Below are 52,705 nucleotides of genomic sequence, written 5' to 3'. Positions count from 1 at the left end.
GCCGCATCGCGGGAGGTTGCCGCGGCTGCGGCTGCAGATCCATCTGTCGCCACACCTGCGGGGTGGCCCGCAGGGGCCACCGCGGGACCGTCTTGTACCGCCGCGTCTCCGGCGTGGCCTATGGGGGCCGCAACGCTGCCGCACCACACCGTGGTTGCAGGGTGGCCCGCGGGGGTCGGGGGGCTTCCATACCTCGCTGCACCGCGCGGCCAAGGACTGCGCCGGTTACCCCACATCGCGCCGTTTGTCACGAAAGTGGGCGACTGGTTGGCCTTCCAGGACCGGTTCGACGCGGCGTATATGTTGGTCGGCTGGTCCATGGAGGAGGCGTTGGGGGCCCTTCTGACCTACCTGGACGAGAAGGCGATGCAGGTCTTCAAGTCCATTCCCCCGGCCGATAAGGCTACGCTTCCGACGGTGTACCTCCGGATGGCCGATGTACTCGAGCCACCGTCCAGGGCACGCCAGAATTTTCCCTACGGCGGCGGGAGGAGGGAGAATCGCCATTGGTCTTCTGCTGCTCGCTCCTGGCCTTGGCACAGGCCGCATACGCTGATATACAGGGCAGGGCGCTGGACTCGATGGCCCTGGAACGGCTACTCGACCTGGCACGTGAGCTGGGGATCGCGTTGTCCATAAATAGCAATTGCCAGATCACGTCATTGGCGGTGGCCGAGAACATCGAGGCGCACCTCTCCCTCCGCCAACAGCCCTGGATGGCGGCGTGCGCGGGGATACCGGCGCCAGAAGAGGAGGCCGCCTCTCAGGGTGTGGACACCCTCGCGGCCCTGGCAATGCCCGGTCGTCGCGGGAGTGGGGCAGGTGGTCGCCGTCCGGAGCAGCGGGGGCGGCCGGGACCTTCGCGCCCGCAGGACACTGCCATGGTGACCTGCTTCCGCTGTGGTCAGCAGGGTCACATTGTAGGAATGCCCCCGGGACCTTCAGCAAGGGGGCTCCAACTCCTCCCGGAACCTCATCGGCATCGAGCCCAGGGCCCCAGGTGAGTCGCGACGCATCACCCACGCGGCCGCCCCCCTCACCTCATGCATCTAGCGGGGCTAGGACCCATCGTCAGGGGGTTGTCTTCGAGGGGTCGGGTGCACCACCATTGTCACCCACTGGATGGCCCAGGCTGACCCGCCACTGGAACGCGTTGGCGCATCGGATGGTGGCGGCAGCTGCTAGCTCCTCAGCGTTGGCGGGTTGCGTGCAGGGTGTGCAAGTTCTCCTCTTGGTGGATACGGGGGCGTCTGCCACCATTATTTCAGAGGCTATTTTCAAGCTCCTACCCTGCAGCGTCGGTCCATTAGGGCCGGTTCGTGGGGCTTGTGTCGCCGCGAACAGAAGCAGTTTGGGCATATTGGGCCAAGTTATAGCGTCGGTTTGGGTTGAGTTGGCCGGGCCTATTTTGCTCTCCAAGACCTTGGCAGTTCCATGCCTCTTGGGGACCGACTTTTTGTCTAGAATGCCCATTCGAATTCTCGTTGACCAGGGCTGTGTGGAATTGCCGTCAGGGAGGCGGCTGCAATTCCTACAATCGCCTACCGTCCTGTCTCCCTTGGTTGCCAGTGTGCGGGCCTTGAATAGGGCGGTGGTGACCGTGCCGCTGGCGTCACAAATCTTGCTACCCCATAGGTTGCGCAGACCGCTCGAAGGGGGCTCCACGGAGACAGGTATCCTCCTGTCCCCGTCGAGTTACTTTTCAAGGACGATGGAATTGGTAGGCGCCTTGACGGCAGTGTCGGGGGTCCAGGACCTTTTTCTACAGGTCCTCAATTCGGGGCCCACGCCGATCGTAATCCCGGCCAGTGCCATCCTGGCGCACATGAGCCCGGCTCCCCCACCCGAGAGCACTGCCCCGGATGGAGGAGTTGTGGCGGGCGTGATGCGCGCGGGGGACTCCGACGCATCGTGGATCGCCACGTTGTGCGACGAGAATGCCTCGTTGTCCACCGGGGAGCGTCAGCAACTTCGCGAACTCATCGAGAGGTTCACCGATGTGTTTAGCCAAAGTAAGTTTGATCTGGGTCGCAGTACTCTTTTGGAACACCACATAGATACGGGCGACTCAGCCCCTATTCGGCTTAATTCCCACCGCTTTAGCCCTGCGGAAAAGGAGCATGTCCGCTCGGCTGTCGACGAAATGTTGGCGGCGGACATCGTCTCCCCTTCCACTAGCCCTTGAGGTGCCCCCATTGTGCTAGTCAAGAAACGGGACGGGAGTCACCGGTTCTGCGTCGATTTCCGTAAATTGAACAAGATCTCGGTGGGTGACTCATATCCATTGCCTCGCATGGATGATTCCCTAGACGCCCTCTCGGGCGCGCGGTTCTTTTTGACTCTAGATTTGCTCTCCGGCTTCTGGCAATTGCCGCTGGACGAAGCCTCTAGACCCAAGACAGCGTTCCGCACGCCCCAGGGGTTGTTCGAGTTCAATCGGCTTCCTATGAGTCTTCATTCGGCCCCAGCCACCTTCCAGCGTCTCATGGAGATGGTTTTGGTGGGGCTGCAGTGGGAGTCTTGTTTAATCTACTTGGACGACGTTATTGTTTTTGGGCGTACGTTTGACGAGCACTTGCAACGCCTCGAGGCTGTGTTCGTCAAAGTGCGCGCTGCGGGCTTGAAATTTAAACCACAGAAATGCCATTTGCTACAACCATCGGTGAAGTATTTGGGACACATCGTTAGTGCGTCAGGTGTCGCCACGGACCCAGAGAAAACGGCTTGTGTCCGGACGTGGCCGACTCCCACATCTGTCCGGAGGTGCGTAGCTTCGTTGGCTTCGCATCGTACTATCGCCGGTTTGTCCGCAATTTTGCGACGATTGCAAAGCCGCTGCACGCCCTCTCCGCCAAAGACCAAAGTTTTTACTGGGGCGCGGAGGAGGAGGCTGCTTTTGCAATGCTTCACACGGCCTTGGCGGATGCGCCGCCCTTGGGGTACCCCGATTTCTCGAAACCCTTTCTGCTTGACACCGATGCCAGCAACACGGGAATTGGGGCAGTCCTGGCCCAGGTGGTCGACGGGGTGGAGAGGGTGGTAGCCTATGGCAGTCGTGTTCTGTCCCCGACGGAACAGCGATACTGCGTGACTCGGAGGGAGCTTTTGGCCATAGTTTTTTTTGTTCAATTGTATAGGCCCTACTTGTACGGTAGGCGGTTTACAGTCCGAACCGACCACGGGTCCCTGCAATATTCGCTGAGGATTGGTCAGCCCTCGGGTCAGCTGTCCCGCTGGCTCGAGGTGCTCCAGGATTACCCCTTTGACGTAATCCAGAAAAAGGGGGCACTGCATGGAAATGCGGATGGCTTGTCCAGATTGCCGGCAGGCGGCGGGTGTGCTTGCGCCCTGGGCTCTAGCCGTTGCAAGGCCCCAGGAGACGTCGCAGTCCAGTTGGTCGCGTCGGCCGCGACGGCCACCCCCCGGGTGCGGCGACGCCCGCGGATTTCGGCCTGGGACTCCCCCGGGAGGTATGGTCCAGCTTGCAGATGGAGGATTCCTCTCTGCTGAAGCTACGGCGACGCGTCGGACGTAAGGCCCGGGGCTCAGCTTCGTCGGCGGCCCCAGCGATCGCCGTGCATGACGGACTCCTCATGCGTTGGGATGCCCAATTAGAACGCTATTGCGTGGTTGTGCCCACTAGCCTGCATGGTAAATTAACCCGAGCCATTCACGAGAAGCTTATGCACCTTGGCTACCACAAGACCCTATTGACCTTTAAGCGGGACTATTACTGGCCAGGTGTGGAGGGTGACGTGGCACTGATTTTGAAGGGTTGCCACGACTGCGCGCGGAGGAAGGCCCCAGTTGTCCAGGACCGGGCCCCGCTACAGTCCATTCGGGTTTCTCGCGTTAATGAACTTGTGGCGCTCGACATCTTGGGCCCATTCCCTGCATCCCAACGGGACCATAAATACCTCTTGGTGGACATTGAGTACCTCACGTTGGCCTGTGGCGTGGCCTTTGGTCGATCAGTCGGCCTCTTCTATCACCGAGGCATTCGTCCAGGGGTACGTGTTGGACAAGGGCGCGCCGGAACAATTATTGACGGATCAGGGACGGAATTTCTCGTCTAAGCTGCTCAAGGAGGTGTGTGACCGCCTTGGCACCAAGAAAATCCGCACCTCGCCCTACCACCCCCAATCGGACGGGATGGGAGAGCGCTTGAACCGCACCCTCACTTCCATGCTGTGCCACCATGTGAACACGTCTCAATCGGACAGGGACCTGTTTGTCCCGGGGGTCTTGGCAGCGTATCGGTTGGCTCTTCAGGGCTCAACGGGATTTTCACCTTTTTATTTAATGTACGGGAGGGAGCCGGAGCCCCCGATGCACGTCCAACTGGACGTGGGGTCCTCCAGGAAGGGGTCGGCTGTGCCGGTCCCTTTGAAAATCGCGCTTGACCGGCTGCGCGAGGCACGGCAGGCCGCTGCCGAGAACTCCGCCGGCCGGCAGGCGGCTAATGAGCGGCTGCCCAAACACCAGGCAGCAGGCCTCCCGTGGGTAGCGGGCCAGAAAGCGTGGCTGCATTGTCCCCAGGTCCCGGTTGGCACATCTGCCAAATTGCACCGCCCTTGGCAGGGTCCCATTGAGGTCGTGGAAGTCCCCCGGCCGCAGTGCATCCGGATTCGGTTCGGACGCCGGCGGTGGATAATGCACCCCTCCTGGCTCAAACGCTATGTTCCATCTACCCTGGGGGATCCACCCCCAACTCCGGGGCGGCCGGCGGGTGATGCGTCCGTCGTGCCTGTCCGGCCGGGTCCTGTTGACAGGGGCGGCGTTCGCCCTGTTTGTGTGCCCCCAGGGCCCTTCCAAGTATCGCCGGCGAGGACCCCCCGGCCACCGGAGGCTACGGCGGTGGGCCTGTTGCCTGCTGACAGCCCACCTGCACCGGCGGCGGACGCCACACGGGGAAGCGGGCCGGCAGCGCATACCCGTTCAAGGGGGATGCGGCTTCGGTAATGGCCTGGGCGGCCGTTCATAGGGCCCAGCCCCCGGCGCCCGCTCGGCACTGCCGGCTGGAAGAAGCCGTCTTTTTCCCGTTAGTTTGTTTGTTGTTATTGTGATGCCTGGGATGCCGTGCTGCCCTAAGGTTAGGGTTTTCTAGCAGCCGGTTTTACCTTCGGGCACGTGCATGGTTGTTCGGCCTTCAATGGGGGGGTTGGGCCCCGCTGGCGTGGTGGTTGCAGCCGGGTCGGCTGTTTTTTTTCACGGGGGGGGGGGGTAATGTAGAGGAGTAGAATGGGGAAGTGGCGTCACTTGTGCTGTCCAGGGCGATGACGTGACGCCATGCGCTCGGGGCAGCAGAGTGACGTCACGGCTCCTCAAGGATAAAAGGGGGACCCCATGACGTAAGCGGGGTCGTAGCTGGAGATAGGGTCGAAGAGGTGTGGAACGGGGAGCGAGGGGCAAGAGGGTAGGGATAGGGGAGAGCACAGTGCCAGGCGAGACGTGGCTGTGCTCCTCGGTCGGCCGTGTTGGCTGATCCCAAGGCCGGCGCAGAGGAGACAGCACAGGGCAGCCGTCTGTGTCGGGACCTAGGCCAGGACCCCTAACCCCTGGGAAGTTGTTCACCCCTGTGTATTGTTAAAGATTTGTAATAAACCCTTGGCGGAAGCCCTTACCTTACCTTAGCCTCCGAGTGAGTCGTCGGGAACTCCTTTAAACTTTTTAAAAATAGCTTGTTAAATTAGTGGATTCCTGCAGTCGTGAAAGCGTCAAATCAATATTGAACTGCCTCTACGGGGAGGGTTTCCCCACATCTGTTAGAGCTTTTAACAGATTGTGAAACAAGAAGGCTCACATGATCGAGTCTCTGACCTTTCTGAAGAGATGCCAAGACAACAAGGTAATACCGATCGCTTTTACTCACACTTGACATTAACAGATGAAATGTCCACATCTGATTGGAACCTTGTAGACAACATGATTGCCTGATGACAGACGCTTGTGTTGTGTTCGAAACGTCGTGATACATTTTATTTCTACCTACGTGACTTTACCGAAAGAACCAAAGAGTATAGCTTCTTGTTAATATGATGTAACCTGATGCAGTATATTTCAGTGCAGTAATTAAATTTTGTTAATATGCCTGTCAATAATTTAGAATTAATACTTGTCTGATTGTGTGCGTACATGTAACATTTTGTCTAGAAGGGTCAAACATTAAATAAGTGATGTTCGGACAAAGTGTGTGTTTTGGAAGTCATCTGTACACATAACTCAGGTGAGACCTGTTGTATTTTTTGTGTTTTCAGCAAGCGTCTGCCTCTGGAGCAACTCATTGTCTTTGAAATAGGGAGCACACTCGGATAATTAATTCAGTTACAAGGCATACCGCTTAAAAGTTACGTATTGGAAATACATTCTCTACAACACGAATTATAAGCCCAACTGCTGTTGAGACGCTATCCACTAATAAGGGTCCACAGGTGGCTTGCACTGAATCGGTGATGCACTCCCAGAAGGCTGTGCTAGTTATAGTTTGTGTAAAACATTCCTTTGTTTCGTGGAGAGATCGATAAAGGAAATATGTCATGTCTGCTGATCTGCTTCATAGCAGGGAGGTAATTTTAAGAGTGCATTTGAAATGCATTTTTATTACAGATATGTATTCAGTGACAAGGCAGAGCACATCTAGTAGATACATTCTCCACAACAACACCAATTATAATTTTACATGACGTCTTATATGTTGGCGAACTAGGACAGGAAATGGTCCTTGCTGATTAACTTCTGGATGTTCACAACCATGGGTTGAAGCAAGCTGGACCCCCTGCGGCGCCTCCGAATAACCATTTACGGCCTTGGGCCAGGAAAGTCATGAAAAAAATTGCACACGAACAAGGCATTCACGCAAGCACCCGATGCTCCGTTTTGAAGTTTTAAAATGAAACAACTTTGAATTGTATTGTGTTTCGAATTAGATAATTGTACTTCTTCATTAAAAGCTTATCATTTTACATCTGAAAGACTACATTCAAAATACATTTCGTGTGCATTTTCTCTCGTCATTAAGTATATGGCCTTGCTGGGGTTTTGGTTCGATGCGGACTTTCACCTGTTAGGGATTGTGGGATCGAGATAAGGCGACACAGAGCTGGCCGTGCCAGAAGACCGCCGTCTGCGATCGATTCCAACGTAATCGAACGTCTGTCCCTGCGCCTCCGTCGTTTGTGCAGCGCCCCCTGCATGAAAATGATCGAAAGCGCAGTAGATAGATGAAGTTGTGCGCTTGTAACACATTCCTGCGGAGGAAGCTGGTAGGAACGTTGGGTTGCTCGGTCAATGGTCAGGGTCAACGGCGGCGTGGTGTATTCCACAAATGTGCCCGACTGAGGTTGGGCACAAGCCGGCGTGAATAGGTTAAACGTTGAGTTTTATAAGGGCACCACGGGGTGACCAGCCTCTCCCCACCCAGCCAGCCCCACCCCTCCAACCCAGCCCCTCCCCACCCAGCCCCACCCTCCCCACCCAGCCCCTCCCCACCCAGCCCCACCCTCCCCACCCAGCCCCTCCCCGCCTAGCCAGCCCCACCCCTCCCCACCCAGCTCCTCCCCACCCAGTCCCTCCCTCCCCACCCAGCCCCTCCCCACCCAGCCCCTCCCCACTCCTCGCCACCCAGCCCCACCCCTCCCATTTTTGGATGCACGAACGGACGGACGGACAATCCCCTATGGGCTGGTGTAGCCAGGAGGTTCCTAGCAGTATAAGAGTATAGCCAGTGGGTTTTCAAAGTACCTTCGTCTTACAGAAATCAATTTCGCGTGAGCCCACATTAAAACTGCTCGGCTGAGCGGGGCGAGCCACGGGGGGGGGGGGGGGGGGGAGGGGGGGCGGAGAGAGTGGCACCTCCGTGGAGAGCACGGAACCAGGGCGATGATGGCACTTGCGGCGCGGGCTGGCACGGGCACGTCCAGCCCCCTTGCCTTAATTTACAATGCGGATGCCACGGCGCCACCCCCTGGCAAACGGCGGGGGGGGGGGGGCAGCTTATCTATGTCACGTGTCATAGCTCACGTGACTGTTTCTGCCGCGACAATGTCTGGATGTTTTTGCCTGAGGACGACCGCTTGTGTTGCGATCGAAACGTCGTGATTTATTTATTTTATTTTTTCTACCTACGTGACTTTACCGAAAGAACCAAAGAGTATGAAAGACGTATTGGCTGCTGATCTGTTTCATAACTGTGTAAATCAATATCCCACTGCTTACACGTACACACCACAGTGACATTAATAGAAATGTAGTGGAGTAGAAAATACACATGGGTAATTTGGCCATATACAGTACATACAAACAGTGTGGGTCATGTAAGCTCGGGGAGGTGATGAAGTCGCGGGTGGCGTAAACAAGCCAAAGTAATTAAGGGAGTCAAGGGACGAGGGCTGTGATTGGTCGAGAGGCTGTTAGCGTTAAGTGGCGGCGTCACGGAGTCTGGGCCGTTGGACAGGTGCGGAGCTGGCGGGAAAATGCCAGCGAGGCACGTGGCAATTAATTAAGGCTGATTGGAAAGGGGATAAAAACGCTAGGTGATTTGGACGGCGGGAGAGTTGGCGAGAAGTGGAGACAGCAGCGGGTAGAGAGAGATGCGAAGAGTGGAAGCCCGGAAAGTGTTTGTGGGAAATAGATTGAGAGCCGAACCCAGAGGACAATAAATAGCGATAGCGAGAGTTAGCGTGAGCAGAATGGAGATTACGGTATAGGTAGGTACAGGGAGAGTTAGCGATAGACAAGTCACTGTGTGTGAAGAGTTAGACAAGTCACTGTGTGTGAAGAGATAGACAAGTCACTGTGTGTGAAGAGATAGACAAGTCACTGTGTGTGAAGAGATAGACAAGTCACTGCGTGTGAAGAGATAGACAGGTCACTGTGTGTGAAGAAAGAGACAGAGCCACTGTGTGTGAAGAGATAGACGAGTCACTCTGTGTGAGGAGATGGAGATAGGAACACTCTGTGTGCGGTGAGAGAAGAAGAGACTGTGTGTGGAGACAAGGAGTATGAGCGGACGGTGCTGAGGGGAATTCGAGTGTTCGAGTTGGCGGAGCGCGGAGAGGAGAAATTATAGTGTGCGGAACGATGGAAATAAAAGTGACGGTGAAAGAAAGGCAATTGTCGTCCGAGTGAAATCCAAGGCACTACAGAAATAAGAACGACTTCCGGGGATGGGCAAAGAGCGAGGAATCTCTTTCAATGGAGCAAGTTAAGTTTAGATTTGAAGCTTTCGTGACTGCAAGGATTCATACTCTGGGTTTTTTCTATAAAATCACGTAGGTAAAAAAATCACCAGGTAAAAAATCACTAAAATAAATGTAAATCAATACCATAAATTAAAATTGTTTTCATTTATTTTTTACCTAAAAAACCAAAGAGTACGAGTTACGTTTGTTCGATTCAACATCTCTCTCTCTCTCTTCCTGTGTCTCTGTTCGCCTCTGTGTGTCTCTCTGCCTGTGTCTCTGTCTATGTCGTCTCTCTCTCTGTCTCTGTGTTCCTCTTGTCTGTCTGTCCGCCTGTCTTGTCTGTCTGTGTGTGTCTATCAGCGTCTGTCCAACCGTAGTCAACGACTGTCAGTAGCAGCAGGCGCCCGTTTAGCTCCCACGGCAACACGCCACTCAAACTTGCTCCCAACACAAAGACAAAGATCCCCCGTATAGCCTTAACAGACTAGGGGCAAGTGATGTTGGCGAGCACCTATTATGGGTGGGACGGCACCACGCCCGGCCGCCTTTGTCTCCCTAGTGGCGATGTTTACACACCGCACCGGGTACTCGTTTGAGGCTGAGTCGACGTAGGGGAGGCTCAGGACCGGTTCAGAAAATCGTCACTGGTTAAGGCCACGAGCGGGAATTGAACTCGGCTGGTCGGGTGCGGAGCGCAGCGCTCACCACGACACTGCCGCTCTCTGACGTCACCGCTCAGCATGACCTCATTGGCGTCAAACGCCAGGGGGAGGTGTGCCTCGCTAGTGACATCATGTCACCAAGCTATTCGCCCTCCCCCGACCACTGAGCTCTTGAGCGTGACGTCACCTCCGCTAGGCCGCTGCCGATATCTGTTCCAGTGCCATCCTTATTTGGGCAAAGCCACGCCCAGTGACTGGCGGCTCATAGTTTCATTTATAGTTTCATTTATTTGGTATAGCCCTGTGAGCCATTCGGCTCTTGAATCGGGTGCAACCGCAACAAACAAAAAACATGAACAAGAAAACATCTTAAAGTGACTTTGTGTGACTGTGCAAACAGAAAATCCAGGAAAAAAACAGCAAAATATTCCTGAAATAGCACCGTACACCAACGCTGTGTGCCAAAATCCCAGTGGGATGCAAGTCAAAATAACAACAACCACAAGACAACTAAGATTAAGGCCATCAGTCTAACTCCGTACTACAACAAACAAAAACATGGCCAAAAAAAAAACTTTTCGAAATCACCAAAATAAAAGCCATGAATCCAATGTAACAGTGATCATAGGGACTGTGACCGAATTTTTTACAATAAACTACATAAATAAATTATAACATCAAAATCTAGAGCCATATTTTAGGCCACTGATAGCAGTGGCAGCTAGGGTTGTACAACTCCTCTAGAGCAGTTTTGAGTGAAGATCTCATAGGTAGCGATTCAAGCTGCAGTTTATTGGCAATAGCATTCCAGACCCTGGGGGCATCAATAGCAAAGGCCCTTCCTCCAGTTTTTGTACAGCAATAGGGAATGTGAAGCTGCTAAATGAGCGAAGACCTGAGGTCAAATTTGTTCTTTGAAACAGAGAGGAGATGCAGTAGGTAGTCTGCGGAATTTTTGTAAGTACTTCATAGTTCATCATAGTTCATAGTTCATTTATTTGGTATAGCCCTATCAGCCATTCGGCTCTTGAATCGGGTGCAACCGCAACAACAAAAAAAAACATGAACAAGAAAACGTCTTAAAGTGATTATGTGACTGCAAACAGAAAATACAGGAAAAAAATATCAAAATATTCCTGAAATAGCACCGTACACTAACGCTGTGCGCAAAAATCCCAGTGGGATGCAAGTCAAATTAACAACAACAACCACAAAACAACTAAGATTAAATAATAAATTGATAAAATAACACAATAATATTCTCACGACGTTTCGGCCACAACACAAGCGGCCTTCATCAGGTGAAGGGACGAGACTGTCTGGTAGGACAGCACTGGTGCACAAGCCGTCGAACATTAAGAGATGTTAAGTTTGACCCAATGTAGAGATCACAGTGGTGAGTCCTATATGGGCAGTTCAATGCAAATCTTAAGGCTGAGTGATAGATGGAATCAAGCTTCTTCAGTACAGTACTTGGGGCTGATTTATACACGATGTCACAGTAGTCAAGTAGAGGCAGTATGGTAGCTTTTATCAATTCCAAACGGAACATTGGGGGGAAGCAGTGCTTGTGTCGATACAGAAAACGAATTTTTATTTTTGTCTTTTTACCAATACAATCAATGTGATCTTCAAAACTAAGGCTCATTAACAATGTCTTTTTGAAAGCCGTCGCGACGGGTTCAGCACCCACGCACCATCCCTCGACATATGGGCCGGGTTCATTAACATAATATATTCATACCCTGGTTCTTTAGGTAAAGTCACGTAGGTAAACAAAATAATAAATAAAAGAGTATGGATCATTGCAGTCACGAAAACTTCAAATCTAGAATAATATATTCACGTACGGAGCTGCTCATTGTGGGAGGGGAGTGGTATCGTACCTCACAAGTGACGTCATGTCACCTGCTGCCGCGTGACGTTGCGAGGTAACAGGAAGCTGCCACTCCGCCCGTGCACTGAAATTCGAGGTGAGAAATTCTCATCGCGGTGGTGGTTGTGGTGATTGTGGTTGTTGTGGTGGTTGTTGTTTACCGAGGTAGAGCCTCGCTCTTTCTCTCTCTCGTAGGGATGTCAATTGCGTAGCAGCGAGCATGAAAGCGATGTCCTGGTTGGAAATTTGCAACGCGGGGCCTTGCCTCCTGCCCTCGCCTGATCGCGTTTGCTTCAATTATCTCGCTTAATTTTAATTTGTCTTCACCTGGCTCGCCACTTTGTAACTTTGTTTTATTTTAAATATTCACACAATTTTTTTTTTACCAGGCCAAGCCCGCTTGAGCTGCTATACCGCTCTTGTTTTCAGAAGCGACCTGCCCACAACGACAACAACACCAGGTGAGGCTTGTCAACAGCGTGGCGGTGTTCACTCTAGACGCGTGGCGGTGTTCACTCTAGACGCGTGGTGGTGTTCACTCTAGACGCGTGGTGGTGTTCACTCTAGACGCGTGGCGGTGTTCACTCTATACAGGTGGAGGGGAAGCCGGTGGATCCGGAGAGACATCCACGCGACCACGGGGAGAGAGAGAGACGCAGCCTCGGCTGCGTTTATTGATCCTCAATTACTTGGTGGAGAGAGGAAGCCTTAATACTGAGCAGGTAAAGGTGGCCAGGCGTGTGTCTGGACACACCACCACCTGTGAACCATGCCAGTGTGTGACAGTGGCGGAGCCAGTGGGGGTGGGGTGGCACGTGCCCCCCCCCCCAATGATCCGATCGAAATCCTTAATTTCCATCGGATCATTGGGGTTTATTAGTAACTAGCTTCACTACCCGGCTTCGCACGGGACTTGGATTGTTGTCTTGGATTAATTTCATATTCCCTTATTTCACTGAAAAACCCTGGAAAAAATGTATGCTTTCAAGAATGAAAAAGCCGAAACAAATCAATTTAACTAAATCGGATGTTTTCACTCAAGGAAATTCAACCTTGACCCACTTCTACGTGAGGTCGATTTTGGCCACTCGGGAAGGGAATGACGTGGCAAGTTCAAAATAGTCGCGTTCACTTAGAAATTCCAGACAACATAAGCTGTAAAAATGTAATGACGCCAGAGTTCATACTTGGAGAGTTTTTGCTGCTTCACGCAAACAAATAGATGTAATTTCTGCTTCATATTTAAGATAGCAGTTGTACCCGTTCTTCGCACGGATATGTATTGACACTCCGAGAAGCCAATTGCTTCATCGACCAGGAGCGAAGCGCCACTTAAAATCTCCTGGCACGCCGTTAACAGCTCTAGAAGTACGGCGCGCGAAGAGCCATACGGTAGGGGTAAGCATTGCAGAGCGCTTAACTCAGGTGTGTTGTCGGTTGACGCCACTCACTTCATGGTCATTCCCCCCCTCCCCCCAAATACAAAAGTCTATTTTATACTTTTTGCATTGTGTACAGTATGGAACCTACCCACATGCCAAATTTCAAGTGTGTAGCATGTTGGGAAGTATGCTAAATATTTCGAACAGACACTATATGCAATAATGCATGTAGTTTTTTGCACGGAAAGTGAGCTGTGACGTCAAATCTGTGACGTGATCCTCGCATGTGGAAGCGTAACGCATTGTAGTGTAGTGGTTAGCGCGCCGCGCTGCAAACCCGGCGACCCGAGTTAGATTCCCGCTCATGGCCACCACCGGTGAAGATTATTTGAACCAATTCTGGGCCTCCCCTAGGTCGACTCAGCCTCAAACGAGTAACTGTTGTGATGTGAACATCGCCACTGGGGAGACATAGGTGGCCGGGTGTAGTGAATCTAAGTCCCGGGCGAAGCCGGTTAGTACAGCTAGTATAAAGATAAATCGGAATTTTGCAACCCCCCCCCCACTGCCACCGTGTGGCATATTATTACGTGCCAGGGACTCTTATGAGATGATAGGACAACAGTCCGAGTCCATAATTGGCAATAAGTAACGGCAAACCAATTACAAGCGACTCACAGAATTGTGCGCAGTTGCGTATACAGTACACGACTTCCCTGAAGGCAAACACCTTCAGCGAGCGCGATGCCGATCACACGCGTCGAATACAAAGCAAGGGACAAGCCCTTACTTACATCTCCTTACTAACAACTCCTCTATCATTTTTCATTGCTGGAGGGGTTGCCCCCCCCTACCTGAAAATCTTGGCTCCGCCTCTGAGTGTGTGACAGTGTCAAGTTTGTATTTGTAGTAAAGTCTATCAACTCTATCTTGATTTGAAGCTTTCGTGACTGCAGGAATCCATACTCTTTGGTTATTTCGGTAGTCACGTAGGTAGAAAATAAAATAAAAAACGTTTCGGGTGCAATGCAAGCGCATCCCACCTGATGATGGGCGCTTGTGTTGCGCCTGAACCGTTGTGAGTTATTTTATTTTATACCTTCGTGACTTTACCGAAAGAACCAAAGATTATCTGTTATCTCTATTTACCACGGAGGTGAAATCTAAAGAGTAGTTCATTTTTGTTTTTCTCTGGAACTCTTTGTAAACTGAAGTCAGATCTGTTCATCCCAGCATTCAAGGAAATCTGAGCCTGGCTTCACACCTCTAAGTTGCGATTGAACATTAATTTATGCATTTATGCATAACACAAAGAGTATTATTTTCAACGCCCTTTGCTATGTCAGCTGAATTTAGCTTTTATAAATATTCCTTTTTTAGCCAGACAGCCGAAATTGTGTGCTCAGAGTTTTGGGTTTACATTCATTTTGAAGATACTAGCGCTTCCAGGCATATTTGTGACAATTTGCCCTCTCATTGTGTGCAATCACAGCCCGTGTGATGAATTTGGGAAACTTTTCAGTACATCATGAATATATTAATAAGTATAGAAGTGTAAGTCACGTGTGACTGTGTATCTATGTATTCCTCTGTGCCTCGATACTGACGTGCAGATGGTGTGGATATAATTTTTTTTCTGTCTGCAGCTGTCACTTCCTCTGCAGAATTGGTCTGATGGAGCAAAGGCACTCGGCGCAGCTCGGTGCAAAAAGGCAACATTGGGACCAGCGTGCAAACAGCATGGATCATACTGGAAATTTGACACAGCACCAGAGAACTCACACAGGGGAGAAACTTTTTAAGTGCATTGTGTGTGACAAGGCATTTTCATGGCCATCAGCTCTTCAGGCCCACCAGAGAACACACACAGGAGAGAAACCTTTCAAGTGCACTGTGTGTGACAAGGCATTTTCATGGCCATCAGCTCTTCAGGCCCACCAGAGAACACACACAGGAGAGAAACCTTTCAAGTGCACTGTGTGTGACAAGGCATTTGCATTGCCATCAGCTCTTCAAGCCCACCAGAGAACACATACAGGAGAGAAACCTTTCAAGTGCACTGTGTGTGACAAGGCATTTTCTTGGCCATCAGCTCTTCAGGCCCACCAGAGAACACACACAGGAGAAAAACCTTTCAAGTGCACTGTGTGTGACAAGGCATTTGCATTGCCATCAGCTCTTCAAGCACACCAGAGAACACATACAGGAGAGAAACCTTTCAAGTGCACTGTGTGTAACAAGGCATTTGCACGGCCATCAGTTCTTCAGGCCCACCAAGGAACACACATGGGAGAGAAACCCTTCAAGTGCAGTGTGTGTGGGAAGGCATTTTCAAAGTCAACTGTTCTTAAAAAACACCAGAGAACACACACAGGAGAGAAACCCTTCAAGTGCACTCTGTGCGGTATGGCGTTTTCAGATTCATACAATCTTGTAATACACCAGAGAACTCACACAGGAGAGAAACCCTTCAAGTGCAGTGTGTGTGGGAAGCCATTTGCACATTCATCTGCTCTTGTAATACACCAGCGAACACACACGGGCGAGAAACCCTTCAAGTGCAGTGTGTGTGGAAAGGCATTTGCACATTCATCTCATCTTGTAGCACACCAGAGAACACACACGGGAGAGAAACCCTTCATGTGCACTGTGTGTGGGAAGGCAGTTGCACATTCATCTTCTCTTATAGCACACCAAAGAACACACACGGGAGAGAAACCGTTCATGTGCAGTGTGTGTGGGAAGGCATTTGCACATGCATCTCCTTTTGCAGCACACCAGAGAACACACACGGGAGAGAAACCCTTCAAGTGCAGTGTGTGTGGGAAGGCGTTTGCACATTCATCTCCTCTTGTAGCACACCAGAGAACACACACGGGAGAGAAACCCTTCAGGTGCATTCCGTGCGGGAAGACTTTTACACTTTCATCAAATCTTCATGCCCACCATAGAACACAGAAGCATCAGAAGATCCACAAGGAGTGGAATCTGAAATCAGCTTGTGAAAGTCAAACTGCCGCAATGAGCCCATCCCTCATTAAACAAGAACCGGAAGAAAATTCCAGCTTGGACACTTTTAAAGGTATCGAGGTGAAATATGAAGAAGTGAAGGTGAAATGTGAAGAAGTGATGGTGAAGAGCGAGGAAGTGAAGGTAAAATGTGAAGATGAAGATTCGACTCCAAATTCGGACCTTAACATCGATGGAGGCAACGTGAAGCAGGAGGTGAATTCTGACTGCGAGGCAGAGCGAGGCAACTCCCAGCAGTTTGTGGAAGTGGAGGTGTGGGTGGACTTCCTCCGAGACAATACAAAGTCAAATGGAGACCCGGTAGATGTGTAAGCTTGAGACGATGTCGCTCCAATAGATGCACCTTTGTCACAGGTCTTGAATGACAAGAATGTGAAGTTGAACACTCAATTCCTAGGTTCAACCTGCAGGGTAAGAGCGGCCAGTCTTTGTGGACCTGTGGGTTGGGTAGATCTCTAACCAGGAGCGAGAGCCAATTCGCTCCCAAGAATTCACTATGTTATCATAATTGCACGTGGACAAGAGCCTGTCAGCAGGGGGCGATGATTGATTGTTGTCAGCTCAGTTATGTCATTTGTAGGTAATGTTTAGAACTTGCTAAATTTTGACCGAGACGCCAGCATGCAATGGCCTCGTTTTGGATGACGCAATAATACATTGTACGTACACTGTTAAGCAGACAGTGCATACTTTTTTTAAATAGCTTGTTAAGTTAGTGAATTCCTGCAGTCACGAAAGCTGCAAAGCAAGATTGAACTGCCTCTACGGGGAGGGTTTCCACACATCTGTTAGAGCTTTTAACAGACTGTGAAACAAGAAGGCTCACATGATCGAGTCTGACCTTTCTGAAGAGATGCCACGACAACAAGGTAATACCGATCGCTTTTACTCACACTTGACATTAATAGATGAAATGTCCACATCTGATTGGAACCTTGTAGACAACATGATTGCCTGATGACGGACGCTTGTGTTGTATTCGAAACGTCGTGATATATTTTATTTCTACCTACGTGACTTTACCGAAAGAACCAAAGAGTATAGCTTCTTGTTAATACGATGTAACCTGATGCAGTATATTTCAATGCAGTAATTTTTTTTCATATGCCTGTCAATAATTTATAATTAATACGTGTCTGATTGTGTGTGTACATGTAACATTTTGTCTATAAAGGTCAAACATTGAATAAGTGATGTTCGGACAAAGTGTGTGTTTTGGAAGTCATCTGTACAGATAACTCAGATGAGACCTGTTGTATTTTTTTGTGTTTTCAGCAAGCGTCTGCCTCTGGAGCAACTCATTGTCTTTGAAATGGGGAGCACACTCGGATAATTAATTCAGTTACAAGGCATACCACTTAAAAGTTACACGTATAGGAGATATATTCTCTACAACACGAATTATAATTCTGTATTATGTGTTGACGTAGATTTTGTCGAACGAGGACTAGAAATGCTCCTTGCTGATTAACGTCTGGATGTCCGTAACCATGGGTTGAAGCAAGCTCGACTGCTGTTGAGACGCTGTCCACCAATAAGGGTCCACAGGTGGCTTGCACTGAATCAATGATGCACTCCCAAAAGGCTGTGCTAGTTATAGTTTGTGTAAAACATTCCTTTGTTTCGTGGAGAGATCGATAAATGAAAGATGTCATGTCTGCTGATCTGCTTCATTGCAGGGAGGTAATTTTAAGAGTGCATTTGAAATGGATTTTTACTACAGATTTGTATTCAGTGACAAGGCAGAACACATTTAGTAGATACATTCTCCACAACAACACTCATTATAATTTTGCATGACTTCTTTTATGTTGGCGAACTAGGACAGGAAATGGTCCTTGCTGATTAACTTCTGGATGTTCACATCCATGGGTTGAAGTAAGCCGGATCCCCTGCGGCCCCTCCGAATAACCATTTACAGCCTTGGGCCAGGAAAGTTATGAAAAAAATTGCACACAAACGACGCATTCACGCAAGCACCCGATGCTCCGTTTTGAAGTTTTAAAATGAAACAACTTTGAATAGTATTGTTTCGAATTAGATAATTGTATTTCTTCATTAAAAGCTTATAATTTTACATCTGAAAGACTACATTCATAATACATTTCGCGTGAATTTTCTCTCGTCATTAAGTAGATGGCCTTGCTGGGGTTTCGGTTCGATGCGGACTTTCACCTGTTTGGGATTGCGGGATCGAGATAAGGCGACACTGAGCTGGCCGTGCCAGAAGACCGCCGTCTGCGATTGATTCCAACGTAATCGAACGTCTGTCCCTGCGCCTCCATCGTTTGTGCAGCGCCCCCTGCATGAAAACAACGGAAAGTGCAGTAGATAGATGAAGTTGTGCGCTTGTAACACATTCCTGCGGAGGGAGCTGGTAGGAACGTTGGATTCCTCAGTCAATGGCCAGGGTCAACGGCGGCGTGGTGTATTCCACAAATGTGCCCGACTGAGGGTGGGCACAAGCTGGCGTGAGTAGGTTAAACGTTGAGTTTTATAAGGGCACCACGGGGTGACCAGCCCCTCCCCACCCAGCCAGCCCCACCCCTCCACCACCCAGCCCCTTCCTCCCCACCCAGCCCCTCCCCACTCCTCGCCACCCAGCCCCACCCCTCCCATTTTTGGATGCACGAACGGACGGACGGACAATCCCCTATGGGCTGGTGTAACCAGGAGGTTCCTACCAGTATAAGAGTATAGCCAGTGGGTTTTCAAAGTACCTTCTTCTTACAGAAATCAATTTCGAGTGAGCCCACCGCATTAAAACTGCTCGGCTGAGCGGGGCGAGCCACGGGGGGGGGGGGGGGGGGGGGGCGGAGAGAGTGGCACCTCCGTGGAGAGCACGGAACCAGGGCGATGGTGGCACTGGCGGCGCGGGCTGGCACGGGCACGTCCAGCACCCTTGCCTTCATTTACAATGCGGATGTCACGGCGCCCACCCCCTGGCAAACGGCGCGGGGGGGGGGGGCAGCTTATCTATGTCACGTGTCATAGCTCACGTGACTGTTTCTGCCGCGACAATGTCTGGATGTTTTTGCCTGAGGACGACCGCTTGTGTTGCGATTGAAACGTAATTTATTTATTTTATTTTTTCTATTTACATGACTTTACCGAGAAAAACAAAGAGTATGAAAGACGTCTTGGCTGCTGATCTGTTTCATATGTGTGTAAATCGATATCCCACTGCTTACACGTACACACCACAGTGACATTAATAGAAATAAGAACGTCTTCCGGGGATGGGCAAAGAGCGAGGAAGCTCTTTCACACGGTAGGACCAACACCTCGGCCGTGGCAGATCATTGTTATAATTCAGTAGGCTCACATGACATTGACTTTTCCAAGATAGGTTCTTTGTAAGCCATCTGGCTACCATGAGAGATTCGTTATTGAGGCTATCCACATATACAAGCACAGAGACAATTTCAACCGAGAAGATGGATTCTGGCTTAGCAATCATTGGAAAGATTTGATAAACCATTTCAGGTCTTAATTGATTGTTCACGCTTACAGTGGCTTTCAGACAGCATCATTAATTTTTCGTTTCCCCCTTCAGAACATAGATGGACTAGTCCTTCTAAATAAACTGCCAAATCGCTGCGCATGGCGCTGACGTTTTTTATAAATAAATACACCGTTTAAAAATAAATAAATTGATGCAAACCGACACACCTGATGGCGACCGTTTGTGTTATGGTCGAAACGTGAGAATTTTTCTTGTTTTATATATTTTATTATTTTATTGTTTCCCTTCAACGTGACTTTACGGAAAGAGCTAAGAATAAGGATTCATACTGTTTTTTTAAAATAAAATCACGTAGGTAAAAAAATCACCAGGTAAAAAATCAGTAAAATAAATGAAATTCAATAAAATATATGAAAACTAGATTTAGTTGTTTCCATTAATTTTTTTATCGAAAAAACCAAACAGTACGAGTTACGTTTGTTCGATTCAACATCTCTCTCTCTCTGCCTGTCTCTCTTCGCCTTTGTGTGTCTCTCTGCCTGTGTCTCTGTCTATGTCGTCTCTCTCTGCCTGTGTCTGTGTTCCTCTTGTCTGTGTCTGTCCGCCTGTCTTGTCTGTCTGTGTGTGTATCAGCGTCTGTCCAACCGTGGTCAACGACTGTCAGTAGCAGCAGGCGCCCGTTCAACTCCTACGGCTACACGCCACTCAAACTTGCTCCCAACACAAAGACAAAGATCTCCTGTATAGCCTGGGACAGAATGTTGTGGCAAGTGCTGTTAGTGAGCACCTAACACAAGATTTTTTGTATAGCCTTAACAGACTAGGGGCAAGTGCTGTTAGCGAGCACCTATTAAGGGTGGAACGGCACACGACGGGGTGGGTGCCCAGCACCACGCCCGGCCGCCTTTGTCTCCCTAGTGGCGATGTTTACACACCGCACCGGGTACTCTTTTGAGGCTGAGTCGACGTAGGGGAGGCTCAGGACCGGTTCAGAAAATCGTCACTGGTTAAGGCCACGAGCGGGAATTGAACTCGGCTGGTCGGGTGCGGAGCGCAGCGCTCACCACAACACTGCCGCTCTCTGACGTCACCGCTCAGCATGACCTCATTGGCGTCAAACGCCAGGGGGAGGTGTGCCTCTCTAGTGACATCATGTCACCAAGCTATTCGCCCTACCCCAACCACAGAGCTCTTGAGCGTGACGTCACCTCCGCTTGGCCGCTGCCGATATCTGTTCCAGTGCAATCCTTATTTGGACCAAGCCACGCCCCGTGACTGGCGGCTCATTAACATAATGTCTTAGTGAAAGCCGTCGCGACGGGTTCAGCACCCACGCACCATCCCTCGACATGTGGGCCGGGTTCATTAACATAATATATTCATACTCTGGTTCTTTAGGTAAAGTCACGTAGGTTAAAAAAATAATAAGTTAAAATATTTTTTTGCCTACGTGACTTTACCTAAAGAACCAAAGAGTATGGATCATTGCAGTCACGAAAACTTCAAATCTAGAATAATTTATTCACGTACGGAGCCGCTCATTGTGGGAGGGGAGTGGTATAGTACCTTACAAGTGATGTCATGTCACCTGCTACCGCGTGACGTTGCGAGGTAACAGGAAGCTGCCACTCCGCCCGTGCACTGAAATCCGAGGTGAGAAATTCTCATCGCGGTGGTGGTTATGGTCATTGTGGTTGTTGTGGTGGTGGTTGTTGTTTACCGAGGTAGAGCCTCGCTCTTTCTCTCTCTCGTAGGGATGTCAATTGAGTAGCAGCAAGCATGGAAGCGATGTCCCGGTTGGAAATTTACAACGCGGGGCCTTGCCTCCTGCCCTCGCCTGATCGCCTTTGCTTCAATTATCTCGCCTAATTTAAATTTGTATTCACCTGGCTCGCCACTTTGTAACTTTTTTTACTTTAAATATTCACACAATTTTTATTTCATTTTTTTACCAGGCCAAGCCCGCTTGAGCTGCGATACCGCTCTTGTTTTCAGAAGCGACCTGCCCACAACACCAGGTGAGGCTTATTCTTGGTTCTTTCGGTAAAGTCACTAGGTGAGGCTTATTCTTGGTTCTTTCGGTAAAGTCACGTAGAAGGTAAACAATAAAATAATAATATAAAACAATACAATTCTCACGACGTTTCGACTGCAACACAAGCAATCATCAGGTGTGAAAACCACAACAAGAAAATTTGAAAAAAGTGGCGGTTATTTTTTAACGTTAGCACCACGGAGAGCGATTTGACAGTTTGTGCAGATGGACGAGTCCATCTATGTTCGGAAAAGAGGAGGGGGGATACGAACAATAATGGATGCGGTCTGAAAGGATTTTCATAGTTTTCATAATTTCATTTATTTGGTATATCCCTGTGAGCCATTCGGCTCTTGAATCGGGTGCAACCGCAACAAACAAAAACATGAACAAGAAAACATCTTAAAGTGACTTTGTGCATGTGCAAACAGAAAATCCAGGAAAAAACATCAAAATATTCCTGAAATAACACCGTACACCAACGCTGTGTGCAAAAATCCCAGTGGGATGCAAGTTAAACAACAAGAAAACTTAGATTAAGGCCATCAGTCTAACTCCGTACTACAATAAACAAAAACATGGCCAAACCAAAAAACTTTTAGAAATCACCAAAATAAAGCCATAAATGCAATGTAACAGTGATCATAGGAACTGTGACCGATTTTTTTACAATAAACTACAAAATAACATGTAACACCAAACCCTAGAGCCACAGCTGGCTGCATGAGTCACTCCACAAACAACAGGAGCATCAGTCGGAGTATCACATTTTTCAATGCACCTTTAAGATCAGCACACTAAATCAAAATACAGATAATACTTTGCAGCGGTCATCCGGAGCGAAACATTTTATTTTATTTTAGGCCACTGAATAGCAGTGGCAGCTAGGGGTGTACAACTCTGCTAGAGCAGTTTTGAGTGAAGATCTCATAGGTAGTGATTCAAGTTGCAGTTTATTGGCAATAGCATTCCAGACCCTGGGGGCATCAATAGCAAAGGCCCTTCCTCCGGTTTTTGTACGGCAATAGGGAATGTGAAGCTGGTAGATGAGCGAAGACCTGAGGTCAAATTTGTTCTTTGAAACAGAGAGGAGATCCAGCAGGTAGTCTGCGGATTTTTTGTAAGTACATCATGAATAAATAAGATCTGGTGTACAAGCCGTCGAACATTAAGTGATGTTAAGTTTGACCCAATGTAGAGATCACAGTGGGGAGTCCTATATGGGCAGTTCAATGCAAATGTTAAGGCCGGGTGATAGATGGAATCAAGCTTCTTCAGTACAGTACTTGGGGCTGATTTATACACGATATCACAGTATTTCGATTTAAAGCTTTCGTGACTGCAAGGATTCATCTTCTTTGGTTCTTTCGGTAAAGTCACGTAGAAGGTAAACAATAAAATAATAATATAAAACAATACAATTCTCACGACGTTTCGACTGCAACACAAGCAATCATCAGGTGTGAAAACCACAACAAGAAAATTTGAAAAAAGTGGCGGTTATTTTTTAACGTTAGCACCACGGAGAGCGATTTGACAGTTTGTTCAGATGGACGAGTCCATATATGTTCGGAAAAGAGGAGGGGAGAGACGAACAATAATGGATGCGGTCTGAAAGCATTTTCATAGTTTTCATAATTTCATTTATTTGGTATATCCTTGTGAGCCATTCGGCTCTTGAATCGGGTGCAACCGCAACAAACAAAAAACAAAAACATGAACAAGAAAACATCTTAAAGTGACTTTGTGCATGTGCAAACAGAAAATCCAGGAAAAAAACATCAAAATATTCCTGAAATAACACCGTACACCACCGATGTGTGCAAAAATCCCAGTGGGATGCAAGTCAAACAACAACAAGAAAACTTAGATTAAGGCCATCAGTCTAACTCCGTACTACAATAAACAAAAACATGGCCAAACAAAAAACTTTTAGAAATCACCAAAATAAAGCCATAAATGCAATGTAACAGTGATCATAGGAACTGTGACCAAATTTTTTACAATAAACCAACCGGCTACCATGAGAGATTCGTTCATGAGGCCATTCACATATACAAGCACAGAGACAATTTCAACCGAGAAGATGGATTCTGGCTTAGTAACCATTGGAAAGATGTTTTAAACCATTTCCATTCTTAATTAATTGTATTTTACGATGACCTTCAGACCGCAGCTCTTTCGCTGGCATTGACTCTTAATACCTCTCACACCACGGTTAATGGTATGGTTTACAACATGGAGTATAACAGCGCCTCGCAGCTGTCTCTCTCCCCCTCCTCTGTTCCGACCATGAATGAACTCGTCCGTCTGAATGGGGCCCGTAGCTATCCGTGTTGCTAAAGTTGAGGGTAAGAATCCACCAATTTTTTCGCCATATAGCATTGTGATATATAACGACTTATTGTTGGTAGCTTAGCTGATTGGAGAATATATAGAGTTGATAACATTGAGGTAATTTACATTTTAGTTTTGTATTGGTTCACTATATAGTATTCATTATATATTGTAGTGTATACCCAGTTACTGTGAATAGCTCAGATGTGTAGGCCTTGACTTCAACATAGCCATTTCTGTGACCAGTCACAAGCTAATCACTCAGTTATTTCAATGCTAAATTCGCCTAGTTATTTCAATGCTAAATTCTCCTGTTTGATTTGTACTAGGTGCCTCTGTAATGTGTATGCTCTGACTTTAACATAGCTATTTCTGTGACCAGTTACAAGCTAATCACTCAGCTATTTCAATGCTAAATTCTATGCTAATTCCTTTGCCAAGGGGTGCCTCTGCGGATGTGTATGCTTTAACTTAGCTATTTCAATGCTAAATTCTATGCTAATTCCTTTGTCAAGGGGGCCTCTGCGGATGTGTATGGTTTAAATTTCGATTTAAAGCTTTCGTGACTGCAATGATTCATCTTCTTTGGTTCTTTCGGTAAAGTCACGTAGAATGATCACGGCCGTGATCTGAACGTGGCTCTTTCACTCCAGCGCTGTCCTACCAGACAGTCTCGTCCCTTCACCTGATGAAGGCTGCTTGTGTTGTGGCCGAAACGTCGTGAGAATATTATTGTGTTATTTTATTTTATCAATTTATTATCTTATTCTCATTCTACGTGACTTTACCGAAAGAACCAAAGAAAATGTATGGTTTAACTTTAACATAGCCATTTTCTGTGACCAGTCACAAGCTAATCACTCAGCCGTTGCAAGGCTAAATTCTATGCTAATTCCTTTGTCAAGGCGCTTTGTTTCTTCTCACACAGCTTAAAGGTCGCGATCTGAGCGTGGCTTTTTTCACTCCAGCGCTGTCCTCCAGACAGTCTCGTCCCTTCACCTGATGAAGGCTGCTTGTGTTGTGGCCAAAACGTCGTGAGAATATTATTGTGTTATTTTATTTTATCAATTTATTATTTTATTCTCATTCTATGTGACTTTACCGAAAGAACCAAAGAAGATATCACAGCAATCAAGTAGAGGCGATATGGTAGGGGGGAAGCAGTGCTTGTGTCAATACAGAAAACCAATTTTATTTTTTGTCTTTTTACCAATATAATCAATGTGATCTTCAAAATTCAGTTTTGAATCCAGGATGACCCCAAGATACTTATAGAACTTGACTTGCGCTATTTGACCATTATTTAAGGAATGTAATTTGGGAAAAATAACTTCCTGCTTTAGTCCCGGTGAGAAGCATAGCACCTTGGTTTTGGAGGTATTTAGGACTAGTTTAAAAGCAACTAGCTGATGTTGTCGTTTGTTGAAATCACCCTGGAGCTTAGCAATCACGTCATCTGGAGAGTGGCCAGCAGTAATCAGTATCATGTCATCTGCAAAAATATTTACCCTGGAATGATCCAGGTCAGTGCCCAAGTCATTGACATAAAGAGAGAACAAGAGGGGGCCGAGGATGGAACCCTGTGGAACCCCTTTTGTTATCTTAACACTGTTTGACCTCCAACCATCTGTGAATACAGTTTGGGCGCGGGAAAAGAGGTAATTTTTTAACCATTTTACTGTGTTTTTGGAAAAACCGAGGCAACTTAGTTTACCAAGTAGGGTGTTGTGGTCTACTGTATCAAAAGCTTTGGACAGGTCAAGAAAAAGACAGGCACAGTACTGCTTATTTTCAAGGCTACTATAAATTTGATTCAGAGAGTCTAATGCAGCAGATGTGGTGCTGTATTTTTTTCGGAACCCAGATTGTTTTAGATGTAGTAGATTGTTGGTGGACAGGAAACTGCTAATTTGGTAGTTCAATAATTTTTCAAAAAAATGCATTAATGGGGACAAAATTCAGATAGGTCGGTAGTTATTGGGATCATCTTTAGGGCCCCCTTGTGAAGTGGACGGACATAGGCATGTTTCCATTCTCGAGGAACTGATGCTTCTTTGATGGACAGGTTGAAAATATGGGCTATAGGTTTGTATATTAGGTGACCAACAGTACAGCAAAGACGGGAAAACTATCTGCTCCGGTAGAGGAGGACCCTTTGAGGTAGGACAGCTGTTTAAGAACATTGCTTTCGTGGATTGGCTGGAAACTAAATTCGTTTAATGTTTGGACAGGGGTGTAGGAATTTGCATCAGCAGGGGTGACTCCCAATACATTATCAAAAAGATTACCAGGTTCAGAAAAATATTCCCCATTTCGGTTTAGCTCAACGGGCAGATTGTCTGTTTTGGATGCCTTTTCGATACATTTGATTGTTTTCCAAAAAGATCCTGGCATTTCCATGTGATTCCAGGAGAGTGGAGGAAAAGTAGGCATTTTTTGCATGCCGTATTTTTTTGTTTGCATTTTGACTGCTTGCGTTGTGGTTATTGCAAACATGATGCCTTGAATAAAGGTGTCAGTTTTTTGTGCCAGTTAAAAGGGTAAAACCTATTCCTATATCTGGTTTCTGGCAAAGGAGGTCTCATAATGTAAATGCTCACCCCGAGCCCTCAATACTCTGATAGTGTGCTGTTTTTGAGTTGTACGCCTTTTGGCGTCTTCTGGTCCAACACCAATGGAGACTAGGCTCTAAGAAAAGCTGTCTCGGGTGTGGACCAATCAAATTCAAGGACAGTGCATATTATTATCAAAGTTGTCTTTTTTGTTTGCATTTTGACTGCTTGCGTTGTGGTTATTGCAAACATGATGCCTTGAATAAAGGTGTCAGTTTTTGTGCCAGTTAAAAGGGTAAAACCTATTCCTATATCTTGTTTCTGGCAAAGGAGGTCTCATAATGGTAAAACAGTTACAAGTGACTCACAGAATTGTGCGCAGTTGCGTATACAGTACACAACTTCCCTGAAGGCAAAAACCTTCAGCGAGCACGATGCCAATCACACGCGTCAAATACAAAGCAAGGGACAAGACCTTACTTACTAACAACTCCTTACGAACAACTCCTTACTAACAACTCCTATCATTTTTCATTGCTGGACGGGTTGCCCCCCCCCCCCCCCAACCTGAAAATCCTGGCTCCGCCTCTGAGTGTGTGACAGTGTCAAGTTTGTATTTGCAGTAAAGTCTATTAACTCTATCTTGATTTGAAGCTTTCGTGACTGCAGGAATCCATACTCTTTGGTTCTTTAGGTAAAGTCACGTAGGTAGAAAATAAAATAAAAAACAACGTTTCGGGCGCAATGCAAGCGCATCCCACCTGATGATGGACGCTTGTGTTGCGCCTGAAACGTTGTGATTTATTTTATTTTATACCTTCGTGACTTTACAGAAAGAACCAAAGAGTATCTATTAACTCTATTTAGCACGGAGGTGAAATCTAAAGAGTAGTTTATTTTTGTTTTCCTCTGGAACTCTTTGTAAGAATGGAGTCAGGAAGTTATCACAGCACACGTGCAGCTGAAGTCGGAACTGTTCATCCCAGCATTCAAGGAAATCTGAGCCTGGCTTCAGAATCAGAATCAGAAAGGGTTTTATTCGCCATGTAAGTTCACACCGACACGGAATTTACTTTGGCAGGATGGTGCATACATTCAACATATAGGAATCTAAAATCTTAAATAAGTTTTAAACAAGTCTTACTATAATAAGGGTTAAAAGTCTAACACCAAGGGGCTGAAGTATATAAAATTGAATAAATATCGAATATAAAATAGCTTTAAGATATAATTTAAAAATAATAAATACAAATAGGTTAGCATAGTTAATATCGGCAAGGTGTCATTTTATAGATAAAATGTTAAAAACAGTGTAAGCCCTTGGCCTTGTTTAACAGGCCAGCAGCAGATGGGAAGAAACTGTTTTTAGGGGGTGAGGTTTTGGTCCTGATGGACCGAAGCCTTCTGCCGGAGGGGAGTAGCTGAAACAGAGAGTGTCCAGGGTGGGAGAAATCGGCCATAATCTTCCTCGCTCGCCTCATGGACCTTGTCGTGTGCAGGTCCTCGAGGGTTGGTAGATTGCAGGCAATTACCTTCTCAGCAGTGTGGATGATACGCTGCAATCTGCTCTTGTCCTTGGCAGTGGCAGCAGCGTACCAGACGGTTATGGAGGAGGTGAGGATGGATTCAATGATCGCTGTATAGAATTGCACCATCATTGTCTTTGGCAGGTTGAATTTCTTCAGCTGCCGTAGAAAGTACATCCTCTGTTGAGCTTTCTTGGTGAGGGAGCTGATGTTCAGTTCCCACTTGAGGTCCCGGGAGAGAATAGTGCCCAGGAAGCGGAAGGACTCTACAATTTTGACTGGGGAGTCTAACAGGGTGATGGGGGTGAGTGGGGCTGTATTCTTCCTGAAGTCCACAACCATCTCAACTGTCTTTAGAGCATTTAGCTCTAAGTTGTTCTGGCTACACCAGGTCACCAGATTGTCAGCTTCCCACCTATAGTCAGACTCATCCCCACCAGAGATCTGCCCAATGAGGGTGGTGTCATCCGCAAACTTCAATAGTTTGACGGACAGATGATTGGAGGTGCAGCTGTTGGTATACAGGGATAAGAGCAGTGGGGAAAGGACGCAGCCCTGAGGAGTTCCGGTGCTGATGGACCTGGAGTCAGAGACTTGTGTTCCCAGCTTAACGCACTGCTTCCTGTCAGACAGGAAGTCTGTGATCCATTTACAGGTGGTGTAGGGCACGTTCAGCTGGAAGAGCTTGTCCTGAAGCAGGGCAGGGATGATGGTGTTGAAGGCAGAGCTGAAGTCCACAAACAGGATCCTGGCGTAGGATGCTGGGACGTCCAGATGCTGTAGGGTGAAGTGGAGGGCCATGTTAACTGCGTCGTCCACAGACCTGTTGGCTCTGTAGGCAAACTGAAGGGGGTCCAGGAGAGGGTCTGTGATGGCTTTGAGGTGTGCCAGGACCAGGCGCTCAAAAGACTTCATTACCACAGATGTAAGGGCGACCGGTCTGTAATCATTTAGTCCTGTTGGCCTTAGCTTTTTGGGCACAGGGATGATGGTGGAGGACTTGAGACAGGCTGGTACATGGCATGTCTCCAGGGAGGTGTTAAAGATGTTGGTGAACACCGGAGACAGCTGGTCAGCGCAGTGCCTGAGGGTGGCTGGAGAGACAGAGTCCGGCCCGGCTGCTTTGCGTGGATTCTGCCTCTTGAAAAGTCTATTAACTTCTCCCTCCTGAAAGGAGATAGTCGTCTCTGTAGTATTGGTGGGGGATGGGGCCTCTTGGGTTGGAAGGGGTGGTTCAGGACAGTCCAATTGTCTTTCAAATCTGCAGTAGAACTCGTTCAGGTCGTTGGCGAGGCGGGAGTCGTTAGTGGTGTGGGGGGCTCTGGGTTTGTAGTTGGTGATCTGCCTGAGCCCTCTCCAGACAGAAGCAGCGTTGTTTGTAGAGAACTGGTGTTTTAGTCTCTCTGAGTACAGTCGTTTAGCCTCTCTCACCGCTTTGCTAAACCTGTTCTTCGACTCCTTGAATCTGTCTCTATCTCCACTCCTAAACGCTTCCTCCTTCTCCAACCTCAACCTTCTGAGCTTTGCTGAAAACCAGGGCTTATTGTTGTTAAAGTTCACCCTGGTACGTGTTGGGATACAGCAGTCCTCACAGAAGCTGATGTAGGACGTCACAGCCTCTGTGAGTTCATCCAGACTATTGGTAGCAGTCGTGAACATATCCCAGTCAGTACAGTCTAAGCACGCCCGCAAATCTTCCACAGCCTCACTGGTCCACTGTTTAGATGTCCTCACAGCAGGTTTACAGAGTTTTAGTTTCTGCCTGTATGCAGGAATCAGGTGGACCATGGCATGGTCAGAGTGTCCTAGTGCTGCTCGGGGCACTGCGTGGTAGGCTCTACTGACTGTAGTGTAGCAGTGATCCCTTCTCTGGTTGGGCATTTAATGAATTGTATGTATTTGGGGAGTTCGTGGCTGAGATTACCTTTGTTAAAGTCGCCAAGTACGATAACCAACAAATCTGGATTTGCTCGCTCCACACTCAGAATCTGATCGGCGAGCATGCGTTGGGCCTCTTTAACCTGAGGACAAGGCGGCAAATAAACTCCGACCAAAATGAGCGACGCGAACTCGCGAGGCGAGTAAAACGGTTTACAGGTTATAAAAATTGATTCAAGGAGTGGAGAACAATGTTGCAGAATCACTGTGACATCTACACACCAGCCACTGTTAATGTAAAAACAAATACCACCGCCTTTCGTCTTGCCGGAGAGTGCTATGTCACGATCCGATCTTACAAGATGGAATCCTGCTAGTTGTAGCGAAGTGTCCGGAATCAAATCACACAGCCATGTTTCTGTGAAGCACAAAGCAGAAGCTGAAAGAAAGTCTTTTTTACCATCAGTAGCTGAAGTTCATCCATTTTGTTGTACAGTGAACGTACGTTGGAGAGGAAAAAGCTCGGAAGCACTGTTCGGATCCCGCGTCTGCGTAGCCGTACTAGAACCCCCGACCGTTTACCCCTTGGGCGGCGTTTCGCTGCTTGAGCAAAGCCTAGCACGGCATTGACTAGAATGCCTACTAATTCTGCCGCTGGAAGCAGAAAAGTAGGAATTAAATCCACAGGAGTTGTTTCCCTGATATTTAAAAGTTCGTCTCTTGTTAGAGAACTCCGAAAATCTTGGCAAAACACTGAATTGACAGACAAAACAAGACAAAACAGGGCGCACCGACCAGCTGAGGCTACCATCATCGGCGCCATCTTCGCACCAGCACGGGTGTGCTGAACAGCAGGACTCTCTCACCAGCACTGGTGTGTTGAACAGTAGGCCCCTCTCACCAGCATGGGAGTGGTGAACAGCAGGCCCCTCTCACCAACACGGGTGTGAACAGTAGGCCTCTCTTACTAGCACAGGTGTGATGAACAGCAGGCCTCTCTCACCAGCACGGGTGTGCTGAACAGCAGGCCCCTCTCACCAGCATGGGAGTGAACAGCAGGCCCCTCTCACCAACACGGGTGTGATGAACAGCACGCCCCTCTCACCAGCACGGGTGTGATGAATAGTAGGCCTCTCTCACCAGCACGGGTGTGCTGAACAGCAGGCCCCTCTCACCAGCACAGGTGTGCTGAACAGCAGGCCCCTCTCACCAGCACGGGTGTGTTGAACAGCAGGCCCCTCTCACCAGTTGCAATTGAACATTAATTTATGCATTTCTGCATAACACAGATATTATTTTCAACGCCCTTTGCTATGTCAGCTGAATTTAGCTTTTATAAATATTCCTTTTTTAGCCAGACAGCCGAAATTGTGTGCTCGGAGTTTTGGGGTAACATTCATTTTGAAGATAATAGGGCTTCCAGGCATATTTGTGACAATTTGCCCTCTCATTGTGTGCAATCACAGCCTGTGTGATGAATTTGGGAAACTTTTTCACTACATTATAAATATAATAATAAGTATAGACGTGTAAGTCATGTGTGACTGTGTATATGTGCATTCCTCTGTGCCTCGATACTGATGTGTAGATGGTTTGGATGTCATTTTTTTTCTGTCTGCAGCTGTCGCTTCGTCTGCAGAATTGGTCTGATGGAGCAAATGCACTCGGCGCAGCTCGGTGCAAAAAGGCAACATTGGGACCAGCGTGCAAACAGCATGGATCATACTGGAAATTTGACACAGCACCAGAGAACACACAAAGTAGAGAAACCTTTCAAGTGCACTGTGTGTGACAAAGCATTTTCATGGCCATCAGTTCTTCAGGCCCATCAGAGAACACATACAGGAGAGAAACTTTTCAAGTGCACTGTGTGTGACAAGGCATTTGCATGGCCATCAGTTCTTCAGGCCCACCAGAGAACACACATGGGAGAGAAACCCTTCAAGTGCAGTGTGTGTGGGAAGGCATTTTCAAAGTCAACTGTTCTTAAAAAACACCAGAGAACACACACAGGAGAGAAACCCTTCAAGTGCACTCTGTGTGGTATGGCGTTTTCAGATTCATACAATCTTGTAATACACCAGAGAACTCACACAGGAGAGAAACCCTTCAAGTGCAGTGTGTGTGGGAAGGCATTTGCACATTCATCTACTCTTGTAATACACCAGAGAACACACACGGGAGAGAAACCTTTCAAGTGCAGTGTGTGTGAAAAGGCGTTTGCACATTCATCTCATCTTGTAGCACACCAGAGAACACACACGGGAGAGAAACCCTTCATGTGCAGTGTGTGTGGAAAGGCATTTGCACATTCATCTGCTCTTGTAGCACACCAGAGAACACACACTGGAGAGAAACCCTTCAAGTGCAGTGTGTGTGGGAAAGCGTTTGCACATGCATCTCCTCTTGCAGCACACCAGAGAACACACACGGGAGAGAAACCCTTCAAGTGCAGTGTGTGTGGGAAGGCGTTTGCACATTCATCTCCTCTTGTAGCACACCAGAGAACACACACGGGAGAGAAACCCTTCAGGTGCATTCCGTGTGGGAAGGCTTTTACACTTTCATCAAATCTTCATGCCCACCAGAGAACACACAAACATCAGAAGATCCACAAGGAGTGGAGTCTGAAATCAGCTTGTGGAAGTCAAAGTGCCGCAATGAGCCCATCCCTCATTAAACAAGAACCGGAAGAAAATCCCAGCTTGGACTTTTTTAAAGGTATCAGGGTGAAATATGAAGAGGTGAAGGTGAAATGTGAAGAAGTGATGTTGAAAACCGAAGAAGTGAAGGTAAAATGTGAAGATGAAGATTCAACTCCAAAATGGGATCTTCACATCGATGGAAGCAATGTGAAGCAGGAGGAGAATTCTGATTGTGAGGCAGAGTGAGGCAACTCCCAGCAGTGCCTGACACCATAGCAATAATTGAAGACTTAGTCCAACATGGACTGAACCCTGATGTCCCTGCGCTAGTTAGGCACTGCCTCACCAACACTTACTTCACCTGGAATGGTACTTTCTACAAACAAAATGAGGGTACCCCCATGGGTTCTCCCTTGTCACCAATGTTTTCATGGAGAAATTTGAATCAGACGCCATCCAGACATCCACCCTGCGTCCTTCCCTGTGGAAGAGATGTGGACGACACGTTTGTCATTTGGCCACATGGCCTACCAGCATTTAACCAATTTTTCGACCACATTAACTCCATACACCCATCCATCAAATTCACCATGGAAGTGGAGAAGGATGGCAAGCTACCATTCTTGGATGTTCTGTTTGAGAGGAGGTCCAATGGCTCTTTGGGACATTCTGTCTACAGGAAGGCAACCCACACAGACTCGTATCTGAAACCTGATTCCCACCACCATCCGGCACAGAAGAATTCCCTAATCAAAACAATACACCATAGGGCCCACTGCATCTCTGACAAACACCACCTGGCCAGTGAATTGAAACACGTACGCCTGGCCCTTAAGATGAATGGATACTCGGACTGTACTATCCGCAAAGCTGTTTCTCCTACCATGAAGAAACAACCTCTTGAGACTGACTTACTGTACCCTGGTGTCTATAAACTGAGTTTCATTTGTGGTGATTGTTACATTGGGGAAGCGAAATTACATGTATCTGACCGCATTCGCCAGCACAAGTCAGATTTGAAACAGAGTAGGACGAATTCTTCAGCCGTGGCTGATCATTGTTACAACGCTGTGGGTTATCATGATATTGTTTTCTCCGATATCAAGGTACTCTGCAAGCCATCTGGATACTACCAAAGATTTGTCCATGAAGCCATATAGATATACAAACATAGACATAACTGCAACCGAGTTGATGGATTCAAATTTAGCAATCATTGGAAAGATTATTAACCCATCCGTGGAACAGGAGCAATAGCAGGAGTAGCTTTACCATCCTGGCTCCCGCCACCCACACCCCAAACTCCCCCCCCCCCCACCCTGTGTCCGTCCTCCCTGGCTCCTACCCCCTCCTCTTACCCTATATAATTAATCTCTCATTACAAATAGCTCTCTCTACAGTAATTTTGCTGTGCTATTTACACCTGATGAAGGAAGCTTGTGTTGCCTCCAAAACGTCGTGATATTTAGTTTTCATTTTTTTATTTTTTACCTACGTGACTTTACCGAAAGAACCAAAGAGGGGATCCTTGCAGTCACGAAAACTTCAAATCTAGAAAAAACTCCCAGCAGTTTGTGGAAGTGGAGGTGTGGGTGGACTTCCTCCGAGACAATACAAAGTCAAATGGAGACCCGGTAGATGTGTAATCTTGAGGCCATGTCTCTCCAAGAGATGCACCTTTGTCACAGGCCTTGAATGAATAGAATGTGAAGTTGAACACTCAATTCCTTGGTTCAACCTGCAGAGTAAGAGCGGCCAGTCTTTGTGGACCTGTGGGTTGGGTAGATCTCTAACCAGGAGCGAGAGCCAATAAGCTCCCAAGCATTCACTAGTTCTAATAATTGCATTGATATGGTGCTTGCTTAATCGCCTCTAAAACTCGAAGTTTTGTATCGTATCTCGTCTCAAACACTCGAAGAGCATCCCCAAGTAGCAGCTGCCCCTGTATGGCCCAAGGTGGTGGCCCTGCACCGGCCTGCATGTGGACAAGAGCCTGTCAGCAGGGGGCGATGATTGATGTGTCATCTCAGTTATGTCATTTGTAGGTAATGTTTAGAACTTGCTAAATTTTGACCGAGACGCCAGCATGCAATGGCCTACTCGTTTTGAATGACGCAATAATATATTGTACGTACACTGTTAAGCAGACAGTGCATACTTTTTTTTAAAATAGCTTGTTAAATTAGGAGTGGATTCCTGCAGTCACGAAAGCTTCAAATCAAGATTGAACTGCCTCTACGGGGAGGGTTTCCACACATCTGTTAGAGCTTTTAACAGACTGTGAAACAAGAAGGCTCACATGATCGAGTCTCTGACCTTTCTGAAGAGATGCCACGACAACAAGGTAATACCGATCGCTTTTACTCACACTTGACATTAATAGATGAAATGTCCTACATCTGATTGGAACCTTGTAGACAACATGATTGCCTGATGACGGACGCTTATGTTGTGTTCGAAACGTCGTGATATATTTTATTTCTACCTACGTGACTTTACCGAAAGAACCAAAGAGTATAGCTTGTTAATACGATGTAACCTGATGCAGTATATTTCAGTGCAGTAATTAAATTTTGTTCATATGCCTGTCAATAATTTAGAATGAATACATGTCTGATTGTGTGCGTACATGTAACATTTTGTCTATAAGGGTCAAACATTCAATAAGTGATGTTCGGACAAAGTGTGTGTTTTGGAAGTCATCTGTACAGATAACTCAGGTGAGACCTGTTGTATTTTTTGTTTTCAGCAAGCGTCTGCCTCTGGAGCAACTCATTGTCTTTGAAATGGGGAGCACACTCGGATAATTCAGTTACAAGGCATACCACTTAAAAGTTACGTCTAGGAGATAGCCTGCAATAGATTAATGTGTCCGTTCGTGCGTCCGTCCCCGTTCAATACTTTAACGAAGTGAAATCTCGTGCTGTTGGGTGTAAAATTAGCAATAGACAGCGCAGAGACTTGTCCTACCAGCCCACCCTGCAGGGACCTGTTAATTCTGTATTATGTGTTGACGTAGATTTTGTCGAACGAGGACTAGAAATGCTCCTTGCTGATTAACGTCTGGATGTCCGTAACCATGGGTTGAAGCAAGCCCGACTGCTGTTGAGACGCTGTCCACCAATAAGGGTCCACAGGTGGATTGCACTGAATCAGTGATGCACTCCCAGAAGGCTGTGCTAGTTATAGTTTGTGTAAAACATTCCTTTGTTTCGTGGAGAGATCGATAAATGAAAGATGTCATGTCTGCTGATCTGCATCATAGCAGGGAGGTAATTTTAAGAGTGCATTTGAAATGCATTTTTATTACAGATTTGTATTCAGTGACAAGGCAGAACACATCTAGTAGATAAATTCTCCACAACAACACTAACAATTTTGAGTGACGTCTTATATGTTGGCAAACTAGGACGGGAAATGGTCCTTGCTGATTAACTTCTGGATGTTCACAACCATGGGTTGAAGCAAGCTGGACCCCCTGCGGCGACACGAATAACCATTTACAGCCTTGGGCCAGGAAAGTTATGAAAAAAATTGCACACGAACGACGCATTCACGCAAGCACCCTATGTTCCGTTTTAAAGTTTTAAAATGAAACAACTTTGAATAGTATTGTTTCGAATTAGATAATTGTATTTCTTCATTAAAAGCTTATCATTTTACATCTGAAAGACTACATTCACAAAGACATTTCGTGTGAATTTTCTCTCGTCATTAAGTAGATGGCCTTGCTGGGGTTTCAGTTCGATGCGGACTTTCACCTGTTTGGGATTGCGGGATCGAAATAAGGCGACACAGAGCTGGCCGTGCCAGAAGACGGCCGTCTGCGATCGATTCCAACGTAATCGAACGTCTGTCTCTGCGCCTCCGTCGTTCGTGCAACACCCCCTGCATGAAAACGACGGAAAGTGCAGCAGATAGATGAAGTGCGCTTGTAACACATTCCTGCGGAGGGAGCTGGTAGGAACGTTGGGTTGCTCGGTCAATGGTCAGGGTCAACGGCGGCGTGGTGTATTCCGCAAATATGCCCGACTGAGGGTGGGCACAAGCCGGCGTGAGTAGGTTAAACGTTGAGTTTTATAAGGGCACCATGGGGTGACCAGCCCCTCCCCACCCAGCCAGCCCCACCCCCCACCCAGCCCCACCCTCCCCACCCAGCCCCTCCCCACTCCTCGCCACCCAGCCCCACCCCTCCCATTTTTGGATGCACGACGGACGGACGGACACAATAATCCCCTGTGGGCTGGTGAAACCAGGAGGTTCCTACCAGTATAAGAGTATAGCCAGTGGGTTTTCAAAGTACCTTCGTCTTACAGAAATTAATTTCGCGTGAGCCCACCGCATTAAAACTGCTCGGCTGAGTGGGGCGAGCCACGGGGTGGGGGAGGTGGGGCGGAGAGAGTGGCACCTCCGTGGAGAGCACGGAAGCAAGGCGATGGTGGCACTGGCGGCACGGGCTGGCACGGGCACGTCCAGCACCCTTGCCTTCATTTACAATGCGGATGTCACGGCGCCCACCCCCTGGCAAATGGCGGGGGCAGCTTATCTATGTCACGTGTCATAGCTCATGTGACTGTTTCTTCTGCCGCGACAATGTGGATGTTTTTTGCCTGAGGACGACCGCTTGTGTTGCGATCGAAACGTGATTTCTTTATTTTATTTTTTCTACCTACGTGACTTTACCGAAAGAACCAAAGAGTATGGAAGACGTCTTGGCTGCTGATCTGTTTCATATGTGTACATCGATATCCCACATTGCTTCCACGCACACACCACAGTGACGGTAGAAATAAGAATGACTTCCGGGGATGGGCAAAGAGCGAGGAATCTCAATGGAGCGAGTTTAGTTTAGATTTGAAGCTTTCGTGACTGCAAGGATTCATACTGTTTGGTGTTTTCGATGAAGTCACGTAGGTAAAAAATCACGTAGGAATAATCAATAAAATAAATGAAAATAACTAGATTTAGTTTTCATTTATTTTTACAACTAGATTTAGTTTTCATTTATTTTTTTACCGAAAAAAACAAAGAGTACTAGTTAGGTTTGTTCGATTCAACATCTCTCTCTCTGCCTGTGTCTCTGTTCGCCTCTGTGTGTCTCTGGAGCGTGCTACTAAGAGATGGGGCCTTACCATCAGCCCCACCAAAACTAAGCACCTGCCTGGGTATTTTGTACCATCGGACACTCCACCCCCACAACTCCCAATCGGTGATGGGGCAGTTGTGGAGAGAGTGGAGAGTTTCCCATACCTGGGCAGTGTGCTTATGACCGGCTCCAGTTGAACAGCAGAGGTCTCACTCCGAATGAGTCGAGGAGCATTATCTTTTCATCGGTTGCGTAACGCTGTGTGGAAGCTACCTGGTCTGTCACTCCGCACTAAGCTTCAGGTCTTCTCGGCTACGGTCATTCCCTCCCTTCTCTACGCTTGCGAAACGTGGACCCCCCTAATGGAACATCTTCGCCGGTTAGAAACAGGCTCGCCTGCCTACGATCCATCCTGGGTTTAACCAGGCTGGATTGTGTGAGGAGCTCACAAATCTTTGAAAGATCTGGGCAAGGTCCCATCGTTGAGCTCCTCCGGCAGGCAAGGCTGCGTTGGCTGGGTCATGTAGCCAGCATGCCCAGCCACCGCATGCCGAAACAGCTTTTGTTCGGCCGGATCGAGGGGGCTAAACGGGCGCGGCACGGGCTAGAGAAGAGATGGAGTGATGTGGTACAGGAGGACGTGGAGCTGAGTGGACTTGCCGATGACTGGTACCAGCGGTGTCAAGATCGGCCTCTGTGGAGGAGGCTCGTGAAGGACGCTACTGGGCAGTTGGAGGCAGTCGCCCTCCAACAACAACGGAGGGCGGAGGAGCGACGCTCACAACAACGAGCGGAGCGCCGGGTGGCTAAAGCACAGCAGGTTGGCACAGTAGGGGGCACAGGTGGTGCATCAGCCAGTCATCTCATTTATCTTAGTCAGTCGACCCGTGGCACTTGGGTCTGCCCCGTGACCTGCCAGCGGGCGTTCGACACTTCACGTGGCCTCAAGGTGCACATGGCCTGGCACAAGCGTCGTGGTGACGTCACCGCCACTTAGTGGCGAATGGCGGTTGTTGTGTCTCTGTCGTCTCTATCTGTCTCTGTGTTCCTCTTGTCTGTCCGCCTGTCTTGTCTGTCTGTGTGTCTATCAGCGTCTGTCCAACCGTAGTCAACGACTGTCAGTAGCAGCAGGCGCCCGTTCAACTCCCACGGCTACACGCCACTCAAACTTGCTCCCAACACAAAGATCCCCTGTATAGCCTGAACAGAATGTTGGGGCAAGTGCTGTTAGTGAGCACCTAACACAAGATCCCCCGTATAGCCTTAACAGACTAGGGGCAAGTGCTGTTAGCGAGCACCTATTAAGGGTGGGACGGCACACGAGGGGGTGGGTGCCCAGCACCACGCCCGGCCGCCTTTGTCTCCCTAGTGGCGATGTTTACACACCGCACTGGGTACTCGTTTGAGGCTGAGTCGACGTAGGGGAGGCTCAGGACCGGTTCAGAAAATCGTCACTGGTTAAGGGCACGAGCGGGAATTGAACTCGGCTGGTCGGGTGCGGAGCGCAGCGCTCACCACGACACTCCCGCGTCAACAAACTTGAACTCTGATCCCGCTCTCTGACGTCACTGCTCAGCATGACCTCATTGGCGTCAAACGCAAGGGGGAGGTGTGCCTTGCTGGTGACATCATGTCACCACGGTATTCGCCCTCCCCCGACCACCGAGCTCTTGAGCGTGACGTCACCTCCGCTAGGCCGCTATCTGTTCCAGTGCAATCCTTATTTGGGCAAAGCCACGCCCAGTGACTGGCGGCTCATAAACATAAAGTCTTAGTTGAAGCCGTCGCAACGGGTTTTAGCGCCCACGCACCATCCCTCGACGTATGGGCCAGGTTCATTAACATAATTTATTCATACTCTGGTTCTTTAGATAAAGTCACGTAGGTAAACAAAATAATAAATACAATATTCTTTTTTGCCTACGTGACTTTACCTAAAGAACCATTGCAGTCACGATAACTTCAAATCTAGAATAATTTATTCACGTACTGAGCCGTTCATTGTGGGAGGGGAGTGTTATCGTACCTCACAAGTGACGTCATGTCAGCTGCTGCCGCGTGACGTCGCGAGGTAACAGGAATCTGCCGCTCCGCCCGTGCACTGAAATCCGAGGTGAGAAATTCTCATCGCGGTGGTGGTTATGGTGATTGTGGTTGTTGTGGTGGTGGTTGTTGTTTACCGAGGTGGAGCCTCGCTCTTTCTCTCTCTCGTAGGGATGTCAATTGAGTAGCAGCGAGCATGGAAGCGATGTCCCGGTTGGAAATTTACAACGCGGGGCCTTGCCTCCTGCCCTCGCCTGATCGCGTTTGCTTCAATTATCTCGCCTAATTTTAATTTGTCTTCACCTGGCTCGCCACTTTGTAACTTTGTTTTACTTTAAATATTCACACAATTTTTTTCATTTTTTTACCAGGCCAAGCCCGCTTGAGCTGCTATACCGCTCTTGTTTTCAGAAGCGACCTGCCCACAACAACAACACCAGGTGAGGCTTGTCAACAGCGTGGCGGTGTTCACTCTAGACGCGTGGTGGTGTTCACTCAAGACGCGTCGTGGTGTTCACTCTATACAGGTCGCAGTGTTCACTCTAGACGCGTGGTGGTGTTCACTCTCTACATGTGGAGGAGGAAGCCTTAATACTGAGCAGGTGAAGGTGGCCAGGCGTGGGTCTGGACACACCACCACCTGTGAACCATGCCAGTGCGTGACAGTGGTGGAGCCAGTGGGGTTGGGGTGGCACGTGCCCCCCCAACGATCCGATCGAAATTCCTAATTTCCATCGGATCATTGGGGTTTATTAGTAACTAGCTTCACTACCCGGCTTCGCCCGTAACTTGGATTCTTGTCTTGGATTCATTTCATATTCCCTTATTTCACTGAAAAACCCTGAAAAAATCGATGCTTGCAAGAATGAAAAAAGCCGAAACAAATCAATTTAACTAACTCGGATGTTTTCACTGAAGGAAATTCAACCTCAACCCACTTCTACGTAAGGTCGATTTTGGCCACTCGGGAAGGGAATGACATGGCAAGCTGAAAATAGTCTCGTTCACTTAGAAATTCCAGACAACATAAGCTGTGAAAATGTAATGACGCCAGAGCTCAGAGTTGGAGAGTTTTTGCTACTTCACGCAAACAAATAGATGTCATTTCTGCGTTATATTTAAGATAGCAGTTGTACCCGTTCTTCGCACGGAGGATATGCATTGACACTCCGAGAAGCCAATGGCTTCATCGGCCAGGAGCGAAGCGCAATACCTAAAATCTCCCGGCACGCCGTTAACAGCTCTAGAAGTTCTAGATTTGAAGCTTTCGTGACTGCAAGGATCCATACTCTTTGGTTCTATTCGGTAAAGTCACGTAAAAAACAACAAAAAATTCACGACGTTTCGGCCACAACACAAGTGGCCTTCATCAGGTGACAGCGCTGGAGTGAACACAGCCAAGCTCAGACCGCGACCTTTTTTAAGCTGTGTGAGAGGAAGCAGAGCACCTTGACAAAGGAATCAGCATTAACAATAGCATTTAATTGGCGGACTTAGCATGATGAGCGGTGTAGAGGGGGTGAACATGTGCAGACCGGCGAGGGGGGGAGGGGGAGGGGAGTTTACATATTCATGGTGTGAAAAGGGAATTTAATCAGCTGCAAAAGTTTGGGATACCACTACTTGAAAAAATATACTGTACCATTGAAAATTTTTTGAATGTTTGGTTTGATTCAGGACATCTTTCCAATGGTTGCTTAATTTGAAACCATCCTCTCGGTTGAAATTGTGTCTGTGTTTGTAAATCTGAATTGCCTCGTGAACAAATCTCTGATAAAAACCCATGGGTTTATCAAACCCATGGGTTTGATAAAGTGGCCTTCACCTGATGAAGGCCACTTGTGTTGTGGCCGAAACGTGATTTTTTTTATTTGTTGTTGTTTTTTTACGTGACTTTACCGAATAGAACCAAAGGGTATAGCTCTAGAAGTACGGCGCGCGAAGAGCCATATGGTAGGGGTAAGCATTGCAGAGCGCTTAACTCAGGTGTTGTGGGTTGACGCCACTCACTTCATGGTCATTCCCCCCCCCTCCACCCAGATACAAAAGTATTTTTATACTTTTTGCATCGTGTACAGTATGAATCTACCCACATGCCCACTTTCAAGTGTGTAGCATGTTGGGAAGTATGCTAAACATTTCTAACAGACACACTATATGCAATAATGCATATATACTCTTTGGTTCTATTCGGTAAAGTCACGTAGGTAAAAATAAAATAACAAAAAATCACGACGTTTCGGCCACAACACAAGTGGCCTTCATCAGGTGAAGGGACTGGACTGTCCAGAGGGACAGTGTTGGAGTGAAGACAACAAGCCCAGGTCGCGTCCTTTAAGCTGTGTGGGAGGAAACAAAAAAACCCCTTGACAAAGGAATTAGCATAAAAATATGTACTGGACCGGCACGGTGGGATGGTGGGGGGGAGTTTACATAATGTTGGTGTGAAGGGAAATAAGCTGCTGTGAAAGTTTGGAATACCTCTACTTGAATAAATATACTGTACCATTGAAAATTAGTTTAATGTTTGGTTTGATTTAGAACATCTTTCCAATGATTGCTTAATTTGAAACCATCCTCTCGGTTGAAATTGTCTGTGTTTGTAAATCTGAATTGCCTCGTGGACAAATCTCTGATAAAAACCCGTGGGTTTGCAGAGAACCTTGGTATCGGAGAAAACTATATCGTGATCACCCACAGCGTTGTAACAGTGATCAGCTACGGCAGAATAATTCGTTCTGCCGTGTTTCAAATCTGATTTGTGCTCGCGAATTCGGTCAGAGACATGTCGTTTCGCCTCCCCGATATAGCAGTCACCACAGGTACAACTCAATTTGTAAACCCCGAGGTACTGTAAGTCAGGAAAGACATCCTTCACGTATGGGATCAGGTCACGGATTTTGTGTACTGTATTGAACCGGACCAGGATCTTGTGTTTAGTATTTTGGAGATCTTTTTAGTAACGCCTGCTATCTATGGTAGTGTGATGGTTTTGACCGGAGTATCAAGTGGTTAAATTTCGATTTAAACCTTTCGTGCATGCAAGGATTCATCTTCTTTGGTTCTTTCGGTAAAGTCACGTAGAATGAGAATAAAATAATAAATTGATAAAATAAAATAACGCAATAAAATTCTCACAACGTTTCGGCCACAACACAAGCGGCCTTCATCAGGTGAAGGGACGAGACTGGGGCTCGTAGCTATCCGTGGTGCTAAAAGTTGAGGCTTAAAGGTCGCGGTCTGAGCTTGGCTGTGTTCGCTCCAGCGCTGTCCTCCAGACAGTCTCGTCCCTTCACCTGATGAAGGCCGCTTGTGTTGTGGCCGAAACGTCGTGAGAATATTATTGTGTTATGTTATTTTATTTTATCAATTTATTATTTTATTCTCATTCTACGTGACTTTACCGAAAGAACCAAAGAAGATGTATCAAGTGGTTGTTTCTGTATGGAGGGAGAAACAGCTTGGCAGATGGTACGGTCAGAGTATCCATTTCTCTTGAGGGCCAGGTGTACATGTTTTAATTCACTGGTCAGGTGGTGTTGGTCTGAAATGCAATGTGCCCTGTGGTATAACGTTTTGATGAGAGAATTATTTTGAGCTGGGTGGTGGTGGGATTCAGGTTTCAAGTAGGAATCTGTGGGTGGGTTTCCTGTAGACAGAATGCCCCAGTGAGCCATCAGGTCTCCTCTCAAACAGAACATCCAAGAATGGTAGCTTGCCATCTTTCTCCACTTCCATGGTGAATTTGATAGCAGGATGTCTAGAATTGATGTGGTGTAGGAAAAGGTTCAAAGCTGGGAGGCCATGTGGCCAAATGACGAAAGTGTCATCCACATATCTTTTCCACAGGGAAGGTCTGAGGGTGGAAGTCTGGATGGCGTCTGATTCAAATTTCTCCATGGAAAGATGTTCTAAATCAAACCAAACATTAAACTAATTTCAATGGTACAGTATATTTATTCAAGTAGTGGTATTCCAAACTTTCACAGCAGCTTATTTCCCTTCACACCAACATTATGTAAACTCCCCCCCACCCCACCGGGCCGGTCCAGTACATATTTTTATGCTAATTCCTTTGTCAAGGGGTTTTTTTGTTTCCTCCCACACAGCTTAAAGGACGTGACCTGGGCTTGCTGTTTTCACTCCAACGCTTTCCTCTGGACAGTCCAGTCTCTTCACCTGATGAAGGCCACTTGTGTTGTGGCCGAAACGTCGTGATTTTTTGTTCTTTTAACCTACGTGACTTTACCGAATAGAACCAAAGAGTATGGATCCTTGCAGTCATGAAAGCTTCAAATCTAGAATAATGCATGTAGTTTTTTGCACGGCAAGTGAGCTGTGACGTCAAATCTATCACGTGACCCTCGCATGTGGAAGCGTAACGCATTGTAGTGTAGTGCTTAGCTCGCCCGCGTTACAAACCCGGCGACCCAAGTTCGATTCCCGCTCACGGCCACCACCAGTAACGATTATTTGAACCGATTCTGGGCCTCCCCTAGGTCGACTCAGCCTCAAACGAGTAACTGTTGTGGTGGGAACATCGCCACTGGGGAGACAAAGGTGATCGGGTGTGGTGAATCCAAGTCCCGGGCGAAGCTGGGTGGTACAGCTAGTATATAGATAAATCGGAATTTTGCGACCTCCCTCACTGCCACCGTGTGGCATATTATTACGTGCCAGGGACTCTGAGATGATAGGACAACAGTCCGAGTCCATAATTAGCAATAAGTAACGGTAAAGCAGTTACAAGCAACTCACAGAATTGTGCGCAGTTGCGTATACAGTACACGACTTCCCTGAAGGCAAACACCTTCAGCGAGCGCGATGCCGATCACACGTGTTGAATACAAAGCAAGGGACAAGCCCTTACTTACTAGCAACTCCTTACTAACAACTCATATAATTTTTCATTGCTGGAGGGGTTGCCCCCCCTCCACCTGAAAATCCTGGCTCCGCCTCTGAGTGTGTGACAGTATCAAGTTTGTATTTGTAGTAAAGTCTATTAAGTTTAACACGTAGGCTTTCGCGACCAATATTATTCATAATAAAGGTTTTTGGGTTAGATCGCGTTATTTATAAATGTGTCGTAACCCTCCACCACCCGACACGGCCAATCAGCAAAAAAAGTGTCACATTGACAAAAGACAAATAATTCACTACTTTAGCCCACCGGTGTGTTGAAGAGTGAATCCACAACATTTACAGTTTGAGTACGACGTTTCGCTGGTAAATACATCCAGGATCATTGGGCAATTCGCCAGAATGGTAAAGCCCTCGCTTGCTCCTGGTTTTATATAGAGCAGCAGGGTGATGTCATCATTTAACTCATATCAGGTGCAGTGATTAGAGGCGGAGGGGGGTATTGTAATTATATAATCGATTAGTAATCAGTCAATGGTTATGATTAGTAATGAGTTGTAGATTAGTAATTAGTTGTAATGTGTGTTAGTGATTATATGCTATGTTAGTAATCCGTTAATTAGTATGTTTCCCCTATAAGAAATTGTAATGTGCATTCATATTCTTAGCTCCCTCGGCAAAGCCACGCCGAAGGGAAACAACAAAACAACAAACATAGATAATCTATTATTTTATTGCTTCCCCCCCAACGTGACTCCACCGAAAGATCCAAGAACATGAATCACTGCAGTCACGAAAGCTTTAAATCAAAATGTAATGTGTATTATTTAATAATACGCTTCCAGGCCGCACTAAGCCTGTAGCTGTCAGAGCGATCAAAGTTATTCTTATTCCTCTCAATTTCAATGGATTCTCTAATTAGTCTTTGCCAGTAATAATTAGTTTTACACAACACTGCAACATTGTCAAAATCAATTGAGTGTCCTTGTTGACAAGCATGTTCTGCCACTGCCGACAGTTGTGTTTGAGATAATTTAATATTTCTCTGATATTCTTTTAGTCTTACGCTGATGTTACGTCCCGTCTGTCCAATATAGCATCTGCCACATAAACAATTAATCCGATATACACCTGTTGATAATTTAGGTAATGCATCTTTAGTGCAAGATACTAGTTTTTGAATTTTGTGTACTGTACCAAATTTTACTGTAATGTTTTGCTTTTGCAAAACACGGGCTAATTTGTCAGTTACTCCTGAGAAATATGGAATTTTTATTGTTTTAACAATCTGATCGCTTTCAGAAGTATTGCTTTGCGATCGTGATTTGGCATTCAGTGCTCTGTTAATTTGAGCATTATTGTAGCCATTCTGTCGTAGTGCGTCTTTAACGTGTTTAATCTCTCTCACTAGACTCTCACCATCTGACACTGTTTTAGCCCGATGTATGAGCGTCTTGATAAGAGAGGATTTCTGAGCTGGATGATGACGTGATTCTGCAGGAATCCATACTCTTTGGTTCTTTCGGTAAAGTCACGTAGGTATAAAATAGAATAAAAAACGTTTCGGGCGCAACACAAGCACCCATCCCACCTGATAATGGATGCTTGTGTTGCACCTGAAACGTTGTGGTTTATTTCATTTTATACCTTCGTGACTTTACCGAAAGAACCAAAGAGTATCTGTTAACTCTATTTAGCACGGAGGTGAAATCTAAAGAGTAGTTTATTTTTGTTTTCCTCTGGAACTCTTTGTAAGAATGGAGTCAGGAAGTTATCACAGCACACGTGCAGCTGAAGTCAGATCTGTTCATCCCAGCATTCAAGGAAATCTTAGCCTGGCTTCACACCTCTAAGTTGCGATTGAATATTAATTTATGCATTTCTGCATAACACAAATAGTATTATTTTCAACGCCCTTTGCTATGTCAGCTGAATTTAGCTTTTATAAATATTCCTTTTTTAGCCAGACAGCCGAAATTGTGTGCTCGGAGTTTTGGGTTAACATTCATTTTGAAGATAATAGGGCTTCCAGGCATATTTGTGACAATTTGCCCTCTCATTGTGAGCAATCACAGCCTGTGTGATGAATTTGGGAAACCTTTTCACTACATTATAAATATATTAATAAGTATAGACGTGTAAGTCATGTGTGACTGTGTATATATGCATTCCTCTGTGCCTCGATACTGATGTGTAGATGGTTTGGATGTAATTTTTTTTCTGTCTGCAGCTGTCGCTTCGTCTGCAGAATTGGTCTGATGGAGCAAAGGCACTCGGCGCAGCTCGGTGCAAAAAGGCAACATTGGGACCAGCGTGCAAACAGCATGGATCATACCGGAAATTTTACACAGCACCAGAGAACACACAAAGTAAAGAAACCTTTCAAGTGCACTGTGTGTGACAAGGCATTTGCACGGCCATCAGTTCTTCAGGCCCACCAGAGAACACATACAGGAGAGAAACCTTTCAAGTGCACTGTGTGTGACAAGGCATTTGCATGGCCATCAGTTCTTCAGGCCCACCAGAGAACACACATGGGAGAGAAACCCTTCAAGTGCAGTGTGTGTGGGAAGGCATTTTCAAAGTCAACTGTTCTTAAAAAACACCAGAGAACACACACAGGAGAGAAACCCTTCAAGTGCACTCTGTGCGGTATGGCGTTTTCAGATTCATACAATCTTGTAATACACCAGAGAACTCACACAGGAGAGAAACCCTTCAAGTGCAGTGTGTGTGGGAAGGCGTTTGCACATTCATCTAATCTTGTAGCACACCAGAGAACACACACGGGAGAGAAACCCTTCATGTGCACTGTGTGTGGGAAGGCGGTTGCACATTTATCTTCTCTTATAGCACACCAGAGAACACACACGGGAGAGAAACCCTTCATGTGCAGTGTGTGTGGGAAGGTGTTTGCACATGCATCTCCTTTTGCAGCACACCAGAGAACACACACGGGAGAGAAACCCTTCAAGTGCAGTGTGTGTGGGAAGGCGTTTGCAAATTCATCTGCTCTTGTAGCACACCAGAGAACACACACGGGAGAGAAACCCTTCATGTGCACTGTGTGTGGGAAGGCGGTTGCACAGTCATCTTCTCTTATAGCACACCAGAGAACACACACGGGAGAGAAACCCTTCATGTGCCGTGTGTGTGGGAAGGCGTTTGCACATGCATCTGCTTTTGCAGCACACCAGAGAACACACACGGGAGATAAACCCTTCAAGTGCAGTGTGTGTGGGAAGGCGTTTGCACATTCATCTCCTCTTGTAGCACACCAGAGAACACACACGGGAGAGAAACCCTTCAGGTGCATTCCGTGCGGGAAGACTTTTACACTTTCATCAAATCTTCATGCCCACCATAGAACACACAAGCATCAGAAAGTCCACAAGGAGTGGAATCTGAAATCAGCTTGTGAAAGTCAAAGTGCCGCAATGAGCCCATCCCTCATGAAACAAAAACCGGAAGAAAATCCCAACTTGGACACTTTTAAAGGTATCGAGGTGAAATATGAAGAGGTGAAGGTGAAATGTGAAGAAGTGATGGTGAAGAGCGAAGAAGTGAAGGTAAAATGTGAAGATGAAGATTTGACTCCAAAATCGGACCTTAACATCGATGGAGGCAACGTGAAGCAGGAGGAGAATTCTGACTGCGAGGCAGAGCAAGGCAACTCCCAGCAGTTTGTGGAAGTGGAGGTGTGGGTGGACTTCCTCCGAGACAATACAAAGTCAAATGGAGACCCGGTAGATGTGTAAGCTTGAGACGATGTCGCTCCAATAGATGCACCTTTGTCACAGGCCTTGAATGACAAGAATGTGAAGTTGAACACTCAATTCCGAGGTTCAACCTGCAGGGTAAGAGCTGCCAGTCTTTGTGGAACTAGAGCCAATAAGCTCCCAAGCATTATGAGACCTCCTTTGCCAGTAACAAGATATAGTAATAGGTTTTTACCCTTTTATCTGGCACAAAAAACTGATACCTTTATACAAGATGACGCCTTTTGGCGCCTTTTGGCGTCATCTGGTCCAACACCAGTGGAGACTAGACTCTAAGAAAAGCCGTCTCGGGTGTGGACCAATCAAATTCAAGGACGGTACATAACATCAGAGTTGTCTTTTTTGTTTGCATTTTGACTACTTGTATTGTGGTTAGTGCAAATATGATTGCTTGTATAAAGGTATGAGTTTTTGTTCCAGATAAAAGGGTAAAAGCTCCCAAGCATTCACTATGTTCTAATCGCCTCAGCAATTCAGAGTTTTGTATCGTATCTCGTCTCACACTCGAAGAGCATCCCCAAGTAGCAGCTGCCTCTGTGTGGCACAAGGTGGTGGCCCTGCACCGGCCTGCATGTGTACAAGAGCCTGTCAGCAGGGGGCGATGATTGGTGTCATCTCAGCTATGTCATTTGTAGGTAATGTTTAGAACTTGCTAAATTTTGACCGAGATGCCAGCATGCAATGGCCTACTCGTTTTGAATGATGCAATCATATATTGTACGTACACTGTTAAGCAGACGGTGCATACTTTTTTAAAAATATCTTGTTAAATTAGGAGTGGATTCCTGCAGTCACGAAAGCTTCAAATCAAGATTGAACTGCCTCTACGGGGAGGGTTTCCACACATCTGTTAGAGCTTTTAACAGACTGTGAAACAAGAAGGCTCACATGATCGAGTCTCTGACCTATCTGAAGAGATGCCACGACAACAAGGTAATATCTTCTTTGGTTCTTTCGGTAAAGTAACGTAGAATGAGAATAAAATAATAAACTAATAAAATAGAATAATAAAATTCTCACGACGTTTCGGCCACAACACAAGTGGCCTTCAGGTGAAAGGAACAGACCTGTCAGGACGACAGAGCTTCAATGAACGTTGTTAAGATTCGTAGCGTCCTTTAAAATGGTTTAGAGAAGTGAGGCACCTTGACAAAGGGGTTACATATTAAACAGGAGAATTTAGCATTTAAATAGCTGAGTGATTAGCTTGTGACTGGTCGTAGAAATAGCTATGTTAAAGTCAAAGCTTACACATCCACAGCGGCACCTAGTACAAATCAAACAGGAGAATTTAGCATTGAAATAACTGAGGGATTAGCTTGTGACTGGTCATAGAAATAGCTATGTTAAAGTCAAAGCCTACACCACAGAGGCACCTAGTACAAATCAAACAGGATAATTTAGCATTGAAATAGCTGAGTGATTAGCCGGTAATACCGATCGCTTTTGCTCACACTTGACATTAACAGATGAAATGTCCACATCTGATTGAAACCTTGTAGACAACATGATTGCCTGATGACGGACGCTTGTGTTGTGTTCGAAACGTCGTGATATATTTTATTTCTACCTACGTGACTTTACCGAAAGAACCAAAGAGTATAGCTTCTTGTTAATACGATGTAACCTGATGCAGTATATTTCAGTGCAGTAATTAAATTTTGTTAATATGCCTGTCAATAATTTAGAATTAATACTTGTCTGGTTGTGTGCGTACATGTAGCATTTTGTCTATAAGGGTCAAACATTGAATAAGTGATGTTTGGACAAAGTGTGTGTTTTGGAAGTCATCTGTACAGATAACTCAGATGAGACCTGTTGTATTTTTTGTGTTTTCAGCAAGCGTCTGCCTTTGGAGCAACTCATTGTCTTTGAAATGGGGAGCACACTCGGATAATTCAGTTTCAAGGCATACCACTTAAAAGTTACGTCTTGGAGATACATTCTCTACAACACGAATTATAATTTTGTATCATGTGTTGATGTAGATTTTGTCGAACGAGGACTAGAAATGTTCCTTGCTGATTAACGTCTGGATGTCCGTAACCATGGGTTGAAGCAAGCCCGACTGCTGTTGAGACGCTGTCCACCAATAAAGGTCCACAGGTGGCTTGCACTGAATCAATGATGCACTCCCAGAAGGCTGTGCTAGTTATAGTTTGTGTAAAACATTCCTTTGTTTCGTGGAGAGATCGATAAATGAAAGATGTCATGTCTGCTGATCTGCTTCATAGCAGGGAGGTAATTTTAAAAGTGCATTTGAAATGCATTTTTATTACAGATTTGTATTCAGTGACAAGGCAGAACACATCTAGTAGATACATTCTCCACAACAACACTCATAATTGTGCGTGACGTCTTTTATGTTGGCGAACTAGGACAGGAAATGGTCCTTGCTGATTAACTTCTGGATGTTCACAACCATGGGTTGAAGCAAGCCGGATCCCCTGCGGCGCCTCTGAATAACCATTTACAGCCTTGGGCCAGGAAAGTTATGAAAAAAATTGCACACGAACGACGCATTCACGCAAGCACCCGATGCTCCGTTTTGAAGTTTTAAAATGAAACAACTTTGAATAGTATTGTTTCGAATTAGATAATTGTATTTCTTCATTAAAAGCTTATCATTTTACATCTGAAAGACTACATTCACAAAGAAATTTCGTGTGAATTTTCTCTCGTCATTAAGTAGATGGCCTTGCTGGGGTTTCGGTTCGATGCGGACTTTCACCTGTTTGGGATTGCGGGATCGAGATAAGGCGACACAGAGCTGGCCGTGCCAGAAGACTGCCGTCTGCGATCGATTCCAACGTAATCGAACGTCTGTCTCTGCGCCTCCGTCGTTCGTGCAGCGCCCCCTGCATGAAAACAATGGAAAGTGCAGCAGATATGAAGTTGTGCGCTTGTAACACATTCCTGCGGAGGAAGCTGGTAGGAACGTTGGGTTGCTCGGTCAATCGTCAGGGTCAACGGCGGCGTGGTGTATTCCGCAAATATGCCCGACTGAGGGTGGGCACAAGCCGGCGTGAGTCGGTTAAACGTTGAGTTTTATAAGGGCACCATGGGGTGACCAGCCCCTTCCCACCCAGCCAGCCCCACCCAGCCCCTCCCCACCTCTCGCCACCCAGCCCCACCCCTCCCATTTTTGGATGCGCGACAGACGGACGGACGCAATAATCCCCTGTGGGCTGGTGAAACCAGGAGTTTCTTACCAGTAAAAGACTATTGCCAGTGGGTTTTCAAAGTACCTTCGTCTTACAGAAATCAATTTCGCGTGAGCCCACCGCATTAAAACTGCTCGGCTGAGCGGGGCGAGCCACGGGGGGGGAGGGGGGGGCGGAGAGAGTGGCACCTCCGTGGAGAGCGCGGAAGCAGGGCGATGGTGGCACTGGCGGCGCGGGCTGGCACGGGCACGTCCAGCACCCTTGCCTTCATTTACAATGCGGCTGCCACGGCGCCACCCCCTGGCAAACGGTGGTGGGGGGGGGGGGCAGCCTATGTCACGTGTCATAGCTCACGTGACTGTTTCTTCTGCTGCGACAATGTGGATTTTTTGCCTCAGGACGACCGCTTGTGATCGAAACGTGATTTATTTAGTTTATTTTTTCTACCTACGTGACTTTACCGAAAGAACCAAAGAATATGAAAGACGTCTTGGCTGCTGATCTGTTTCATATGTGTACATCGATATCCCACATTGCTTACACGTACACACCACAGTGACAATAGAAATAAGAGCCACTTCTGGGGATGGGCAAAGAGCAAGGAATCTCTTTCAATGGAGCGAGTTAAGTTTCAATTTGAAGCTTTCGTGACTGCAAGGATTCATACACTTTGGTTTTTTATATGAACTCACGTAGGTAAAAAACCAAGTAGGAAAAAAATTAATGAAATAAAATAAATGAAAATCAATAAAATAAATGAAAATAACTAGATTTAGTTTTCATTTATTATTACAACTAGATTTAGTTTTCATTTATTTTTTTACCGAAAAAAACAAAGAGTACGAGTTACCTTCTTTGGTTCTTTCGGTAAAGTCACGTAGAATGATAATAAAATAATACATTGATAAAATAAAATAACACAATAATATTCTCACGACGTTTCGGCCACAACACAAGCGGCCTTCATCAGGTGAAGGGGGCGAGACTGTCTGGTAGGACAGCGCTGGAGTGAAAGAGCCACGTTCAGATACGGCCTTTAAGCTGTGTGAGAGGAACAAAGCGCCTTAGAGTCGCGGCATCTCTTCAGAAAGGTGAGAGACTCGATTAGTTGAGCCTTCTTATCCCGAAGTCTGTTGAATGATCTTAAGGATGTGTGGAATCCCTCCCCGTAGAGGCGGTTAAATTTCGATTTAAAGCTTTCG

General features: G+C 47.0%; 2 protein-coding genes across 2 annotated transcripts; both read left to right on the top strand.

Annotated features, from left to right (window-relative positions):
- Positions 1-11,841: 11,841 nt before the first annotated feature.
- Positions 11,842-18,209, top strand: LOC142906640 (uncharacterized). The gene is made up of 3 exons (XM_076054873.1): positions 11,842-11,885; positions 12,110-12,181; positions 14,749-18,209. The coding sequence occupies exon 3, from the start codon at positions 14,777-14,779 to the stop codon at positions 16,442-16,444; it is 1,668 nt and encodes a 555-aa protein (XP_075910988.1). The 5' UTR covers positions 11,842-11,885; positions 12,110-12,181; positions 14,749-14,776; the 3' UTR covers positions 16,445-18,209.
- A 2,912-nt stretch (positions 18,210-21,121) lies between these two features.
- LOC142906642 (uncharacterized) lies at positions 21,122-50,987 on the top strand. The gene is made up of 4 exons (XM_076054882.1): positions 21,122-21,251; positions 21,554-21,616; positions 31,548-32,505; positions 46,993-50,987. The coding sequence occupies exons 3-4, from the start codon at positions 31,576-31,578 to the stop codon at positions 48,316-48,318; spliced, it is 2,256 nt and encodes a 751-aa protein (XP_075910997.1). The 5' UTR covers positions 21,122-21,251; positions 21,554-21,616; positions 31,548-31,575; the 3' UTR covers positions 48,319-50,987.
- Positions 50,988-52,705: the final 1,718 nt, after the last annotated feature.

Source organism: Petromyzon marinus, chromosome 68, assembly GCF_048934315.1.
Source record: "Petromyzon marinus isolate PM22_M1 ecotype Great Lakes invasive population chromosome 68, UKy_Petmar_22M1.pri1.0, whole genome shotgun sequence".
NCBI lineage: Eukaryota > Metazoa > Chordata > Hyperoartia > Petromyzontiformes > Petromyzontidae > Petromyzon > Petromyzon marinus.
Note: the sequence above shows the minus strand (reverse complement) of the source record. Positions and strands in the feature narration are given on the sequence as shown.

What these genes read in the sequence shown, in the direction of transcription:
- LOC142906640 (XM_076054873.1), top strand. Translation starts at nt 14,777, where the DNA reads ATGGAGCAAAGGCACTCGGCGCAGCTCGGTGCAAAAAGGCAACATTGG.
- LOC142906642 (XM_076054882.1), top strand. Translation starts at nt 31,576, where the DNA reads ATGGAGCAAATGCACTCGGCGCAGCTCGGTGCAAAAAGGCAACATTGG. An exon ending in CACTTTCATCAAATCTTCAT is followed by an intron (nt 32,506 to 46,992) that starts GCCCACCAGAGA and finishes TCAGTTCTTCAG; the next exon opens with GCCCACCAGAGAACACATAC.